Genomic DNA, 71,940 nt, shown 5'->3' with positions numbered 1-71,940 from the left:
AGAGGGGTCCATGTGCTTGTTACCCAAGGCAACCGAGGAGAGGGGGGGCATGTGCTTGTTACCCGGGGTAACCGAGGAGAGGGGGCCATGTGCTTGTTACCCAGGGCAACCGAGGAGAGGGGGGGCCATGTGCTTGTTACCCAGGGCAACCGAGGAGAGGGGACCATGTGCTTGTTACCCAGGGTAACCGAGGAGAGGGGGCCATGTGCTTGTTACCCGGGGCAACCGAGGAGAGGGGGGCATGTGCTTGTTACCCCGGGCAACCGAGGAGAGGGGACCATGTGCTTGTTCCCGAGGGAAACTGAGGACAGGGGGCCATGTGCTTGTTACCCCGGGCAACCAAGGAGAGGGACAACCGAGAAGAGGGGACCATGTGCTTTTTACCCCGGGGCAACCGAGGAGAGCGGGGGCCATGTGCTTGTTACCCGGGGTAACCGAGGAGAGGGGGCCATGTGCTTGTTACCCGGGGTAACCGAGGAGAGGGGGCCATGTGCTTGTTACCCGGGGTAACCGAGGAGAGGGGGCCGTGTGCTTGTTACCCGGGGTAACCGAGGAGAGGGGGCCGTGTGCTTGTTACCCGGGGTAACCGAGGAGAGGGGGCCATGTGCTTGTTACCCAGGGCAACCGAGGAGAGGGGGCCATGTGCTTGTTACCCAGGGCAACCGAGGACAGGGGGCCATGTGCTTGTTACCCAGGGCAACCGAGGAAAGGGGGCCGTGTGCTTGTTACCCCGGGCAACCGAGGAGAGGGGGCTGTGTGCTTATTACCCCGGGAAACCGAGGAGAGGGGGCTGTGTGCTTGTTACCCCAGGCAACCGAGGAGAGGGGGCCATATGCTTGTTACCCCAGGCAACCGAGAAGAGGGGGCCATGTGCTTGTTACCCCGGGCAACCGAGGAGAGGGGGCCATGTGCTTGTTACCCTGGGCAACCGAGTAGAGGGGGCCATGTGCTTGCTAACCCGGGCAACCGAGGAGAGGGAGCGATGTGCTTGTTACCCCTGGCAACCGAGGAGAGGGGGCCATGTACTTGTTACCCGGGGCAACCGAGGAGAGGGGGCCATGTGCTTGTTACCCCGGGCAACCGAGAAGAGGGGGCCATGTGCTTATTCCTGAGGGAAACTGAGGACAGGGGGCCATGTGCTTGTTACCCCGGGCAACCAAGGAGAGGGACAACCGAGAAAAGGGGGCCATGTGCTTGTTACCAAGGGGCAACCGAGGAGATGGGGGGCCATGTGCTTGTTACCCCGGGGCAACCGAGGAGAGGGGGGGCCATGTGCTTGTTACCCCGGGCAACCAAGGAGAGGGACAACCGAGAAAAGGGGGCCATGTGCTTGTTACCAAGGGGCAACCGAGGAGAGGGGGCCATGTGCTTGTTACCCCGGGGCAACCGAGGAGAGGGGGGGCCATGTGCTTGTTACCCAGGGCAACCGAGAAGAGGGGGCCATGTGCTTGTTACCCCGGGCAACCGAGGAGAGGGGCAACCGAGGACAGGGGGGCCATGTACTTGTTACCCGGGGCAACCGAGGAGAGGGGGCCATGTGCTTGTTACCCACGGTAACCGAGGAGAGGGGACCATGTGCTTGTTACCCCGGGCAACCGAGAAGAGGGGGCCATGTGCTTGTTACCCCGGGCAACCGAGGAGAGGGAGCCATGTGCTTGTTACCCCGGGCAACCGAGGAGAGGGGGCCATTTACTTGTTACCCGCGGCAACCGAGGAGAGGGGGCCATGTGCTTGTTACCTAGGGTAACCGAGAAGAGGGGGCCATGTGCTTGTTACCCAGGGCAACCGAGGAGAGGGGGGGCAATGTGCTTGTTACCCAGGGCAACCGAGGAGAGGGGGGCCATGTGCTTGTTAACCAGGGCAACCGAGGAGAGGGGGGGCCATGTGCTTGTTACCCGGGGTAACCGAGGAGAGGGGGCCATGTGCTTGTTACCCGGGGCAACCGAGGAGAGGGGGCCATGTGCTTGATACCTAGGGTAACCGAGGAGAGGGGACCATGTGCTTGTTACCCGGGGTAACCGAGGAGAGGGGGCCATGTGCTTGTTACCCGGGGTAACCGAGGAGAGGGGGCCATGTGCTTGTTACCCGGGGTAACCGAGGAGAGGGGGCCATGTGCTTGTTACCTAGGGTAACCGAGGAGAGGGGGCCGTGTGCTTGTTACCCGGGGTAACCGAGGAGAGGGGGCCATGTGCTTGTTACCCAGGGCAACCGAGGAGAGGGGGGCCATGTGCTTGTTACCCCGGGCAACCGAGGAGAGGGGGGGCCATGTGCTTGTTACCCAGGGCAACCGAGGAGAGGGGGGGCCATGTGCTTGTTACCCAGGGTAACCGAGGAGAGGGGGCCATGTGCTTGTTACCCAGGGCAACCGAGGAGAGGGGGGGCCATGTGCTTGTTACCCGGGGCAACCGAGGAGAGGGGACCATGTGCTTGTTACCCAGGGTAACCGAGGAGAGGGGGCCATGTGCTTGTTACCCGGGGCAACCGAGGAGAGGGGGGGCCATGTGCTTGTTACCCCGAGCAACCGAGGAGAGGGGGCCATGTGCTTGTTACCCCGGGCAACCGAGGAGAGGGAGCCATGTGCTTGGTACCCCAGGCAACCGAGGAGAGGGGGCCATGTGCTTGTTACCCAGGGCAACCGAGGACAGGAGGCAACCGAGGAGAGGGGGCCATATGCTTGTTACCCCGGGCAACCGAGGAGAGGGGGCCATGTGCTTGTTACCCAGGGCAACCGAGGAGAGGGGGCCATGTGCTTGTTACCCGGGGTAACCGAGGAGAGGGGGCCATGTGCTTGTTACCCAGGGCAACCGAGGAGAGGGGGGGCCATGTGCTTGTTACCCAGGGCAACCGAGGAGAGGGGACCATGTGCTTGTTACCCAGGGTAAACGAGGAGAGGGGGCCATGTGCTTGTTACCCGGGGCAACCGAGGAGAGGGGGGGCCATGTGCTTGTTACCCCGGGCAACCGAGGAGAGGGGACCATGTGCTTGTTACCCCGGGCAACCGAGGAGAGGGAGCCATGTGCTTGTTACCCTGGGCAACCGAGAAGAGGGAGCCATGTGCATGTTACCCCGGGCAACCGAGGAGAGGGGGGCCATGTTCTTGTTACCCCGGGCAACCGAGAAGAGGGGGCCATGTGCTTGTTACCCCGGGCAACCGAGGAGAGGGGTGCCATGTGCTTGTTACCCCGGGCAACCGAGGAGAGGGGGGCCATGTGCTTGTCACCCCGGGCAACCGAGGAGAGGGGGCCATGTGCTTGTTACCCAGGGCAACCGAGGACAGGGGGCCGTGTGCTTGTTACCCCGGGCAACCGAGGAGAGGGGGCAGTGTGCTTGTTACCCCGGGCAACCGAGGAGAGGGGGCTGTGTGCTTATTACCCCGGGCAACCGAGGAGAGGGGGCTGTGTGCTTGTTACCCCAGGCAACCGAGGATAGGGGGCCATATGCTTGTTACCCCAGGCAACCGGGAAGAGGGGGCCATGTGCTTGTTACCCCGGGCAACCGAGGAGAGGGGGCCATGTGCTTGTTACCCTGGGCAACCGAGTAGAGGGGGCCATGTGCTTGTTACCCCGGGCAACCGAGGAGAGGGAGCGATGTGCTTGTTACCCCTGGCAACCGAGGAGAGGGGCAACCGAGGACAGGGGGCCATGTGCTTGTTACCCCGGGCAACCGAGGAGAATGAGCGATGTGCTTGTTACCCTGGGCAACCGAGGAGAGGGGGGCCATGTGCTTGTTACCCCGGGCAACCGAGAAGAGGGGGCCATGTGCTTGTTACCACGGGCAACCAAGAAGAGGGGGCCATGTGCTTGTTCCCGAGGGAAACTGAGGACAGGGGGCCATGTGCTTGTTACCCCGGGCAACCAAGGAAAGGGGCAACCGAGGAGAGGGGGCCATGTGCTTGTTACCCCGGGCAACCGAGGAGAGGGGCCATGTGCTTGTTACCCCAGGCAACCGAGGAGAGGGGCCATGTGCTTGTTACCCCAGGCAACCGAGGAGAGGGGGCTGTGTTCTTGTTACCCCGGGCAACTGAGGAGAGGGGGCTGTGTGCTTGTTACCCGGGGCAACCGAGGACAGGGGGCCATGTGCTTGTTACCCCGGGCAACCGAGGAGAGGGGTAAACGAGAAGAGGGGGCCATGTGCTTTTTACCCCGGGCAACCGAGGACAGGGAGCCGTGTGCTTGTTACCCCGGGCAACCGAGGAGAGGGGGGCCATGTGCTTGTTACCCTGGGCAACCGAGTAGAGGGGGCCATGTGCTTGCTACCCCGGGCAACCGAGGAGAGGGAGCGATGTGCTTGTTACCCCGGGCAACCGAGGAGAGGGGGCCATGTGCTTTTTACCCCGGGCAACCGAGGACAGGGGTCCATGTGCTTGTTACCCCGGGCAACCGAGGAGAGGGGGGCCATGTGCTTGTTACCCTGGGCAACCGAGTAGAGGGGGCCATGTGCTTGCTACCCCGGGCAACCGAGGAGAGGGAGCGATGTGCTTGTTACCCCGGGCAACCGAGGAGAGGGGGCCATGTGCTTGTTACCCAGGGCAACCGAGGAGAGGGAGCGATTTGCTTGTTACCCCGGGCAACCGAGGAGAGGGGGCCATGTGCTTGTTACCCCAGGCAACCGAGAAGAGGGGGCCATGTGCTTGTTACCCGGGGCAACCTAGGAGATGGGGCCATGTACTTGTTACCCGGGGCAACCGAGGAGAGGGGGCCATGTGCTTGTTACCCAGGGTAACCGAGGAGGGGGGGCCATGTGCTTGTTACCCAGGGCAACCGAGGAGAGGGGGGGCCATGTGTTGTTACCCCGGGCAACCGAGGACAGGAAGCCATGTGCTTGTTACCCCGGGCAACCGAGGACAGGAAGCCATGTGCTTGTTACCCCGGGCAACCGAGGACAGGGAGCCGTGTGCTTGTTACACCGGGCAACCGAGGAGAGGGGGCCATGTGCTTGTTACCCCGGGCAACCGAGGACAGGGAGCCGTGTGCTTGTTACCCCGGGCAACCGAGGACAGGGGGCCATGTGCTTGTTACCCCGGGCAACCGAGGACAGGGAGCCGTGTGCTTGTTACACCGGGCAACCGAGGAGAGGGGGCCATGTGCTTGTTACCCCGGGCAACCGAGGACAGGGAGCCGTGTGCTTGTTACCCCGGGCAACCGAGGACAGGGGGCCATGTGCTTGTTACCCCGGGCATCCGAGGACAGGGAGCCGTGTGCTTGTTACCCCGGGCAACCGAGGACAGGGAGCCGTGTGCTTGTTACCCCGGGCAACCGAGGAGAGGGGGCCATGTGCTTGTTACCCAGGGCAACCGAGGAGAGGGGGGGCCATGTGCTTGTTACCCCGGGCAACCGAGGACAGGAAGCCATGTGCTTGTTACCCCGGGGAACCGAGGAGAGGGGGCCATGTGCTTGTTACCCCGGGCAACCGAGGAGAGGGGGCCATGTACTTGTTACCCGGGGCAACCGAGGAGAGGGGGGCCATGTGCTTGTTACCCCGGGCAACCGAGGAGAGGGAGCGATGTGCTTGTTACGCCGGGCAACCGAGGAGAGGGGGCCATGTGCTTGTTACCCCGGGCAACCGAGGAGAGGAGGCCATGTGCTTGTTACCCCGGGTAACCGAGGAGAGGGGGCCATATGCTTGTTACCCCGGGCAACCGAGAAGAGGGGGCCATATGCTTGTTACCCCGGGCAACCGAGAAGAGGGGGCCATGTGCTTGTTACCCGGGGCAACCGAGGAGAGGGGGCCATGTACTTGTTACCCGGGGCAACCGAGGAGAGGGGGCCATGTGCTTGTTACCCAGGGTAACCGAGGAGAGGGGGGGCCATGTGCTTGTTACCCAGGGCAACCAAGGAGAGGGGGGCCATGTGCTTGTTACCCAGGGTAACCGAGGAGAGGGGGCCATGTGCTTGTTACCCAGGGCAACCAAGGAGAGGATGCCATGTGCTTGTTACCTAGGGTAACCGAGGAGAGGGGACCATGTGCTTGTTACCCAGGGTAACCGAGGAGAGGGGGCCATGTGCTTGTTACCCCGGGCAACCGAGGAGAGGGGGCCATGAGCTTGTTACCCCGGGCAACCGAGGACAGGAAGCCATGTGCTTGTTACCCCCGGCAACCGAGGACAGGAAGCCATGGGCTTGTTACCCCCGGCAACCGAGGACAGGGAGCCGTGTGCTTGTTACCCCGGGCAACCGAGGAGAGGGGGCCATGTGCTTGTTACCCCGGGCAACCGAGGAGAGGGGGCCATGTGCTTGTTACCCCGGGCAACCGAGGAGAATGAGCGATGTGCTTGTTACCCCGGGCAACTGAGGAGAGGGGGCCATGTGCTTGTTACCCCGGGCAACCGAGAAGAGGGGGCCATGTGCTTGTTACCCGTGGCAACCGAGGAGAGGGGGCCATGTACTTGTTACCCGGGGCAACCGAGGAGAGGGGCCATGTGCTTGTTACCCCAGGCAACCGAGGAGAGGGGGCCATGTGCTTGTTACCCGGGGAAACCGAGGAGAGGGGGCTGTGTTCTTGTTACCCCGGGCAACCGAGGAGAGGGGGCTGTGTGCTTGTTACCCCGGGCAACCAAGGAGAGGGGGCCATGTGCTTGTTACCCCGGGCAACCGAGAAGAGGGGGCCATGTGCTTGTTACCCCGGGCAACCGAGAAGAGGGGGCCATGTGCTTGTTCCCGAAGGAAACTCAGGACAGGGGGCCATGTGCTTGTTACCCCGGGCAACCAAGGAGAGGGACAACCGAGAAGAGGGGGCCATGTGCTTGTTACCCCGGGGCAACCGAGGAGAGGGGGGCCATGTGCTTGTTACCCCGGGGCAACCGAGGAGAGGGGGTGCCATGTGCTTGTTACCCAGGGCAACCGAGAAGAGGGGGCCATGTGCTTGTTACCCCGGGCAACCGAGAAGAGGGGGCTATGTGCTTGTTACCCCGGGCAACCGAGGAGAGGGGCAACCGAGGACAGGGGGGCCATGTACTTGTTACCCGGGGCAACCGAGGAGAGGGGGCCATGTGCTTGTTACCCAGGGTAACCGAGGAGAGGGGGCCATGTGCTTGTTACCCAGGGCAACCGAGAAGAGGGGGCCATGTGCTTGTTACCCCAGGCAACCGAGAAGAGGGGGCCATGTGCTTGTTCCCGAGGGAAACTGAGGACAGGGGGCCATGTGCTTGTTACCCCGGGCAACCAAGGAGAGGGACAACCGAGAAGAGGGGACCATGTGCTTGTTACCCCGGGGCAACCGAGGAGAGGGGGCCATGTGCTTGTTACCCAGGGTAACCGAGGAGAGGGGGCCATGTGCTTGTTACCCAGGGCAACCGAGGAGAGGGGGGGCAATGTGCTTGTTACCCAGGGCAACCGAGGAGAGGGGGGCCATGTGCTTGTTAACCAGGGCAACCGAGGAGAGGGGGGGCCATGTGCTTGTTACCCGGGGTAACCGAGGAGAGGGGGCCATGTGCTTGTTACCCGGGGTAACCGAGGAGAGGGGGCCATGTGCTTGTTACCTAGGGTAACCGAGGAGAGGGGGCCGTGTGCTTGTTACCCGGGGTAACCGAGGAGAGGGGGCCATGTGCTTGTTACCCAGGGCAACCGAGGAGAGGGGGGGCCATGTGCTTGTTACCCAGGGCAACCGAGGAGAGGGGGGCCATGTGCTTGTTACCCCGGGCAACCGAGGAGAGGGGGGCCATGTGCTTGTTACCCAGGGCAACCGAGGAGAGGGGGGGCCATGTGCTTGTTACCCAGGGTAACCGAGGAGAGGGGGCCATGTGCTTGTTACCCGGGGCAACCGAGGAGAGGGGACCATGTGCTTGTTACCCAGGGTAACCGAGGAGAGGGGGCCATGTGCTTGTTACCCGGGGCAACCGAGGAGAGGGGGGGCCATGTGCTTGTTACCCCGAGCAACCGAGGAGAGGGGGCCATGTGCTTGTTACCCCGTGCAACCGAGGAGAGGGAGCCATGTGCTTGGTACCCCAGGCAACCGAGGAGAGGGGGGCATGTGCTTGTTACCCAGGGCAACTGAGGACTGGAGGCAACCGAGGAGAGGGGGCCATATGCTTTTTACCCCGGGCAACCGAGGAGAGGGGGCCATGTGCTTGTTACCCAGGGCAACCGAGGAGAGGGGGGCCATGTGCTTGTTACCCAGGGCAACCGAGGAGAGGGGGCCATGTGCTTGTTACCCGGGGCAACCGAGGAGAGGGGGGGCCATGTGCTTGTTACCCAGGGCAACCGAGGAGAGGGGACCATGTGCTTGTTACCCCGGGCAACCGAGGAGAGGGGACCATGTGCTTGTTACCCCGGGCAACCGAGGAGAGGGAGCCATGTGCTTGTTACCCCGGGCAACCGAGAAGAGGGAGCCATGTGCATGTTACCCCGGGCAACCGAGGAGAGGGGGGCCATGTGCTTGTTACCCCGGGCAACCGAGAAGAGGGGGCCATGTGCTTGTTCCCGAGGGAAACTGAGGACAGGGGGCCATGTGCTTGTTACCCCGGGCAACCAAGGAGAGGGACAACCGAGAAGAGGGGACCATGTGCTTGTTACCCGGGGTAACCGAGGAGAGGGGGCCATGTGCTTTTTACCCGGGGTAACCGAGGAGAGGGGGCCATGTGCTTGTTACCTAGGGTAACCGAGGAGAGGGGGCCGTGTGCTTGTTACCCGGGGTAACCGAGGAGAGGGGGCCGTGTGCTTGTTACCTGGGGTAACCGAGGAGAGGGGGCCATGTGCTTGTTGCCCAGGGCAACCAAGGAGAGGGGGGCCATGTGCTTGTTACCCAGGGTAACTGAGGAGAGGGGGCCATGTGCTTGTTACCCAGGGAAACCGAGGACAGGGGGCCATGTGCTTGTTACCCAGGGCAACCGAGGAAAGGGGGCCGTGTGCTTGTTACCCCGGGCAACCGAGGAGAGGGGGCTGTGTGCTTATTACCCCGGGAAACCGAGGAGAGGGGGCTGTGTGCTTGTTACCCCAGGCAACCGAGGAGAGGGGGCCATATGCTTGTTACCCCAGGCAACCGAGAAGAGGGGGCCATGTGCTTGTTACCCCGGGCAACCGAGGAGAGGGGGCCATGTGCTTGTTACCCTGGGCAACCGAGTAGAGGGGGCCATGTGCTTGCTACCCCGGGCAACCGAGGAGAGGGAGCGATGTGCTTGTTACCCCTGGCAACCGAGGAGAGCGGGGGCCATGTGCTTGTTACCCGGGGTAACCGAGGAGAGGGGGCCATGTGCTTTTTACTCGGGGTAACCGAGGAGAGGGGGCCATGTGCTTGTTACCTAGGGTAACCGAGGAGAGGGGGCCGTGTGCTTGTTACCCGGGGTAACCGAGGAGAGGGGGCCGTGTGCTTGTTACCCGGGGTAACCGAGGAGAGGGGGCCATGTGCTTGTTACCCAGGGCAACCAAGGAGAGGGGGGCCATGTGCTTGTTACCCAGGGTAACTGAGGAGAGGGGGCCATGTGCTTGTTACCCAGGGAAACCGAGGACAGGGGGCCATGTGCTTGTTACCCAGGGCAACCGAGGAAAGGGGGCCGTGTGCTTGTTATCCCGGGCAACCGAGGAGAGGGGGCTGTGTGCTTATTACCCCGGGAAACCGAGGAGAGGGGGCTGTGTGCTTGTTACCCCAGGCAACCGAGGAGAGGGGGCCATATGCTTGTTACCCCAGGTAACCGAGAAGAGGGGGCCATGTGCTTGTTACCCCGGGCAACCGAGGAGAGGGGGCCATGTGCTTGTTACCCTGGGCAACCGAGTAGAGGGGGCCATGTGCTTGCTACCCCGGGCAACCGAGGAGAGGGAGCGATGTGCTTGTTACCCCTGGCAACCGAGGAGAGGGGGCCATGTACTTGTTACCCGGGGCAACCGAGGAGAGGGGGCCATGTGCTTGTTACCCAGGGTAACCGAGGACAGGGGGCCATGTGCTTGTTACCCAGGGCAACCGAGAAGAGGGGGCCATGTGCTTGTTACCCCGGGCAACCGAGAAGAGGGGGCCATGTGCTTGTTCCTGAGGGAAACTGAGGACAGGGGGCCATGTGCTTGTTACCCCGGGCAACCAAGGAGAGGGACAACCGAGAAAAGGGGGCCATGTGCTTGTTACCAAGGGGCAACCGAGGAGATGGGGGGCCATGTGCTTGTTACCCAGGGCAACCGAGAACAGGGGGCCATGTGCTTGTTACCCCGGGCAACCGAGAAGAGGGGGCCATGTGCTTGTTACCCCGGGCAACCGAGGAGAGGGGCAACCGAGGACAGGGGGGCCATGTACTTGTTACCCGGGGCAACCGAGGAGAGGGGGCCATGTGCTTGTTACCCACGGTAACCGAGGAGAGGGGGCCATGTGCTTGTTACCCAGGGCAACCGAGAAGAGGGGGCCATGTGCTTGTTACCCCGGGCAACCGAGGAGAGGGAGCCATGTGCTTGTTACCCCGGGCAACCGAGGAGAGGGGGCCATGTGCTTGTTACCTAGGGTAACCGAGGAGAGGGGGCCATGTGCTTGTTACCCAGGGCAACCGAGGAGAGGGGGGGCAATGTGCTTGTTACCCAGGGCAACCGAGGAGAGGGGGGCCATGTGCTTGTTACCCAGGGCAACCGAGGAGAGGGGGGGCCATGTGCTTGTTACCCAGGGCAACCGAGGAGAGGGGGGGCCATGTGCTTGTTACCCAGGGCAACCGAGGAGAGGGGGGGCCATGTGCTTGTTACCCAGGGTAACCGAGGAGAGGGGGCCATGTGCTTGTTACCCAGGGCAACCGAGGAGAGGGGGGGCCATGTGCTTGTTACCCGGGGCAACCGAGGAGAGGGGACCATGTGCTTGTTACCCAGGGTAACCGAGGAGAGGGGGCCATGTGCTTGTTACCCGGGGCAACCGAGGAGAGGGGGGGCCATGTGCTTGTTACCCCGAGCAACCGAGGAGAGGGGGCCATGTGCTCGTTACCCCGGGCAACCGAGGAGAGGGAGCCATGTGCTTGGTACCCCAGGCAACCGAGGAGAGGGGGCCATGTGCTTGTTACCCAGGGCAACCGAGGACAGGAGGCAACCGAGGAGAGGGGGCCATATGCTTGTTACCCCGGGCAACCGAGGAGAGGGGGCCATGTGCTTGTTACCCAAGGCAACCGAGGACAGGAGGCAACCGAGGAGAGGGGGCCATATGCTTGTTACCCGGGGTAACCGAGGAGAGGGGGCCATGTGCTTGTTACCCAGGGCAACCGAGGACAGGAGGCAACCGAGGAGAGGGGGCCATATGCTTGTTACCCGGGGTAACCGAGGAGAGGGGGCCATGTGCTTGTTACCCAGGGCAACCGAGGAGAGGGGGGCCATGTGCTTGTTACCCAGGGCAACCGAGGAGAGGGGACCATGTGCTTGTTACCCCGGGCAACCGAGGAGAGGGAGCCATGTGCTTGTTACCCCGGGCAACCGAGAAGAGGGAGCCATGTGCATGTTACCCCGGGCAACCGAGGAGAGGGGGGCCATGTGCTTGTTACTCCGGGCAACTGAGAAGAGGGGGCCATGTGCTTGTTACCCCGGGCAACCAAGGAGAGGGACAACCGAGAAGAGGGGACCATGTGCTTTTTACCCCGGGGCAACCGAGGAGAGCGGGGGCCATGTGCTTGTTACCCGGGGTAACCGAGGAGAGGGGGCCATGTGCTTGTTACCCGGGGTAACCGAGGAGAGGGGGCCATGTGCTTGTTACCTAGGGTAACCGAGGAGAGGGGGCCGTGTGCTTGTTACCCGGGGTAACCGAGGAGAGGGGGCCGTGTGGTTGTTACCCGGGGTAACCGAGGAGAGGGGGCCATGTGCTTGTTACCCAGAGCAACCAAGGAGAGGGGGGCCATGTGCTTGTTACCCAGGGTAACTGAGGAGAGGGGGCCATGTGCTTGTTACCCAGGGCAACCGAGGACAGGGGGCCATGTGCTTGTTACCCAGGGCAACCGAGGAAAGGGGGCCGTGTGCTTGATACCCCGGGCAACCGAGGAGAGGGGGCTGTGTGCTTATTACCCCGGGAAACCGAGGAGAGGGGGCTGTGTGCTTGTTACCCCAGGCAACCGAGGAGAGGGGGCCATATGCTTGTTACCCCAGGCAACCGAGAAGAGGGGGCCATGTGCTTGTTACCCCGGGCAACCGAGGAGAGGGGGCCATGTGCTTGTTACCCTGGGCAACCGAGTAGAGGGGCCATGTGCTTGCTACCCCGGGCAACCGAGGAGAGGGAGAGATGTGCTTGTTACCCCTGGCAACCGAGGAGAGGGGGCCATGTACTTGTTACCCGGGGCAACCGAGGAGAGGGGGCCATGTGCTTGTTACCCCGGGCAACCGAGAAGAGGGGGCCATGTGCTTGTTACGCCGGGTAACCGAGGAGAGGGGGCCATATGCTTGTTACCCCGGGCAACCGAGAAGAGGGGGCCATATGCTTGTTACCCCGGGCAACCGAGAAGAGGGGGCCATATGCTTGTTACCCCGGGCAACCGAGAAGAGGGGGCCATGTGCTTGTTACCCGGGGCAACCGAGGAGAGGGGGCCATGTGCTTGTTACCCAGGGTAACCGAGGAGAGGGGGGGCCATGTGCTTGTTACCCAGGGCAACCAAGGAGAGGGGGGCCATGTGCTTGTTACCCAGGGTAACCGAGGAGAGGGGGCCATGTGCTTGTTACCCAGGGCAACCAAGGAGAGGATGCCATGTGCTTGTTACCTAGGGTAACCGAGGAGAGGGGACCATGTGCTTGTTACCCAGGGTAACCGAGGAGAGGGGGCCATGTGCTTGTTACCCCGGGCAACCGAGGAGAGGGGGCCATGAGCTTGTTACCCCGGGCAACCGAGGACAGGAAGCCATGTGCTTGTTACCCCCGGCAACCGAGGACAGGAAGCCATGGGCTTGTTACCCCCGGCAACCGAGGACAGGGAGCCGTGTGCTTGTTACCCCGGGCAACCGAGGAGAGGGGGCCATGTGCTTGTTACCCCGGGCAACCGAGGAGAGGGGGCCATGTGCTTGTTACCCCAGGCAACCGAGAAGAGTGGGCCATGTGCTTGTTACCCCGGGCAACCGAGGAGAATGAGCGATGTGCTTGTTACCCCGGGCAACTGAGGAGAGGGGGCCATGTGCTTGTTACCCCGGGCAACCGAGAAGAGGGGGCCATGTGCTTGTTACCCGTGGCAACCGAGGAGAGGGGGCCATGTACTTGTTACCCGGGGCAACCGAGGAGAGGGGCCATGTGCTTGTTACCCCAGGCAACCGAGGAGAGGGGGCCATGTGCTTGTTACCTGGGGAAACCGAGGAGAGGGGGCTGTGTTCTTGTTACCCCGGGCAACCGAGGAGAGGGGGCTGTGTGCTTGTTACCCCGGGCAACCAAGGAGAGGGGGCCATGTGCTTGTTACCCCGGGCAACCGAGAAGAGGGGGCCATGTGCTTGTTACCCCGGGCAACCGAGAAGAGGGGGCCATGTGCTTGTTCCCGAAGGAAACTCAGGACAGGGGGCCATGTGCTTGTTACCCCGGGCAACCAAGGAGAGGGACAACCGAGAAGAGGGGGCCATGTGCTTGTTACCCCGGGGCAACCGAGGAGAGGGGGACCATGTGCTTGTTACCCCGGGGCAACCGAGGAGAGGGGGTGCCATGTGCTTGTTACCCAGGGCAACCGAGAAGAGGGGGCCATGTGCTTGTTACCCCGGGCAACCGAGAAGAGGGGGCTATGTGCTTGTTACCCCGGGCAACCGAGGAGAGGGGCAACCGAGGACAGGGGGGCCATGTACTTGTTACCCGGGGCAACCGAGGAGAGGGGGCCATGTGCTTGTTACCCAGGGTAACCGAGGAGAGGGGGCCATGTGCTTGTTACCCAGGGCAACCGAGAAGAGGGGGCCATGTGCTTGTTACCCCAGGCAACCGAGAAGAGGGGGCCATGTGCTTGTTCCCGAGGGAAACTGAGGACAGGGGGCCATGTGCTTGTTACCCCGGGCAACCAAGGAGAGGGACAACCGAGAAGAGGGGACCATGTGCTTGTTACCCCGGGGCAACCGAGGAGAGGGGGCCATGTGCTTGTTACCCAGGGTAACCGAGGAGAGGGGGCCATGTGCTTGTTACCCAGGGCAACCGAGGAGAGGGGGGGCAATGTGCTTGTTACCCAGGGCAACCGAGGAGAGGGGGGCCATGTGCTTGTTAACCAGGGCAACCGAGGAGAGGGGGGGCCATGTGCTTGTTACCCGGGGTAACCGAGGAGAGGGGGCCATGTGCTTGTTACCCGGGGTAACCGAGGAGAGGGGGCCATGTGCTTGTTACCTAGGGTAACCGAGGAGAGGGGGCCGTGTGCTTGTTACCCGGGGTAACCGAGGAGAGGGGGCCATGTGCTTGTTACCCAGGGCAACCGAGGAGAGGGGGGGCCATGTGCTTGTTACCCAGGGCAACCGAGGAGAGGGGGGCCATGTGCTTGTTACCCCGGGCAACCGAGGAGAGGGGGGCCATGTGCTTGTTACCCAGGGCAACCGAGGAGAGGGGGGGCCATGTGCTTGTTACCCAGGGTAACCGAGGAGAGGGGGCCATGTGCTTGTTACCCGGGGCAACCGAGGAGAGGGGACCATGTGCTTGTTACCCAGGGTAACCGAGGAGAGGGGGCCATGTGCTTGTTACCCGGGGCAACCGAGGAGAGGGGGGGCCATGTGCTTGTTACCCCGAGCAACCGAGGAGAGGGGGCCATGTGCTTGTTACCCCGTGCAACCGAGGAGAGGGAGCCATGTGCTTGGTACCCCAGGCAACCGAGGAGAGGGGGGCATGTGCTTGTTACCCAGGGCAACTGAGGACTGGAGGCAACCGAGGAGAGGGGGCCATATGCTTTTTACCCCGGGCAACCGAGGAGAGGGGGCCATGTGCTTGTTACCCAGGGCAACCGAGGAGAGGGGGGCCATGTGCTTGTTACCCAGGGCAACCGAGGAGAGGGGGCCATGTGCTTGTTACCCGGGGCAACCGAGGAGAGGGGGGGCCATGTGCTTGTTACCCAGGGCAACCGAGGAGAGGGGACCATGTGCTTGTTACCCCGGGCAACCGAGGAGAGGGGACCATGTGCTTGTTACCCCGGGCAACCGAGGAGAGGGAGCCATGTGCTTGTTACCCCGGGCAACCGAGAAGAGGGAGCCATGTGCATGTTACCCCGGGCAACCGAGGAGAGGGGGGCCATGTGCTTGTTACCCCGGGCAACCGAGAAGAGGGGGCCATGTGCTTGTTCCCGAGGGAAACTGAGGACAGGGGGCCATGTGCTTGTTACCCCGGGCAACCAAGGAGAGGGACAACCGAGAAGAGGGGACCATGTGCTTGTTACCCGGGGTAACCGAGGAGAGGGGGCCATGTGCTTTTTACCCGGGGTAACCGAGGAGAGGGGGCCATGTGCTTGTTACCTAGGGTAACCGAGGAGAGGGGGCCGTGTGCTTGTTACCCGGGGTAACCGAGGAGAGGGGGCCGTGTGCTTGTTACCCGGGGTAACCGAGGAGAGGGGGCCATGTGCTTGTTGCCCAGGGCAACCAAGGAGAGGGGGGCCATGTGCTTGTTACCCAGGGTAACTGAGGAGAGGGGGCCATGTGCTTGTTACCCAGGGAAACCGAGGACAGGGGGCCATGTGCTTGTTACCCAGGGCAACCGAGGAAAGGGGGCCGTGTGCTTGTTACCCCGGGCAACCGAGGAGAGGGGGCTGTGTGCTTATTACCCCGGGAAACCGAGGAGAGGGGGCTGTGTGCTTGTTACCCCAGGCAACCGAGGAGAGGGGGCCATATGCTTGTTACCCCAGGCAACCGAGAAGAGGGGGCCATGTGCTTGTTACCCCGGGCAACCGAGGAGAGGGGGCCATGTGCTTGTTACCCTGGGCAACCGAGTAGAGGGGGCCATGTGCTTGCTACCCCGGGCAACCGAGGAGAGGGAGCGATGTGCTTGTTACCCCTGGCAACCGAGGAGAGCGGGGGCCATGTGCTTGTTACCCGGGGTAACCGAGGAGAGGGCGCCATGTGCTTTTTACCCGGGGTAACCGAGGAGAGGGGGCCATGTGCTTGTTACCTAGGGTAACCGAGGAGAGGGGGCCGTGTGCTTGTTACCCGGGGTAACCGAGGAGAGGGGGCCGTGTGCTTGTTACCCGGGGTAACCGAGGAGAGGGGGCCATGTGCTTGTTACCCAGGGCAACCAAGGAGAGGGGGGCCATGTGCTTGTTACCCAGGGTAACTGAGGAGAGGGGGCCATGTGCTTGTTACCCAGGGAAACCGAGGACAGGGGGCCATGTGCTTGTTACCCAGGGCAACCGAGGAAAGGGGGCCGTGTGCTTGTTACCCCGGGCAACCGAGGAGAGGGGGCTGTGTGCTTATTACCCCGGGAAACCGAGGAGAGGGGGCTGTGTGCTTGTTACCCCAGGCAACCGAGGAGAGGGGGCCATATGCTTGTTACCCCAGGTAACCGAGAAGAGGGGGCCATGTGCTTGTTACCCCGGGCAACCGAGGAGAGGGGGCCATGTGCTTGTTACCCTGGGCAACCGAGTAGAGGGGGCCATGTGCTTGCTACCCCGGGCAACCGAGGAGAGGGAGCGATGTGCTTGTTACCCCTGGCAACCGAGGAGAGGGGGCCATGTACTTGTTACCCGGGGCAACCGAGGAGAGGGGGCCATGTGCTTGTTACCCAGGGTAACCGAGGACAGGGGGCCATGTGCTTGTTACCCAGGGCAACCGAGAAGAGGGGGCCATGTGCTTGTTACCCCGGGCAACCGAGAAGAGGGGGCCATGTGCTTGTTCCTGAGGGAAACTGAGGACAGGGGGCCATGTGCTTGTTACCCCGGGCAACCAAGGAGAGGGACAACCGAGAAAAGGGGGCCATGTGCTTGTTACCAAGGGGCAACCGAGGAGATGGGGGGCCATGTGCTTGTTACCCAGGGCAACCGAGAACAGGGGGCCATGTGCTTGTTACCCCGGGCAACCGAGAAGAGGGGGCCATGTGCTTGTTACCCCGGGCAACCGAGGAGAGGGGCAACCAAAGACAGGGGGGCCATGTACTTGTTACCCGGGGCAACCGAGGAGAGGGGGCCATGTGCTTGTTACCCACGGTAACCGAGGAGAGGGGGCCATGTGCTTGTTACCCAGGGCAACCGAGAAGAGGGGGCCATGTGCTTGTTACCCCGGGCAACCGAGGAGAGGGAGCCATGTGCTTGTTACCCCGGGCAACCGAGGAGAGGGGGCCATGTGCTTGTTACCTAGGGTAACCGAGGAGAGGGGGCCATGTGCTTGTTACCCAGGGCAACCGAGGAGAGGGGGGGCAATGTGCTTGTTACCCAGGGCAACCGAGGAGAGGGGGGCCATGTGCTTGTTAACCATGGCAACCGAGGAGAGGGGGGGCCATGTGCTTGTTACCCGGGGTAACCGAGGAGAGGGGGCCATGTGCTTGTTACCCGGGGCAACCAAGGAGAGGGGGCCATGTGCTTGATACCTAGGGTAACCGAGGAGAGGGGACCATGTGCTTGTTATCCGGGGTAACCGAGGAGAGGGGGCCATGTGCTTGTTACCTAGGGTAACCGAGGAGAGGGGGCCATGTGCTTGTTACCCAGGGCAACCGAGGAGAGGGGGGGCCATGTGCTTGTTACCCAGGGCAACCGAGGAGAGGGGGGCCATGTGCTTGTTACCCAGGGCAACCGAGGAGAGGGGGGGCCATGTGCTTGTTACCCAGGGCAACCGAGGAGAGGGGGGGCCATGTGCTTGTTACCCAGGGTAGCCGAGGAGAGGGGGCCATGTGCTTGTTACCCAGGGCAACCGAGGAGAGGGGGGGCCATGTGCTTGTTACCCGGGGCAACCGAGGAGAGGGGACCATGTGCTTGTTACCCAGGGTAACCGAGGAGAGGGGGCCATGTGCTTGTTACCCGGGGCAACCGAGGAGAGGGGGGGCCATGTGCTTGTTACCCCGGGCAACCGAGGAGAGGGGGCCATGTGCTTGTTACCCGGGGCAACCGAGGAGAGGGGGCCATGTGCTCGTTACCCCGGGCAACCGAGGAGAGGGAGCCATGTGCTTGGTACCCCAGGCAACCGAGGAGAGGGGGCCATGTGCTTGTTACCCAGGGCAACCGAGGACAGGAGGCAACCGAGGAGAGGGGGCCATATGCTTGTTACCCCGGGCAACCGAGGAGAGGGGGCCATGTGCTTGTTACCCAAGGCAACCGAGGACAGGAGGCAACCGAGGAGAGGGGGCCATATGCTTGTTACCCGGGGTAACCGAGGAGAGGGGGCCATGTGCTTGTTACCCAGGGCAACCGAGGACAGGAGGCAACCGAGGAGAGGGGGCCATATGCTTGTTACCCGGGGTAACCGAGGAGAGGGGGCCATGTGCTTGTTACCCAGGGCAACCGAGGAGAGGGGGGCCATGTGCTTGTTACCCAGGGCAACCGAGGAGAGGGGACCATGTGCTTGTTACCCCGGGCAACCGAGGAGAGGGAGCCATGTGCTTGTTACCCCGGGCAACCGAGAAGAGGGAGCCATGTGCATGTTACCCCGGGCAACCGAGGAGAGGGGGGCCATGTGCTTGTTACTCCGGGCAACTGAGAAGAGGGGGCCATGTGCTTGTTACCCCGGGCAACCAAGGAGAGGGACAACCGAGAAGAGGGGACCATGTGCTTTTTACCCCGGGGCAACCGAGGAGAGCGGGGGCCATGTGCTTGTTACCCAGGGTAACTGAGGAGAGGGGGCCATGTGCTTGTTACCCAGGGCAACCGAGGACAGGGGGCCATGTGCTTGTTACCCAGGGCAACCGAGGAAAGGGGGCCGTGTGCTTGTTACCCCGGGCAACCGAGGAGAGGGGGCTGTGTGCTTATTACCCCAGGCAACCGAGGAGAGGGGGCCATATGCTTGTTACCCCAGGCAACCGAGGAGAGGGGGCCATGTGCTTGTTACCCTGGGCAACCGAGTAGAGGGGCCATGTGCTTGCTACCCCGGGCAACCGAGGAGAGGGAGCGATGTGCTTGTTACCCCTGGCAACCGAGGAGAGGGGGCCATGTACTTGTTACCCGGGGCAACCGAGGAGAGGGGGCCATGTGCTTGTTACCCCGGGCAACCGAGAAGAGGGGGCCATGTGCTTGTTCCCGAGGGAAACTGAGGACAGGGGGCCATGTGCTTGTTACCCCGGGCAACCAAGGAGAGGGACAACCGAGAAGAGGGGACCATGTGCTTTTTACCCCGGGGCAACCGAGGAGAGCGGGGGCCATGTGCTTGTTACCCGGGGTAACCGAGGAGAGGGGGCCATGTGCTTGTTACCCGGGGTAACCGAGGAGAGGGGGCCATGTGCTTGTTACCTAGGGTAACCGAGGAGAGGGGGCCGTGTGCTTGTTACCCGGGGTAACCGAGGAGAGGGGGCCGTGTGCTTGTTACCCGGGGTAACCGAGGAGAGGGGGCCATGTGCTTGTTACCCAGGGCAACCAAGGAGAGGGGGGCCATGTGCTTGTTACCCAGGGTAACTGAGGAGAGGGGGCCATGTGCTTGTTACCCAGGGCAACCGAGGACAGGGGGCCGTGTGCTTGTTACCCAGGGCAACCGAGGAAAGGGGGCCGTGTGCTTGTTACCCCGGGCAACCGAGGAGAGGGGGCTGTGTGCTTATTACCCCGGGAAACCGAGGAGAGGGGGCTGTGTGCTTGTTACCCCAGGCAACCGAGGAGAGGGGGCCATATGCTTGTTACCCCAGGCAACCGAGAAGAGGGGGCCATGTGCTTGTTACCCTGGGCAACCGAGTAGAGGGGGCCATGTGCTTGCTAACCCGGGCAACCGAGGAGAGGGAGCGATGTGCTTGTTCCTGAGGGAAACTGAGGACAGGGGGCCATGTGCTTGTTACACCGGGCAACCAAGGAGAGGGACAACCGAGAAGAGGGGGCCATGTGCTTGTTACCAAGGGGCAACCGAGGAGAGGGGGCCATGTGCTTGTTACCCGGGGCAACCGAGGAGAGGGGGCCATGTGCTTGTTACCCCGGGCAACCGAGAAGAGGGGGCCATGTGCTTGTTCCTGAGGGAAACTGAGGACAGGGGGCCATGTGCTTGTTACACCGGGCAACCAAGGAGAGGGACAACCGAGAAGAGGGGGCCATGTGCTTGTTACCAAGGGGCAACCGAGGAGATGGGGGGCCATGTGCTTGTTACCCCGGGGCAACCGAGGAGAGGGGGGGCCATGTGCTTGTTACCCAGGGCAACCGAGAACAGGGGGCCATGTGCTTGTTACCCCGGGCAACCGAGAAGAGGGGGCCATGTGCTTGTTACCCCGGGCAACCGAGGAGAGGGGCAACCGAGGACAGGGGGGTCATGTACTTGTTACCCGGGGCAACCGAGGAGAGGGGGCCATGTGCTTGTTACCCACGGTAACCGAGGAGAGGGGGCCATGTGCTTGTTACCCCGGGCAACCGAGAAGAGGGGGCCATGTGCTTGTTACCCCGGGCAACCGAGGAGAGGGAGCCATGTGCTTGTTACCCCGAGCAACCGAGGAGAGGGAGCCATGTGCTTGTTACCCCGAGCAACCGAGGAGAGGGGGCCATTTACTTGTTACCCGGGGCAACCGAGGAGAGGGGGCCATGTGCTTGTTACCTAGGGTAACCGAGGAGAGGGGGCCATGTGCTTGTTACCCAGGGCAACCGAGGAGAGGGGGCCATGTGCTTGTTACCCAGGGCAACCGAGGAGAGGGGGGCCATGTGCTTGTTAACCAGAGCAACCGAGGAGAGGGGGGGCCATGTGCTTGTTACCCGGGGTAACCGAGGAGAGGGGGCCATGTGCTTGTTACCCTGGGCAACCAAGGAGAGGGGGCCATGTGCTTGATACCTAGGGTAACCGAGGAGAGGGGACCATGTGCTTGTTACCCGGGGTAACCGAGGAGAGGGAGCCATGTGCTTGTTACCCGGGGTAACCGAGGAGAGGGGGCCATGTGCTTGTTACCCGGGGTAACCGAGGAGAGGGGGCCATGTGCTTGTTACCCGGGGTAACCGAGGAGAGGGGGCCATGTGCTTGTTACCTAGGGTAACCGAGGAGAGGGGGCCGTGTGCTTGTTACCCGGGGTATCCGAGGAGAGGGGGCCATGTGCTTGTTACCCAGGGCAACCGAGGAGAGGGGGGCCATGTGCTTGTTACCCCGGGCAACCGAGGAGAGGGGGGGCCATGTGCTTGTTACCCAGGGCAACCGAGGAGAGGGGGGGCCATGTGCTTGTTACCCAGGGTAACCGAGGAGAGGGGGCCATGTGCTTGTTACCCAGGGCAACCGAGGAGAGGGGGGGCCATGTGCTTGTTACCCGGGGCAACCGAGGAGAGGGGACCATGTGCTTGTTACCCAGGGTAACCGAGGAGAGGGGGCCATGTGCTTGTTACCCGGGGCAACCGAGGAGAGGGGGGGCCATGTGCTTGTTACCCCGAGCAACCGAGGAGAGGGGGCCATGTGCTTGTTACCCCGGGCAACCGAGGAGAGGGAGCCATGTGCTTGGTACCCCAGGCAACCGAGGAGAGGGGGCCATGTGCTTGTTACCCAGGGCAACCGAGGACAGGAGGCAACCGAGGAGAGGTGGCCATATGCTTGTTACCCCGGGCAACCGAGGAGAGGGGGCCATGTGCTTGTTACCCAGGGCAACCGAGGAGAGGAGGCCATGTGCTTGTTACCCGGGGTAACCGAGGAGAGGGGGCCATGTGCTTGTTACCCAGGGCAACCGAGGAGAGGGGGGGCCATGTGCTTGTTACCCAGGGCAACCGAGGAGAGGGGACCATGTGCTTGTTACCCAGGGTAACCGAGGAGAGGGGGCCATGTGCTTGTTACCCGGGGCAACCGAGGAGAGGGGGGGCCATGTGCTTGTTACCCCGGGCAACCGAGGAGAGGGGACCATGTGCTTGTTACCCCGGGCAACCGAGGAGAGGGAGCCATGTGCTTGTTACCCCGGGCAACCGAGAAGAGGGAGCCATGTGCATGTTACCCCGGGCAACCGAGGAGAGGGGGGCCATGTGCTTGTTACCCCGGGCAACCGAGAAGAGGGGGCCATGTGCTTGTTACCCCGGGCAACCGAGGAGAGAGGGGCCATGTGCTTGTTACCCCGGGCAACCGAGGAGAGGGGGGCCATGTGCTTGTTACCCCGGGCAACCGAGGAGAGGGGGCCATGTGCTTGTTACCCAGGGCAACCGAGGACAGGGGGCCGTGTGCTTGTTACCCCGGGCAACCGAGGAGAGGGGGCAGTGTGCTTGTTACCCCGGGTAACCGAGGAGAGGGGGCTGTGTGCTTATTACCCCAGGCAACCGAGGAGAGGGGGCTGTGTGCTTGTTACCCCAGGCAACCGAGGAGAGGGGGCCATATGCTTGTTACCCCAGGCAACCGGGAAGAGGGGGCCATGTGCTTGTTACCCCGGGCAACCGAGGAGAGGGGGCCATGTGCTTGTTACCCCGGGCAACCGAGGAGAGGGAGCGATGTGCTTGTTACCCCTGGCAACCGAGGAGAGGGGCAACCGAGGACAGGGGGCCATGTGCTTGTTACCCCGGGCAACCGAGGAGAATGAGCGATGTGCTTGTTACCCTGGGCAACCGAGGAGAGGGGGGCCATGTGCTTGTTACCCCGGGCAACCGAGAAGAGGGGGCCATGTGCTTGTTACCCCGGGCAACCGAGAAGAGGGGGCCATGTGCTTGTTACCCCGGGCAACCGAGGAGAGGGAGCCATGTGCTTGTTTCCCCGGGCAACCGAGGAGAGGGGGCCATGTACTTGTTACCCGGGGCAACCGAGGAGAGGGGGCCATGTGCTTGTTACCCAGGGTAACCGAGGAGAGGGGGCCATGTGCTTGTTACCCAGGGCAACCGAGGAGAGGGGGGGCCATGTGCTTGTTACCCCGGGCAACCGAGGAGAGGGGGCTGTGTGCTTATTACCCCGGGCAACCGAGGAGAGGGAGCCATGTGCATGTTACCCCGGGCAACCGAGGAGAGGGAGCCATGTGCATGTTACCCCGGGCAACCGAGGAGAGGGGGGCCATGTGCTTGTTACCCCGGGAACCGAGAAGAGGGAGCCATGTGCATGTTACCCCGGGCAACCGAGGAGAGTGAGCCATGTGCTTGTTTCCCCGGGCAACCGAGGAGAGGGAGCCATGTGCATGTTACCCCGGGCAACCGAGGAGAGGGGGGCCATGTGCTTGTTACCCCGGGCAACCGAGAAGAGGGAGCCATGTGCTTGTTACCCCGGGCAACCGAGGAGAGGGGGGCCATGTGCTTGTTACCCCGGGCAACCGAGGAGAGGGGGCCATGTGCTTGTTACCCAGGGCAACCGAGGACAGGGAGCCGTGTGCTTGTTATCCCGGGCAACCGAGGAGAGGGGGCTGTGTGCTTGTTACCCCGGGCAACCGAGGAGAGGGGGCCATGTTTTTGTTACCCCAGGCAACCGAGAAGAGGGGGCCATGTGCTTGTTACCCTGGGCAACCGAGTAGAGGGGGCCATGTGCTTGCTACCCCGGGCAACCGAGGAGAGGGAGCGATGTGCTTGTTACCCCTGGCAACCGAGGAGAGGGGCAACCGAGGACAGGGGGCCATATGTTTGTTACCCCGGGCAACCGAGGAGAATGAGCGATGTGCTTGTTACCCTGGGCAACCGAGAAGAGGGGGCCATGTGCTTGTTCCCGAGGGAAACTGAGGACAGGGGGCCATGTGCTTGTTACCCCGGGCAACCGAGTAGAGGGGGCCATATGCTTTTTACCCCGGGCAACCGAGGAGAGGGAGCCATGTGCTTTTTACCCCGGGCAACCGAGGAGAGGGAGCCATGTGCTTGTTACCCTGGGCAACCGAGAAGTGGGAGCCATGTGCATGTTACCCCGGGCAACCGAGGAGAGGGGGCCATGTGCATGTTACCCAGGGCAACCGAGGACAGGGGGCCATGTGCTTGTTACCCAGGGCAACCGAGGACAGGGAGCCGTGTGCTTGTTATCCCGGGCAACCGAGGAGAGGGGGCTGTGTGCTTATTACCTCGGGCAACCGAGGAGAGGGGGCTGTGTGCTTGTTACCCCAGGCAACCGAGGAGAGGGGGCCATGTGCTTGTTACCCCAGGCAACCGAGAAGAGGGGGCCATGTGCTTGTTACCCTGGGCAACCGAGTAGAGGGGGCCATGTGCTTGCTACCCCGGGCAACCGAGGAGAGGGAGCGATGTGCTTGTTACCCCTGGCAACCGAGGAGAGGGGCAACCGAGGACAGGGGGCCATATGTTTGTTACCCCGGGCAACCGAGAATGAGCGATGTGCTTGTTACCCTGGGCAACCAAGGAGAGGGTGGCCATGTGCTTGTTACCCCGGGCAACCGAAAAGAGGGGGCCATGTGCTTGTTACCCTGGGCAACCGAGAAGAGGGGGCCATGTGCTTGTTCCCGAGGGAAACTGAGGACAGGGGGCCATGTGCTTGTTACCCCGGGCAACCGAGGACAGGGGTCCATGTGCTATTTACCCCGGGCAACTGAGGAGAGGGGGCCATGTGCTTGTTACCCCAGGCAACCGAGGAGAGGGGGCCATGTGCTTGTTACCCCAGGCAACCGAGGAGAGGGGCCATGTGCTTGTTACCCCAGGAAACCGAGGAGAGGGGGCTGTGTTCTTGTTACCCGGGGCAACCGAGGAGAGGGGGCTGTGTGCTTGTTACCCGGGGCAACCGAGGACAGGGGGCCATGTGCTTGTTACCCCGGGCAACCGAGAAAAGGGGGCCATGTGCTTGTTCCCGAGGGAAACTGAGGACAGGGGGCCATGTGCTTGTTACCCCGGGCAACCAAGGAGAGGGACAACCGAGAAGAGGGGGCCGTGTGCTTGTTACCCGGGGCAACCGAGGAGAGGGGGGGCCATGTGCTTGTTACCCAGGGCAACCGAGGAGAGGGGGGCCATGTGCTTGTTACCCAGGGCAACCGAGAAGAGGGAGCCATGTGCTTGTTACCCCGGGCAACCGAGAAGAGGGGGCCATGTGCTTGTTACCCTGGGCAACCGAGAAGAGGGGGCCATGTACTTGTTACCCTGGGCAACCGAGGAGAGGGGGCCATGTGCTTGTTACCCCAGGCAACCGAGGAGAGGGGGGGCCATGTACTTGTTACCCAGGGTAACCGAGGAGAGGGGGCCATGTGCTTGTTACCCCGGGCAACCGAGGAGAGGGGGGGCCATGTGCTTGTTACCCGGGGCAACCAAGGAGAGGGAGCCATGTGCTTGTTACCTAGGGTAACCGAGGAGAGGGGGCCATGTGCTTGTTACCCCAGGCAACCGAGGAGAGGGGGCCATGTGCTTGTTACCCCGGGCAACCGAGGAGAGGGGGCCATGTGCTTGTTACCCCGGGCAACCGAGGAGAGGGGGCCATGTGCTTGTTACCCCAGGCAACCGAGGAGAGGGGGCCATGTGCTTGTTACCCCGGGCAACCGAGGAGAGGGAGCCATGTGCTTGTTACCCCGGGCAACCGAGAAGAGGGAGCCATGTGCATGTTACCCCGGGCAACCGAGGAGAGGGGGGCCATGTGCTTGTTACACCGGGCAACCGAGAAGAGGGGGCCATGTGCTTGTTACCCCGGGCAACCGAGGAGAGGGGGGCCATGTGCTTGTTACCCCGGGCAACCGAGGAGAGGGGGGCCATGTGCTTGTTTCCCCAGGCAACCGAGGAGAGGGGGCCATGTGCTTGTTACCCAGGGCAACTAAGGACAGGGGGCCATGTGCTTGTTACCCCGGGCAACCGAGGACAGGGGGCTGTGTGCTTATTACCCCGGGCAACCGAGGAGAGGGGGCTGTGTGCTTATTACCCCGGGCAACCGAGGAGAGGGGGCTGTGTGCTTGTTACCCCAGGCAACCGAGGAGAGGGGGCCATATGCTTGTTACCCCAGGCAACCGAGAAGAGGGGGCCATGTGCTTGTTACCCCGGGCAACCGAGGAGAGGGGGCCATGTGCTTGTTACCCTGTGCAACCGAGTAGAGGGGGCCATGTGCTTGCTACCCCGGGCAACCGAGGAGAGGGAGCGATGTGCTTGTTACCCCTGGCAACCGAGGAGAGGGGCAACCGAGGACAGGGGGCCATGTGCTTGTTACCCCGGGCAACCGAGGAGAATGAGCGATGTGCTTGTTACCCTGGGCAACCGAGGAGAGGGGGGCCATGTGCTTGTTACCCCGGGCAACCGAGAAGAGGGGGCCATGTGCTTGTTCCCGAGGGAAACTGAGGACAGGGGGCCATGTGCTTGTTACCCCGGGCAACCAAGGAGAGGGACAACCGAGAAGAGGGGGCCGTGTGCTTGATACCCCGGGCAGCCGAGGACAGGGGTCCATGTGCTTGTTACCCCGGGCAACTGAGGACAGGGGGCCATGTGCTTGTTACCCCGGGCAGACGAGGACAGGGAGCCGTGTGCTTGTTACCCCGGGCAACCGAGGAGAGGGGCCATGTGCTTGTTACCCCAGCAACCGAGGAGAGGGGGCTGTGTTCTTGTTACCCCGGGAAACCGAGGAGAGGGGGCTGTGTGCTTGTTACCCCGGGCAACCGAGGAGAGGGGGTCATGTGCTTGTTTCCCCGGGCAACCGAGTACAGGGGGCCATGTGCTTGTTACCCAGGGCAACCGAGGACAGGGGGCCATGTGCTTGTTACCCAGGGCAACCGAGGACAGGGGGCCATGTGCTTGTTACCCCGGGCAACCGAGGACAGGGGGCCGTGTGCTTGTTACCCCAGGCAACCGAGGAGAGGGGGCTGTGTGCTTATTACCCCGGGCAACCGAGGAGAGGGAGCCATGTGCTTGTTACCCCGGGCAACCGAGAAGAGGGAGCCATGTGCATGTTATCCCGGGCAACCGAGGAGAGGGGGCCATGTGCTTGTTACCCCGGGCAACCGAGGAGAGGGAGCCATGTGCTTGTTACCCCGGGCAACCGAGGAGAGGGAGCCATGTGCTTGTTACCCCGGCAACCGAGAAGAGGGAGCCATGTGCATGTTACCCCGGGCAACCGAGGAGAGTGAGCCATGTGCTTGTTACCCCGGGCAACCGAGGAGAGGGGGGCCATGTGCTTGTTACCCCGGGCATCCGAGAAGAGGGAGCCATGTGCTTGTTACCCCGGGCAACCGAGGAGAGGGGGGCCATGTGCTTGTTACCCCGGGCAACCGAGGAGAGGGGGCCATGTGCTTGTTACCCAGGGCAACCGAGGACAGGGGGCCATGTGCTTGTTACCCAGGGCAACCGAGGACAGGGAGCCGTGTGCTTGTTATCCCGGGCAACCGAGGAGAGGGGGCTGTGTGCTTGTTACCCCAGGCAACCGAGAAGAGGGGGCCATGTGCTTGTTACCCCGGGCAACCGAGTAGAGGGGGCCATGTGCTTGCTACCCCGGGCAACCGAGGAGAGGGAGCGATGTGCTTGTTACCCCTGGCAACCGAGGAGAGGGGCAACCGAGGACAGGGGGCCATATGTTTGTTACCCCGGGCAACCAAGGAGAATGAGCGATGTGCTTGTTACCCTGGGCAACCGAGGAGAGGGTGGCCATGTGCTTGTTACCCCGGGCAACCGAAAAGAGGGGGCCATGTGCTTGTTACCCTGGGCAACCGAGAAGAGGGGGCCATGTGCTTGTTCCCGAGGGAAACTGAGGACAGGGGGCCATGTGCTTGTTACCCCGGGCAACCAAGGAGAGGGACAACCGAGAAGAGGGGGCCGTGTGCTTGTTACCCCGGGCAACTGAGGACAGGGGGCCATGTGCTTGTTACCCCGGGCAACCGAGGACAGGGGTCCATGTGCTTGTTACCCCGGGCAACTGAGGAGAGGGGGCCATGTGCTTGTTACCCCGGGCAACCGAGGAGAGGGGGCCATATGCTTGTTACCCCAGGCAACCGAGGAGAGGGGCCATGTGCTTGTTACCCCAGGAAACCGAGGAGAGGGGGCTGTGTTCTTGTTACCCTGGGCAAACGAGGAGAGGGGGCTGTGTGCTTGTTACCCGGGGCAACCGAGGACAGGGGGCCATGTGCTTGTTACCCCGGGCAACCGAGAAGAGGGGGCCATGTGCTTGTTACCCCGGGCAACCGAGAAGAGGGGGCCATGTGCTTGTTCCCGAGGGAAACTGAGGACAGGGGGCCATGTGCTTGTTACCCCGGGCAACCAAGGAGAGGGACAACCGAGAAGAGGGGGCCGTGTGCTTGTTACCCCGGGGCAACCGAGGAGAGGGGGGGCCATGTGCTTGTTACCCGGGGCAACCGAGAAGAGGGGGCCATGAGCTTGTTCCCGAGGGAAACTGAAGACAGGGGGCTATGTGCTTGTTACCCCGGGCAACCAAGGAGAGGGACAACCGAGAAGAGGGGGCCGTGTGCTTGATACCCCGGGCAGCCGAGGACAGGGGTCCATGTGCTTGTTACCCCGGGCAACTGAGGACAGGGGGCCATGTGCTTGTTACCCCGGGCAGACGAGGACAGGGAGCCGTGTGCTTGTTACCCCGGGCAAACGAGTACAGGGGGCCATGTGCTTGTTACCCAGGGCAACCGAGGACAGGGGGCCATGTGCTTGTTACCCCGGGCAACCGAGGACAGGGGGCCGTGTGCTTGTTACCCCGGGCAACCGAGGAGAGGGGCTTTGTGCTTATTACCCCGGGCAACCGAGGAGAGGGAGCCATGTGCTTGTTACCCCGGGCAACCGAGAAGAGGGAGCCATGTGCATGTTACCCCGGGCAACCGAGGAGAGGGGGCCATGTGCTTGTTACCCCGGGCAACCGAGGAGAGGGAGCCATGTGCTTGCTACCCCGGGCAACCGAGGAGAGGGAGCCATGTGCTTGTTACCCCGGGCAACCGAGAAGAGGGAGCCATGTGCATGTTACCCCGGGCAACCGAGGAGAGTGAGCCATGTGCTTGTTACCCCGGGCAACCGAGGAGAGGGAGCCATGTGCATGTTACCCCGGGCAACCGAGGAGAGGGGGGCCATGTGCTTGTTACCCCGGGCAACCGAGAAGAGGGAGCCATGTGCTTGTTACCCCGGGCAACCGAGGAGAGGGGGGCCATGTGCTTGTTACCCCGGGCAACCGAGGAGAGGGGGCCATGTGCTTGTTACCCAGGGCAACCGAGGACAGGGGGCCATGTGCTTGTTACCCAGGGCAACCGAGGACAGGGAGCCGTGTGCTTGTTATCCCGGGCAACCGAGGAGAGGGGGCTGTGTGCTTGTTACCCCGGGCAACCGAGGAGAGGGGGCCATGTGCTTGTTACCCCAGGCAACCGAGAAGAGGGGGCCATGTGCTTGTTACCCCGGGCAACCGAGTAGAGGGGGCCATGTGCTTGCTACCCCGGGCAACCGAGGAGAGGGAGCGATGTGCTTGTTACCCCTGGCAACCGAGGAGAGGGGCAACCGAGGACAGGGGGCTATATGTTTGTTACCCCGGGCAACCGAGGAGAATGAGCGATGTGCTTGTTACCCTGGGCAACCGAGGAGAGGGTGGCCATGTGCTTGTTACCCCGGGCAACCGAAAAGAGGGGGCCATGTGCTTGTTACCCTGGGCAACCGAGAAGAGGGGGCCATGTGCTTGTTCCCGAGGGAAACTGAGGACAGGGGGCCATGTGCTTGTTACCCCGGGCAACCAAGGAGAGGGACAACCGAGAAGAGGGGGCCGTGTGCTTGTTACCTCGGGCAACTGAGGACAGGGGGCCATGTGCTTGTTACCCCGGGCAACCGAGGACAGGGGTCCATGTGCTTGTTACCCCGGGCAACTGAGGAGAGGGGGCCATGTGCTTGTTACCCCGGGCAACCAAGGAGAGGGACAACCGAGAAGAGGGGGCCGTGTGCTTGTTACCCTGGGGCAACCGAGGAGAGGGGGGGCCATGGGCTTGTTACCCGGGGCAACTGAGGAGAGGGGGGGCCATGTGCTTGTTACCCGGGGCAACCGAGAAGAGGGGGCCATGTGCTTGTTACCCCGGGCAACCGAGAAGAGGGGGCCATGTGCTTGTTACCCCGGGCAACCGAGGAGAGGGGGCCATGTACTTGTTACCCTGGGCAACCGAGGAGAGGGGGCCATGTGCTTGTTACCCCGGGCAACCGAGGAGAGGGGGGGCCAAGTGCTTGTTACCCAGGGTAACCGAGGAGAGGGGGCCATGTGCTTGTTACCCCGGGCAACCGAGGAGAGGGACAACCGAGAAGAGGGGGCCTTGTGCTTGTTACCCCGGGGCAACCGAGGAGAGGGGGGGCCATGGGCTTGTTACCCGGGGCAACCGAGGAGAGGGGGGGCCATGTGCTTGTTACCCGGGGCAACCGAGAAGAGAGGGCCATGTGCTTGTTACCCCGGGCAACCGAGAAGAGGGGGCCATGTGCTTGTTACCCCGGGCAACCGAGGAGAGGGGGCCATGTACTTGTTACCCTGGGCAACCGAGGAGAGGGGGCCATGTGCTTGTTACCCCGGGCAACCGAGGAGAGGGGGGGCCAAGTGCTTGTTACCCAGGGTAACCGAGGAGAGGGGGCCATGTGCTTGTTACCCCGGGCAACCGAGGAGGAGGAGGGCCATGTGCTTGTTACCCGGGGCAACCAAGGAGAGGGAGCCATGTGCTTGTTACCTAGGGTAACCGAGGAGAGGGGACCATGTGCTTGTTACCCGGGGTAACCGAGGAGAGGGGGCCATGTGCTTGTTACCCCGGGCAACCGAGGAGAGGGGGCCATGTGCTTGTCACCCCGGGCAACCGAGGAGAGGGAGCCATGTGCTTGTTACCCCGGGCAACCGAGAAGAGGGAGCCATGTGCATGTTACCCCGGGCAACCGAGGAGAGGGGGGCCATCTGCTTGTTACCCCGGGCAACCGAGAAGAGGGGGCCATGTGCTTGTTACCCCGGGCAACCGAGGAGAGGGAGGCCATGTGCTTGTTACCCCGGGCAACCGAGGAGAGGGGGCTGTGTGCTTATTACCCCGGGCAACCGAGGAGAGGGAGCCATGTGCTTGTTACCCCGGGCAACCGAGAAGAGGGAGCCATGTGCATGTTACCCCGGGCAACCGAGGAGAGGGGGCCATGTGCTTGTTACCCCGGGCAACCGAGGAGAGGGAGCCATGTGCTTGTTACCCCGGGCAACCGAGGAGAGGGAGCCATGTGCTTGTTACCCCGGGCAACCGAGAAGAGGGAGCCATGTGCATGTTACCCCGGGCAACCGAGGAGAGGGGGCCATGTGCTTGTTACCCAGGGCAACCGAGGACAGGGGGCCATGTGCTTGTTACCCAGGGCAACCGAGGAGAGGGGGCTGTGTGCTTGTTACCCCGGGCAACCGAGAAGAGGGAGCCATGTGCATGTTACCCCGGGCAACCGAGGAGAGGGGGCCATGTGCTTGTTACCCAGGGCAACCGAGGAGAGGGGGCCATGTGCTTGTTACCCCAGGCAACCGAGAAGAGGGGGCCATGTGCTTGTTACCCCGGGCAACCGAGTAGAGGGGGCCATGTGCTTGCTACCCCGGGCAACCGAGGAGAGGGAGCGATGTGCTTGTTACCCCTGGCAACCGAGGAGAGGGGCAACCGAGGACAGGGGGCCATATGTTTGTTACCCCGGGTAACCGAGGAGAATGAGCGATGTGCTTGTTACCCTGGGCAACCGAGGAGAGGGTGGCCATGTGCTTGTTATTCCGGGCAACCGAAAAGAGGGGGCCATGTGCTTGTTACCCTGGGCAACCGAGAAGAGGGGGCCATGTGCTTGTTCCCGAGGGAAACTGAGGACACGGGGCCATGTGCTTGTTACCCCGGGCAACCAAGGAGAGGGACAACCGAGAAGAGGGGGCCGTGTGCTTGTTACCCCGGGCAACTGAGGACAGGGGGCCATGTGCTTGTTACCCCGGGCAACCGAGGACAGGGGTCCATGTGCTTGTTACCCCGGGCAACTGAGGAGAGGGGGCCATGTGCTTGTTACCCCGGGCAACCGAGGAGAGGGGGCCATATGCTTGTTACCCCAGGCAACCGAGGAGAGGGGGCCATGTGCTTGTTACCCCAGGAAACCGAGGAGAGGGGCCATGTGCTTGTTACCCCAGGAAACCGAGGAGAGGGGGCTGTGTTCTTGTTACCCGGGGCAACCGAGGAGAGGGGACTGTGTGCTTGTTACCCGGAGCAACCGAGGACAGGGGGCCATGTGCTTGTTACCCCGGGCAACCGAGAAGAGGGGGCCATGTGCTTGTTACCCCGGGCAACCGAGAAGAGGGGGCCATGTGCTTGTTCCCGAGGGAAACTGAGGACAGGGGGCCATGTGCTTGTTACCCCGGGCAACCAAGGAGAGGGACAACCGAGAAGAGGGGGCCGTGTGCTTGTTACCCCGGGGCAACCGAGGAGAGGGGGGGCCATGTGCTTGTTACCCGGGGCAACCGAGAAGAGGGGGCCATGAGCTTGTTCCCGAGGGAAACTGAAGACAGGGGGCTATGTGCTTGTTACCCCGGGCAACCAAGGAGAGGGACAACCGAGAAGAGGGGGCCGTGTGCTTGATACCCCGGGCAGCCGAGGACAGGGGTCCATGTGCTTGTTACCCCGGGCAACTGAGGACAGGGGGCCATGTGCTTGTTACCCCGGGCAGACGAGGACAGGGAGCCGTGTGCTTGTTACCCCGGGCAACCGAGGAGAGGGGCCATGTGCTTGTTACCCCAGCAACCGAGGAGAGGGGGCTGTGTTCTTGTTACCCCGGGCAACCGAGGAGAGGGGGCTGTGTGCTTGTTACCCCGGGCAACCGAGGAGAGGGGGGCCATGTGCTTGTTTCCCCGGGCAAACGAGTACAGGGGGCCATGTGCTTGTTACCCAGGGCAACCGAGGATAGGGGGCCATGTGCTTGTTACCCCGGGCAACCGAGGACAGGGGGCCGTGTGCTTGTTACCCCGGGCAACCGAGGAGAGGGGGCTTTGTGCTTATTACCCCGGGCAACCGAGGAGAGGGAGCCATGTGCTTGTTACCCCGGGCAACCGAGAAGAGGGAGCCATGTGCTTGTTACCCCGGGCAACCGAGGAGTTGGGGCCATGTGCTTGTTACCCCGGGCAACCGAGGAGAGGGAGCCATGTGCTTGCTACCCCGGGCAACCGAGGAGAGGGAGCCATGTGCTTGTTACCCCGGGCAACCGAGAAGAGGGACCCATGTGCATGTTACCCCGGGCAACCGAGGAGAGTGAGCCATGTGCTTGTTACCCCGGGCAACCGAGGAGAGGGAGCCATGTGCATGTTACCCCGGGCAACCGAGGAGAGGGGGGCCATGTGCTTGTTACCCCGGGCAACCGAGAAGAGGGAGCCATGTGCTTGTTACCCCGGGCAACCGAGGAGAGGGGGGCCATGTGCTTGTTACCCAGGGCAACCGAGGAGAGGGGGCCATGTGCTTGTTACCCAGGGCAACCGAGGACAGGGGGCCATGTGCTTGTTACCCAGGGCAACCGAGGACAGGGAGCCGTGTGCTTGTTATCCCGGGCAACCGAGGAGAGGGGGCTGTGTGCTTGTTACCCCGGGCAACCGAGGAGAGGGGGCCATGTGCTTGTTACCCCGGGCAACCGAGTAGAGGGGGCCATGTGCTTGCTACCCCGGGCAACCGAGGAGAGGGAGCGATGTGCTTGTTACCCCTGGCAACCGAGGAGAGGGGCAACCGAGGACAGGGGGCCATATGTTTGTTACCCCGGGCAACCGAGGAGAATGAGCGATGTGCTTGTTACCCTGGGCAACCGAGGAGAGGGTGGCCATGTGCTTGTTACCCCGGGCAACCGAAAAGTGGGGGCCATGTGCTTGTTACCCTGGGCAACCGAGAAGAGGGGGCCATGTGCTTGTTCCCGAGGGAAACTGAGGACAGGGGGCCATGTGCTTGTTACCCCGGGCAACCGAGGACAGGGGGCCATGTGCTTGTTACCCCGGGCAACCAAGGAGAGGGACAACCAAGAAGAGCGGGCCATGTGCTTGTTACCCTGGGCAATCGAGGAGAGGGGGCCGTGTTCTTGTTACCCCGGGCAACCAAGGAGAGAGGGCCGTGTGCTTGTTACCCCGGGCAACCGAGGAGAGGGGGCCATGTGCTTGTTACCCCAGGCAACCGAGGAGAGGGGGCCATGTGCTTGTTACCCCGGGCAACCGAGGACAGGGGGCCATGTGCTTGTTACCCCGGGCAACCGAGGACAGGGGGCCATGTGCTTGTTACCCCGGACAACCGAGGACAGGGGGCCATGTGCTTGTTACCCCGGGCAACCAAGGAAAGGAACAACAAAGAAGAGGGGGCCATGTGCTTGTTACCCCAGGCAACCAAGGGAAGCCTGAGGGGGAGACAATAGTATACAGAGAGGAATAATACAGATATGAATGTAATAATAAAGATATAAATGATGACACACCTCAGTATGGAGTTCAGGGCTGGGGAAAAAAATCGATTTAAATCTTGAATCGAGTTGAGAGGTCAAATCGATTCAAAATTTCAGCAAATTGTTTTGTTTTTTTCACCGCAGCTCCTCAGGACCGGTGCGATGTCCAAAAAAAAAAATCAATTTGAATCGTAAATCGAGGTTTTTTTTTTTTGAGAAAATCTCCCAGCTCTAATGGAGGTGACTTCTCTATACAGAACATTGCAGATCAAAGATGGCGGCCGTACTCCCGTCCCAGCATCCTGTGTGCTGAACCACCGCCCCCTCCCCCGTCCGGGGGCCATTCACATCAGAACCAGAAATGTTTAGAGAATATAGAATTCTGTGCTTCCAGGATCTGAATAAACACCGAAGAAACGGCGAGCATCAGGAAAAGGGGATCTGGGGGGCAGAAAAGTTGTCTAATTATCAGATCACTTCTCTTATGTCGGGAAAAGGTAAACAGGAGAGCTGCTGTGAATGAGACCCAGGTGTGAATGAGACCTAGGTGTGAATGAGACCCAGGTGTGAATGAGACCCAGGTGTGAATGAGACCCAGGTGTGAATGAGACCTAGGTGTGAATGAGGCCTAGGGGTGAATGAGACCCAGGTGTGAATGAGGCCTAGGTGTGAATGAGACCCAGGTGTGAATGAGACCCAGGTGTGAATGAGGCCTAGGTGTGAATGAGACCCAGGTGTGAATGAGACCCAGGTGTGAATGAGGCCTAGGGGTGAATGAGGCCTAGGGGTGAATGAGACCCAGGTGTGAATGAGGCCTAGGTGTGAATGAGACCCAGGTGTGAATGAGGCCCAGGTGTGAATGAGACCCAGGTGTGAATGAGGCCTAGGTGTGAATGAAGAATAGGTGTGAATGAGACCCAGGTGTGAATGAGGCCTAGGGGTGAATGAGACCCAGGTGTGAATGAGACCCAGGTGTGAATGAGGCCTAGGTGTGAATGAGGAATAGGTGTGAATGAGACCCAGGTGTGAATGAGACCCAGGTGTGAATGAAGAATAGGTGTGAATGAGGCCCAGGTGTGAATGAGACCCAGGTGTGAATGAGGCCCAGGTGTGAATGAAGAATAGGTGTGAATGAGGCCCAGGTGTGAATGAGGCCTAGGTGTGAATGAGACCCAGATGTGAATGAGACCCAGGTGTGAATGAGACCCAGGTGTGACTGAGACCCAGGTGTGACTGAGACCCAGGTGTGAATGAAGAATAGGTGTGAATGAGGCCTAGGGGTGAATGAGGCCTAGATGTGAATGAGACCCAGATGTGAATGAGACCCAGATGTGAATGAGACCCAGATGTGAATGAGGCCTAGGTGTGAATGAGGCCTAGGTGTGAATGAGGCCTAGATGTGAATGAGACCCAGGTGTGAATGAGGCCCAGATGTGACTGAGACCCAGGTGTGAATGAGACCCAGGTGTGAATGAGACCCAGATGGGAATGAAGAATAGGTGTAAATGAGGCATAGGTGTGAATGAGGCCTAGATGTGAATGAGACCTAGATGTGAATGAGACCCAGATGTGAATGAGGCCTAGGTGTGAATGAGGCCTAGGTGTGAATGAGACCTAGATGTGAAGGAGGCCTAGGTGTGAATGAGGCCTAGGTGTGAATGAGGCCTAGATGTGAATGAGACCCAGGTGTGAATGAGGCCCAGATGTGACTGAGACCCAGGTGTGAATGAGACCCAGATGGGAATGAAGAATAGGTGTGATTGAGGCCTAGGTATGAATGAGGCCTAGGTGTGAATGAGGCCTAGGTGTGAATGAGGCCTAGGTGTGAATGAGGCCTAGATGTGAATGAGACCTAGGTGTGAATGAGACCCAGGTGTGAATGAGACCCAGGTGTGAATGAGACCCAGGTGTGAATGAGACCCAGGTGTGAATGAGACCCAGGTGTGAATGAGACCCAGATGTGAATGAGACCCAGGTGTGAATGAGGCCTAGGTGTGAATGAGACCTAGGTGTGAATGAGGCCTAGGTGTGAATGAGGCCTAGGTGTGAATGAGGCCTAGATGTGAATGAGACCCAGGTGTGAATGAGGCCCAGGTGTGAATGAGGCCCAGGTGTGAATGAGACCCAGGTGTGAATGAGACCCAGATGGGAATGAAGAATAGGTGTGAATGAAGAATAGGTATGAATGAGGCCTAGGGGTGAATGAGGCCTAGATGTGAATGAGACCCAGATGTGAATGAGACCCAGATGTGAATGAGACCCAGATGTGAATGAGGCCTAGGTGTGAATGAGGCCTAGGTGTGAATGAGGCCTAGATGTGAATGAGACCCAGGTGTGAATGAGACCCAGGTGTGAATGAGACCCAGATGGGAATGAAGAATAGATGTGAATGAGGCCTAGGTATGAATGAGGCCTAGGTGTGAATGAGACCTAGATGTGAATGAGGCCTAGGTGTGAATGAGACCTAGGTGTAAGGCCTCATGCACACAGGCTGTTAAAATAACGTTATGAAAACGCCAGTATCTTTGCAGTGATTTTTTAAAAACTTTTTTCAGCTTTTTTCAACGTTTTTGCAATAGCGTTTTTGAGCGTTTTTCCGCGTTAGCGTTTTTGAGCGTTTTTTTTTTCAAAATTTTTTTTTTCAATGGACCAAAAACGTCAAAAAACGTTGGTGAATGACGTTTTTGAGCGTTTATCAGCGTTAGAGTGTTTTTACAGCTGAAAAACGCCTCTCAGAACCCGCTGGTCCTGGGTTTTTTTTTTACAACTTAAAAACGCCTATTCCATTTGCAGCTCAAAAACGCCTAGGTGGGCATGAAGCCATAGACTAACATAGACAGGCCTTTTTAAGCTGGAAAAAAAGCTCAAAAAAGCAGCTGTAAAAACGTCCGTGTGCATGAGGCCTAGATGTGAACGAGGCCTAGGTGTGAATGAGGCCTAGGTGTGAATGAGGCCTAGGTGTGAATGAGGCCTAGATGTGAATGAGACCCAGGTGTGAATGAGGCCTAGGTGTGAATGAGGCCTAGATGTGAATGAGACCCAGGTGTGAATGAGGCCTAGGTGTGAATGAGGCCTAGGTGTGAATGAGGCCTAGGTGTGAATGAGGCCTAGGTGTGAATGAAGAATAGGTGTGACTGGGGCCTAGATATAAATAAAGCCTAGATGTGAATGAAGCCTGGGTGTGACTGAGGTAGGTTGCCACCTTTTCTTCAAGTCAAACCCGAACACTTTAGTGGTCCACAGAATTTTTTTTTTTTTTTTTTACAGCATATACTATGCAGTACATATATTTTGTGATTAAATAACATTTATAATCATATGAAGTTAATAACAAGAATCTCCTCTTACATCTTACATCAGAGTCCCCTCTTACATCTGAACTTGTAGAGTTTCCTCACACTGTAAGGGGGACTCTGCAGACTGATGTAAGGGAGAACTCTTGGGACTCTGATTACAGGGGGAACGCTGAGAATACATTACACTTTTGGCTTAGACAACTGCAGACAGCAACCCTTGTGGGAAGCCAGAGTCCGGTCTGAATAATGTGTCCGGGTTTCAAGTGGTCTGAAACCCGGACACATGATTCAAAACCCGAACTGTCCGGGTGAATCCCGGACAGGTGGCAACCCTAGACTGAGGCCTAGATGTGAATAAAGCCTAAGTGTGGATATAGAGAAACCCACATCCAATTCCCATATGTATATGTGTGATCCCAGCCTTAGACCTCGATAACACAGACGTAGTACAGCGTACACCCGGGTGAGGGCTGTGTTTACCCACATAGGGATGTACAGGTGTCCCATTCACATCAGTGCGGACTCTGCACAGACACTGTGCCCAGTTTGACAGCCATGTTGGTGAGGGTCCCCGGACACAGACAGTGTACATTCAGGAAGCCTCACACACCTACACAGAGAGCTATAAAGTCAGTGATCACTGTGATGCCCAACCAGAAGCTATCACATCGATTAGGTGATCGGGAACTGGGGCTTGGGACCCCCAGTGAATGCACACTCCCAACACAAGCACAGGTACACACATTATATATATATATATATACGGCCTCATGGAGGAAGACCCACTTAGCAGACATCCCAAGTGTCCTGCGAGTCGCAGGGGGTCTCCCGCATTTGGCTGCAGGCTCCCGGACACCCGCGAGCGCCGGGTGATCTCCCGATTGGGGCTACTTTCTAGGTCGGGTCAATTCAACAGGGAAATCGTGTAGTTAGGATTGGTGGTAAGTGCGCACAGGTGTGGTGATGACTGGCAGAGCACAAAGGAAAAAATGGTGGAAGGTAGATGGATAGGGAGAAAAATTGAGCTGCAGGCTTGGTGAGTGGTGGAAGAAACGGCTGTAGCAGGATGGCTCACCAGCAGCCAGACCCCTGACCCCAGCAACCAGACCCCAGGCCCAGCAACCAGGCCCCAGGACTAGCAGCCCAGCTCCAGCAGCCAGACCCCTGACCCAAGCAGCCAGACCCCAGCTCCAGCAGCCAGGCCCCAGAACCAGCAGCCAGACCCCAGGACCAGCAGCCAGACCCCTGACCCAAGCAGCCAGACTCCAGCAGCCAGGCCCCAGAACCAGCAGCCAGACCCTTGACCCCAGCAGCCAGACCCCAGGACCAGCAGCCAGACCCCTGACCCAAGCAGCCAGACTCCAGCAGCCAGGCCCCAGAACCAGCAGCCAGACCCTTGACCCCAGCAGCCAGACCCCAGGACCAGCAGCCAGACCCCTGACCCAAGCAGCCAGACTCCAGCAGCCAGGCCCCAGAACCAGCAGCCAGACCCTTGGCCCCAGGACCAGCAGCCAGGCCCCAGGACTAGCAGCCCAGCTCCAGCAGCCAGGCCCAGCAGCCAGACCCCTGACCCAAGCAGCCAGACCCCAGCTCCAGCAGCCAGGCCCCAGGACCAGCAGCCAGGCCCCAGGACCAGCAGCCAGGCCCCAGGACCAACATACAGACCTCTGGCCCCAGCAGCCAGACCCTTGACCCCAGCAGCCAGGCCCCAGGACCAGCAGCCCAGCTCCAGCAGCCAGACCCCAGGACCAGCAGCCAGACCCCTGGCCTCAACAGCCAGACCCCAGAAGCCAGACCCCTGGCCCCAACAGCCAGATCCCAGGACCAGCAGCCAGACCCCAGGCCCCAGCAGCTGTGTGATCAGGCTGCATTCCATGGGCACTGGTAAGGCTGTATTTCATTGGCACCGGTGTAGCTGCATTTCATTGGCACTGGTAAGGCTGCATTTTATTGGGGGGGTGGGGGGGATCGGCGCATAGCGTCACCCACCTGAAATAAGTTTGCCACCTCCCTTAAATGAGTTTTTGCAGGTTGGGATGTCTGACTTAGACTTGTACAGGCTGCTGGCGGTGGAGCTGGCAGCAGTGGCGGGTGCACCTCTGCCTTATATCTGCAAGAAAAATCTGAGGCACAGGGGCTAAGCAGCTGACACACGAGGCCTTAGATGGGTTTAACGCCTGGGATGGGGCGTTTGCTATCATGTGACTTCTGTGATTGGCTCTCACACCAGTCACATGACCGGAAGCCCATTGCACTGGCTCCTGATCAGAAGCCGTTACTGAGAGCTGTTGATGACAGCGCAGTCCGTGTGCTAGGAGCACGCAGGGTGCACACTCTCAGCACACAACCTCAGGCCACCCTGGAGGCATAGTTGTAGCAGATAGCGGTTAAAGGCCACGCCTCCTGTCACCACATGTATGTGTTACACATTAAGCATGAGGTTCAAGTATGAGGAAGGTCATACAAGCTACTGGCAGGTAGACTTTTCTAGAAGACTCCAGATGTCTCTTCTGCCGGATGGAAATTTCCATCTGATTGTATCGGGTTCACACACACAGCTCAGTGTACAATCCCAGCATGCCTTGGGTGGCAGGAAGAATGACCTCCCGTGTACATAGGTCATCCCGGACTGGCCAATCAAGCCCACCCATCGCTATGTGGACGTTCCATCTAGAGCAGGCTTCCTTACATAAAGGCTGAAAGCGGAGCGAAACCCATCGATTTAATTGTTTAAAAAAACAGTTACATTCACGGCTAACTGTCACAGTTGTTTGTGCTCTCAACCAAACTGTCAAACCATCGAATGTCTGGTGTCATAACTGATCACATGTGCAGCATCAGGGCGGTTGCAGATGAAACAGAGGCCAAGATGGCGGCCCTCCTGGCTGAAAAGGAGAGGAAGGTTTAGTTCCGCATCAAGAAATTGTTTCTGTGCAGCCCATGGCAACCGCTCATGTGGAAACTGACATTTCTGACCTAACTGCCATCGCTAACAGCTTCCTCCCTTCCCTCCAGTCATTATAGATCCTCCTCTGCGATCTCTGCGACTCAGAACTGAACTCTGGACTCTCCTTGTTATCCATCACATTCATCAATGTCTAAACTGCCCCAGAAACATCGGGGAGGGGGCGTCATTTATATTTTTGCCAGCATCTTTTTCTGAGAGTCTGTCTTTGGGCCTCCTCATTGGTTGGCGAGGGATGATGTCAATCCTGTACATGTGCAGGAACCAGTCACCCCAACACTCAGCGTGCACAGCTCAGTTTACAGCGCCAGAGAAGACAGGAAGCAGGCAGGTAAGAGGCATGGCATGTACTTCCTGGAACTTGGCCCAGGTGTACAGACCCGGGAACTCAGCACAGGGATGGTGAGAACCCCTCATAATGGGCACAGCGGGTGTACAGACTTGGGAACTCAGCACAGGGATGGGGGGAACCCCTCATAATGGGCACAGCGGGTGTACAGACCCGGGAACTCAGCACAGGGATGGTGGGAACCCCTCATAATGGGCACAGCGGGTGTACAGACCCGGGAACTCAGCACAGGGATGGTGGGAACCCCTCATAATGGGCACAGCGGGTTGTACAGACCCGGGAACTAAGCACAGGGATGGTGAGAACCCCTCATAATGGGCACAGCGGGTGTACAGACCCGGGAACTCAGCACAGGGATGGTGGGAACCCCTCATAATGGGCAAAGCGGGTGTACAGACCCGGGAACTCAGCACAGGGATGGTGGGAACCCCTCATAAAGGGCACAGCGGGTGTACAGACCCGGGAACTCAGCACAGGGATGGTGGGAACCCCTCATAATGGGCAAAGCGGGTGTACAGACCCGGGAACTCAGCACAGGGATGGTGAGAACCCCTCATAATGGGCACAGCGGGTGTACAGACCCGGGAACTCAGCACAGGGATGGTGAGAACCCCTCATAATGGGCACAGCGGGTGTACAGACCCGGGAACTCAGCACAGGGATGGTGAGAACCCCTCATAATGGGCACAGCGGGTGTACAGACCCGGGAACTCAGCACAGGGATGGTGGGAACCCCTCATAATGGGCACAGCGGGTGTACAGACCCGGGAACTCAGCACAGGGATGGTGAGAACCCCTCATAATGGGCACAGCGGGTGTACAGACCCGGGAACTCAGCACAGGGATGGTGAGAATCCCTCATAATGGGCACAGCGGGTGTACAGACCCGGGAACTCAGCACAGGGATGGTGAGAACCCCTCATAATGGGCACAGCGGGTGTACAGACCCGGGAACTCAGCACAGGGATGGTGAGAACCCCTCATAATGGGCACAGCGGGTGTACAGACCCGGGAACTCAGCACAGGGATGGTGAGAACCCCTCATAATGGGCACAGCGGGTGTACAGACCCGGGAACTCAGCACAGGGATGGTGAGAACCCCTCATAATGGGCACAGCGGGTGTACAGACCCGGGAACTCAGCACAGGGATGGTGGGAACCCCTCATAATGGGCACAGCGGGTGTGCAGACCCGGGAACTCAGCACAAGGATGGTGGGAACCCCTCATAATGGGCACAGCGGGTGGACAGACCGGGGAATTCAGCACAGGGATGGTGGGACCCCCTCATAATGGGCACAGCGGGTGTACAGACCCGGGAACTCAGCACAGGGATGGTGGGAACCCCTCATAATGGGCACAGCGGGTGTACAGACCCGGGAACTCAGCACGGGGATGGTGGGAACCCCTCATAATGGGCACAGCGGGTGTACAGACCCGGGAACTCAGCACGGGGATGGTGGGAACCCCTCATAATGGGCACAGCGGGTGTACAGACCCGGGAACTTAGCACAGGGATGGTGAGAACCCCTCATAATGGGCACAGCGGGTGTACAGACCCGGGAACTCAGCACAGGGATGGTGAGAACCCCTCATAATGGGCACAGCGGGTGTACAGACCCGGGAACTCAGCACAGGGATGGTGAGAACCCCTCATAATGGGCACAGCGGGTGTACAGACTTGGGAACTCAGCACAGGGATGGGGGGAACCCCTCATAATGGGCACAGCGGGTGTACAGACCCGGGAACTCAGCACAGGGATGGTGGGAACCCCTCATAATGGGTACAGCGGGTGTACAGACCCGGGAACTCAGCACAGGGATGGTGGGAACCCCTCATAATGGGCACAGCGGGTGTACAGACCCGGGAACTAAGCACAGGGATGGTGAGAACCCCTCATAATGGGCACAGCGGGTGTACAGACCCGGGAACTCAGCACAGGGATGGTGGGAACCCCTCATAATGGGCAAAGCGGGTGTACAGACCCGGGAACTCAGCACAGGGATGGTGGGAACCCCTCATAAAGGGCACAGCGGGTGTACAGACCCGGGAACTCAGCACAGGGATGGTGGGAACCCCTCATAATGGGCAAAGCGGGTGTACAGACCCGGGAACTCAGCACAGGGATGGTGGGAACCCCTCATAATGGGTACAGCGGGTGTGCAGACCCGGGAACTCAGCACAGGGATGGTGGGAACCCCTCATAATGGGCACAGCGGGTGTGCAGACCCGGGAACTCAGCACAGGGATGGTGGGAACCCCTCATAATGGGCACAGCGGGTGTGCAGACCCGGGAACTCAGCACAGGGATGGTGGGAACCCCTCATAATGGGCACAGCGGGTGTACAGACCCGGGAACTCAGCACAGGGATGGTGGGAACCCCTCATAATGGGCACAGCGGGTGTACAGACCCGGGAACTCAGCACAGGGATGGTGTGAACCCCTCATAATGGGCACAGAGGGTGTACAGACCCGGGAACTCAGCACAGGGATGGTGAGAACCCCTCATAATGGGCACAGCGGGTGTACAGACCCGGGAACTCAGCACAGGGATGGTGAGAACCCCTCATAATGGGCACAGCGGGTGTACAGACCCGGGAACTCAGCACAGGGATGGTGAGAACCCCTCATAATGGGCACAGCGGGTGTACAGACCCGGGAACTCAGCACAGGGATGGTGAGAACCCCTCATAATGGGCACAGCGGGTGTACAGACCCGGGAACTCAGCACAGGGATGGTGAGAACCCCTCATAATGGGCACAGCGGGTGTACAGACCCGGGAACTCAGCACAGGGATGGTGGGAACCCCTCATAATGGGCACAGCGGGTGTGCAGACCCGGGAACTCAGCACAGGGATGGTGGGAACCCCTCATAATGGGCACAGCGGGTGGACAGACCGGGGAATTCAGCACAGGGATGGTGGGAACCCCTCATAATGGGCACAGCGGGTGTACAGACCCGGGAACTCAGCACAGGGATGGTGGGAACCCCTCATAATGGGCACAGCGGGTTGTACAGACCCAGGAACTAAGCACAGGGATGGTGAGAACCCCTCATAATGGGCACAGCGGGTGTACAGACCCGGGAACTTAGCACAGGGATGGTGGGAGCCCCTCATAATGGGCACAGCGGGTGTACAGACCCGGGAACTCAGCACAGGGATGGTGAGAACCCCTCATAATGGGCACAGCGGGTGTACAGACCCGGGAACTCAGCACAGGGATGGTGAGAACCCCTCATAATGGGCACAGCGGGTGTACAGACCCGGGAACTCAGCACAGGGATGGTGAGAACCCCTCATAATGGGCACAGTGGGTGTACAGACTTGGGAACTCAGCACAGGGATGGGGGGAACCCCTCATAATGGGCACAGCGGGTGTACAGACCCGGGAACTTAGCACAGGGATGGTGGGAGCCCCTCATAATGGGCACAGCGGGTGTACAGACCCGGGAACTCAGCACAGGGATGGTGAGAACCCCTCATAATGGGCACAGCGGGTGTACAGACCCGGGAACTCAGCACAGGGATGGTGAGAACCCCTCATAATGGGCACAGCGGGTGTACAGACCCGGGAACTCAGCACAGGGATGGTGAGAACCCCTCATAATGGGCACAGTGGGTGTACAGACTTGGGAACTCAGCACAGGGATGGGGGGAACCCCTCATAATGGGCACAGCGGGTGTACAGACCTGGGAACTCAGCACAGGGATGGTGGGAACCCCTCATAATGGGCACAGCGGGTGTACAGACCCGGGAACTCAGCACAGGGATGGTGGGAACCCCTCATAATGGGCACAGCGGGTTGTACAGACCCAGGAACTAAGCACAGGGATGGTGAGAACCCCTCATAATGGGCACAGCGGGTGTACAGACCCGGGAACTCAGCACAGGGATGGTGGGAACCCCTCATAATGGGCAAAGCGGGTTGTACAGACCCAGGAACTAAGCACAGGGATGGTGAGAACCCCTCATAATGGGCACAGCGGGTGTACAGACCCGGGAACTCAGCACAGGGATGGTGGGAACCCCTCATAATGGGCACAGCGGTGTACAGACCCCGGAACTCAGCACAGGGATGGTGGGAACCCCTCATAATGGGCACAGCGACCCGGGAACTCAGCACAGGGATGGTGGGAACCCCTCATAATGGGTACAGCGGGTGTGCAGACCCGGGAACTCAGCACAGGGATGGTGGGAACCCCTCATAATGGGCACAGCGGGTGTGCAGACCCGGGAACTCAGCACAAGGATGGTGGGAACCCCTCATAATGGGCACAGCGGGTGGGCAGACCCGGGAACTCAGCACAGGGATGGTGGGAACCCCTCATAATGGGCACAGCGGGTGTACAGACCCGGGAACTCAGCACAGGGATGGTGGGAACCCCTCATAATGGGCACAGCGGGTGGACAGACCCAGGAACTCAGCACAGGGATGGTGAGAACCCCTCATAATGGGCACAGCGGGTGTACAGACCCGGGAACTCATCACAGGGATGGTGGGAACCCCTCATAATGGGCACAGCGGGTGGACAGACCCGGGAACTCAGCACAGGGATGGTGGGAACCCCTCATAATGGGCACAGCGGGTGTACAGACCCGGGAACTCAGCACAGGGATGGTGGGAACCCCTCATAATGGGCACAGCGGGTGGACAGACCCAGGAACTCAGCACAGGGATGGTGAGAACCCCTCATAATGGGCACAGCGGGTGTACAGACCCGGGAACTCATCACAGGGATGGTGGGAACCCCTCATAATGGGCACAGCGGGTGGACAGACCCGGGAACTCAGCACAGGGATGGTGGGAACCCCTCATAATGGGCACAGCGGGTGTACAGACCCGGGAACTCAGCACAGGGATGGTGGGAACCCCTCATAATGGGCACAGCGGGTGGACAGACCCAGGAACTCAGCACAGGGATGGTGAGAACCCCTCATAATGGGCACAGCGGGTGTACAGACCCGGGAACTCAGCACAGGGATGGTAAGAGCCCCTCATAATGGGCACAGCAGGCGTACAGACCCAGGAACTCAGCACAGGGATGGTGGGAACCCCTCATAATGGGCACAGCGGGTGTACAGACCCGGGAACTCATCACAGGGATGGTGGGAACCCCTCATAATGGGCACAGCGGGTGTACAGACCCGGGAACTCAGCACAGGGATGGTGGGAAACTGCCATTCTGCTCCCTGACAGCGAGGTGTGAGGTTGCTGGTTCCTTTGCTCCTGTGCTTCCAGAGACCAGGGACTAGAGTTGCTCCTCTGCCCCAGGAGTGATGCAGGATCCTGGTGGTGGCCCCTGGATAGGCCTCAGTCTGTGGACGACACTGGGCCTGGCCCAAGGAAAGATGAGTCCCTGTCTGCCTTTAGACGGAGGGTTATTGAAACGCTGAAGCGGATCGAGAAGGAAGAGGAGAAGTTGGTAGCTTTGAAAAATGAATTTAAAAAGAAAAAGCAGATTTGTGCCAAAGTGTTCAGCAAGAAAAGACCGGCTCTGAGGCCTGAGCTGAAAGACCTGGAACAAGCTCTGCGGAAGCAGAAAGAACTGGTGAGTTCTCTGAAGGAGAGTAGTGGAGCATTTAAAGAAAAATATAAGAATGAAGAAAGATTCAGCAAAATGAGAAGAGGAGCCGCTTCCTGCATGGAGGGTGAGGAGATGCCGGTACAGAGAGCAGAGAGTGAGAAAGTGGGCCCGGAGGATGAGCCCAGCTCTTCAACACCTCAGACATCTGCTGAGTCCTCAATGGTGGAGGCCTCTGTCCCCTTCACTCCCCAGCAATGTGGAACATCTGAGCAGGAGGTTGAAGGTTCTGCCATGCTGGATTTCATCAATAAACTTGAATCCCCTCCGGATGCGGCTTTCCAGGATGGTGAGGAAAAGATGGACGCCGTTCCTAGCCCTGTGGAAGAAAGACCTGTGGAGAGACAAGGTGCAGGTACAGTGTGTGTGCAGGATGATGGTGTGAACTTTAATGACAATGTGCTTGCTGAGGGTTGTAGTGCTGCAGGCAGTCAGCCCAGACCCATAGACAATACACAGCATGCAATAACATCTGCTAATAACTGTCAGCTTCAGTCTGCAGAGAGGTCCATGGACAATACAGAGACTTTGCCTGGACCAGGCACAGCGGCTGTTCCTGTGAATGGTGGAGGAGATGCTGGGTGCAGTAGTGCTACAACTTTCCAGGAGTCTGCAGCAACCATGACTGTGATTGATCCCAGGAAAGAAACCATGTGCTCGGGGGAGGGTCCTGCCTCTAATCAGAAGACTGCTATCCCAGCTGATTCAGACTCTCTGCCAGCAGGTTTGAATGTGTCTAAGGACAAGACTGCAAATGCTGCTGGTGTAAGAAAAACTTATGCTGGTGTTGCTGCTACAGGATCTGGGAAGGGGCAGCAAGCAGGGAGGGAGCATGAAAATGTTTTATCTTCCTCCATGTTTAAAAGGAGGAATGTTGTGCAGTTAAGATGGGAAGGCGGTGGAATCCCCCCACATAGGAGGACAGTGGTGGATAAAATCCTGCAGATGGGGTTTACACCCACAGATATCTTCGCCCTGATCAGTCCGGCAGGTTCCTATGAATATGATTTGTCCTTTATCCATCCGGAGTCTTTGGACATATTTTGGGAGAAGTATGAACACGTGTGTAGGGGCCTGCCGGACTGGAAAGGGCTCATCCCAAAGCTTTTTTCACGCCAGCCCCTCATTAAAATGGTCACAATTTTGGTCCGCAATGAATCCATACCACAAGGGGATTTATCTGTATGGTTGAGGAGGTATGGAGACGTCCTGAGCCCCCTAAAAAAGATTGTGGATGATCGGGGAATATGGACGGGGGGATGGTCTGTGCAGCTAAAATTAAAGGTTGTTGACAATGTTGTCCAGCATCTGCCATCCTCAGCTTTCCTGGGGAGGGATAGGCTGACCATCTTCTATCCAGGCCAGCCAAAGCTCTACAATAAGTGTGGAGATAAAGGACATCTCGCATCCTCCTGTCCAGTGATGAAGTGCTCTCTGTGTCAGGGTATAGGACATTTGGCGAAGGACTGTAACATTATCAGGTGCAATCTGTGCAATGCGGTGGGACATCCTTACAGTCAGTGTCCTGAGGCAATGCACAACAATCCTGAGTAGGGATGAGCTTCGAGTTCGAGTCGAACTCATGTTCTACTCGAACATTGGCTGTTCGCAAGTTCACCGAACAGCGAACAATTTGGGGTGTTCGCGGCAAATTCGAATGCCGCGGAACACCCTTTAAAAGTCTATGGGAGAAATCAAAAGTGCTAATTTTAAAGGCTTATATGCAAGTTATTGTCATAAAAAGTGTTTGGGGACCCGGGTCCTGCCCCAGGGGACATGGATCAATGCAAAAAAAAGTTTTAAAAACGGACGTTTTTTCAGGAGCAGTGATTTTATTAATGCTTAAAGTCAAACAATAAAAGTGTAATATCCCTTTAAATTTCGTACCTGGGGGGTGTCTATAGTATGCCTGTAAAGGGGCGCATGTTTCCTGTGTTTAGAACAGTCTGACAGCAAAATGACATTTGGAAGGAAAAAACTCATTTAAAACTACCCGCGGCTATTGCATTGCCGACAATACACATAGAAGTTCATTGATAAAAACGGCATGGGAATTCCCCACAGGGGAACCCCGAACCAAAAAAAAAAAAATGATGTGGGGGTCCCCCTAAATTCCATACAAGGCCCTTCAGGTCTGGTATGGATATTAAGGGGAACCCCAGCCAAAATTTAAAAAAAAAATTGACGTGGGGTTCCCCCTAAATTCCATACCAGACCCTTCAGGTCTGGTATGGATTTTAAGGGGAACCCCGCGCCAAAAAAAAAAAAAAAAACGGTGTGGGGTCCCCCTAAAAATCCATACCAGACCCTTATCCGAGCACGCAACCTGGCAGGCCGCAGGAAAAGAGGGGGGGACGAGAGTGCGGCCCCCCCCCCTCCTGAACCGTACCAGGCCACATGCCCTCAACATTGGGAGGGTGCTTTGGGGTAGCCCCCCAAAACACCTTGTCCCCATGTTGATGAGGACAAGGGCCTCATCCTCACAACCGTGGCCGGTGGTTGTGGGGGTCTGCGGGTGGGGGGCTTATCGGAATCTGGAAGCCCCCTTTAACAAGGGGACCCCCAGATCCCGGCCCCCCCCCTGTGTGAAATGGTAAGGGGGTACTTACCCCTACCATTTCACTAAAAAACTGTCAAAAATGTTAAAAATGACAAGAGACAGTTTTTGACAATTTCTTTATTTAAATGCTTCTTCTTTCTTCCTTCATCTTCTTCTTCTTCTGGTTCTTCTGGCTCTTCTGGTTCTTCCTCCGGCGTTCTCGTCCAGCATCTTCTCCGCGGCGTCTTCTATCTTCTTCTCCTCGGGCCGCTCCGCACCCATGGCATGAGGGGAGGCTCCCGCTCTTCTCTTCATCTTCTTCTCTTCTTCATCTTCTTCTTCATCTTCTTCTTCATCTTCTTCTTCTTCTTCTCTTCTTCATGTCTTCTCCGGGCCGCTCCGCAGCCATGCTGTGGCATGGAGGGAGGCTCCCGCTGTGTGACGGCGTCTCTTCGTCTGACGGTTCTTAAATAACGGGGGGCGGGGCCACCCGGTGACCCCGCCCCCCTCTGACGCACGGTGACATGACGGGACTTCCCTGTGGCATTCCCCGTGACGTCACAGGGAAGTCCCGTCAAGTCACCGTGCGTCAGAGGGGGGCGGGGTCACCGGATGGCCCCGCCCCCCGTTATTTAAGAACCGTCAGACGAAGAGACGCCGTCACACAGCGGGAGCCTCCCTCCATGCCACAGCATGGCTGCGGAGCGGCCCGGAGAAGACATGAAGAAGAGAAGATGAAGAAGAAGATGAAGAAGAAGATGAAGAAGAAGATGAAGAAGAAGAGAAGAAGATGAAGAGAAGAGCGGGAGCCTCCCCTCATGCCATGGGTGCGGAGCGGCCCGAGGAGAAGAAGATAGAAGACGCCGCGGAGAAGATGCTGGACGAGAACGCCGGAGGAAGAACCAGAAGAGCCAGAAGAACCAGAAGAAGAAGAAGATGAAGGAAGAAAGAAGAAGCATTTAAATAAAGGAATTGTCAAAAACTGTCTCTTGTCATTTTTAACATTTTTGACAGTTTTTTAGTGAAATGGTAGGGGTAAGTACCCCCTTACCATTTCACACAGGGGGGGGCCGGGATCTGGGGGTCCCCTTGTTAAAGGGGGCTTCCAGATTCCGATAAGCCCCCCGCCCGCAGACCCCCACAACCACCGGCCACGGTTGTGAGGATGAGGCCCTTGTCCTCATCAACATGGGGACAAGGTGTTTTGGGGGGCTACCCCAAAGCACCCTCCCAATGTTGAGGGCATGTGGCCTGGTACGGTTCAGGAGGGGGGGGGGGCCGCACTCTCGTCCCCCCCTCTTTTCCTGCGGCCTGCCAGGTTGCGTGCTCGGATAAGGGTCTGGTATGGATTTTTAGGGGGACCCCACGCCGTTTTTTTTTTTTTTTTTTTTGGCGCGGGGTTCCCCTTAAAATCCATACCAGACCTGAAGGGCCTTGTATGTAATTTAGGGGGACTCCCACATCATTTTTTTTTTTTAATTTTGGTTCGGGGTTGCCCTGTGGGGAATTCCCATGCCGTTTTTATCAATGAACTTCTATGTGTATTGTCGGCAATGCAATAGCCGCGGTAGTTTTAAATGTGTTTTTTCCTTCAAAATGTCATTTTGCTGTCAGACTGTTCTAAACACGGGAAACATGCGCCCCTTTACAGGCATACTATAGACACCCCCCAGGTATGAAATTTAAAGGGATATTACACTTTTATTGTTTGACTTTAAGCATTATTAAAATCACTGCTCCTGAAAAAAACTTTTTTTTGCATTGATTCATGTCCCCTGGGGCAGGACCCAGGTCCCCAAACACTTTTATTGACAATAACTTGCATATTAGCCTTTAAAATTAGCACTTTTGATTATTCATGTTCGTGTCCCATAGACTTTAACGGTGTTCGCGTGTTCGAACGAATTTTTTTCCTGTTCGCATGTTCTGGTGCGAACCGAATCCTGAGCTCATGAGAGAGTTCTTCCGCATGGACATGGAGGATGCTCGGAGCTCAGCAGCTGGGGTGCCTGTGAGTCCATCTGAGTCTGTGCCAATACCCAATGTGTCTCCCCAATCTGTGGTGCCCCAGTCTGTGCCAATACCTAATGTGTCTGTGTCTCCCCAGTCTGTGCGTTTACCTAGTGTGCCCATGTCTTCTGTAGGTAAGGTATCGGTTGCCAAAAATGTGTCCAATCCTTCTGTGTCTGTGTCTTCTAAAATTGCAGAGGCAGCAAGAGGTGCTGAGGCAGGTGCGTCAGGTGTGGTGCCAACCCCCCTTCCCCTGACGCTGCAGGGTTTCTATTGAGGATCGTGGGGTGCAGAGGAGTGGGGTGGATGGTGGAGAGGCTGGCCTGGTGGTAGATAAGGGAAGGGGGAGTGGGGGGGAGGGGGGTGAAGGGGAGGATAGGGGTGGGGAGGCTGTTGAGTCTGGTTTGTCTAAGGATGATATGGAGTGATTGGAGGATAGGAGGAGGAGGGGCAAAAGAAGGAAAAAAGGGGGTTCAGTTACCTTACATCCTAAATTTTTGCCTTTAGGAAATAAGTTTAAGGTCCTGTCTGATGATGATGATGAGGATGAATGGGACTCATTCAGTTCTGCATCCTCTATGGATGATGAGTGCCAGGGTGCAACGAAGCGCGCTGGTTCTCCAGGAAGAGGGAGTAGTCAGGCTAAGAAACGGCTGCCTCAACTACCCTAATGGCAGTTCCCACTCCGTTAAAAGTGGCAACCATTAATGTTGCCAGCTTAAGATCAGTAAGTGCTCGTCATATGGCCTTATTTTTGCTCAGCGAGTTTGATGCTGACATTTTGTTTTTGCAAGAAACCCATCTGAGTAGTCTGGCCGATATACATCTGGCAAAGAAGGAGTGGAGACGTGGGCCCTCATTTTGGTCTCTTGCGGCCGAGCCTTACAGCGGGGTTGCAGTCCTTTTTTCTGGTATGGTAACGTGCCGGCGGGTAATTGAGGTAGAGATAGGGAGATGCATGGTCTTAGACGTCTCTGTGAAGGGGCAGGACTTGCGCCTGATTATTATCTATGGTCCCCAGACAAAGTGGGACAGGAAATGCCTCTTTACAAAGATTAAGCCTTTTCTTTTTACGGCCCAGCAGGTTATCTTTGGAGGTGATTTCAACACCATTACTAGGTCTAAAGACAGGAGAGGTTTCAGAGATAAGCTGGACTATGACACCCTTTTTCTTAATGCGATAGTTAGGGAAGCAGGTCTGGTAGATGCGCACATTAAGCGCTGCCCAGACAGCACGGGGTTCACTTTTCAGCGAGGTAGTAGTCAGAGTAGGATAGATAGGTTTTTTTTTAAAGGGAGACTCCGCTTTTTCGGCACCTGTGTGTCGGGCAGTGGAGTTTTCTGATCACTGTATTCTATCTGTGACTCTGAATGCCCCAGACATGCCACCTAGGGGGAGGGGTATCTGGAGATTGAATTCGGCCCTCCTGGAAGACGAGAGAGTAAGACAATCCTTTGAGGATTTTTTTCAAGCACAGGTAACGATCCTAGACTTTTGCAACAGCAAGTCAGAATGGTGGGAGCTTGTTAAACAGCGGACTGTTGGGCTTTTCAAGGCCATAGGAAGAAAGAAACAGCAAGATAAGTATATCACCTACCAGCGTTTGCGGAGGAAGCTTGACCACCTTGTTTCGAATGGAGGAGATTCTAGGGCGATCTCTGAGGTGAAGCTCCTCCTTAGGAGACATCAATATGACCGGCACGCCTCTTTGGTTCAGGAGAGGGATTACGGGAAATACCATTCGCCTGACCCTTACCAGAACTGTAAACAGAGCGTAGCAGTTAAGACGGTCAATGGCCTGAGGGACAGTACGGGCTCTCTGACGAAGTCTAGGTCAGGGATCCTGGAGGTTGTCAGGTCATACTATGCCGATCTCCTGGGAGGAAGGAACCTTGATTGGACAAGGATGTTGGGTTTTTTGGACTCTACACCAGGACTGGAAAGTAATGTTCCTTTGATGAATTTGACAGATGAAATCACTGCAGATGAGGTAATTCAGGCTATTGATAAACTAGCCATCAAGAAAACTCCAGGGCCAGATGGTTTGACAGCCGAGTTCTATAAATGTTTTAAGACGATCCTGGCTCCCTACCTTGCGGAGGTTTTTAAAGGCTGTTTGAATGAGGGTTCTCTCCCTCCCTCCATGAGGCAATCTGCAGTGATCCTTCTGTCAAAGGGTAAAGATCCTTCGATGATTGGGTATTGGCGCCCCATTAGCCTTCTTAATGTCGATAGGAAGATACTGGCAAAGATTTTCTTCTAGCGATTATCACCAGTGGCAGGCAGTTTGTTATTCCGCCACCAGCACTGTTCGGTCCAAGGTAGAAGCACTTTCTCAGCGGTGTTAGCTGTCCGGGAGGCCTTGGAGCTTGTAGGGCTGCTGGTTGGGGTAAATTTTTGCTGACATTGGATCAGGCTAAGGCCTTTGATCGGGTTAATCATGAGTACTTGTGGCTCCTTCTTGACAAATATGGCCTGGAGGGAGGTTTCATTGATTGGCTCAAGATTTTGTACAAAGGGGCTGAAAGTTTTCCTCTGGTTAATGGTTGGGTCGGGCAGCCCTTTGCGGTCGGCTCGGGTGTGCGTCAGGGGTTTCCATTGAGTCCTCTGCTATATGTGTTTGCAATCGACCCCTTCATTAGAAGGCTAGAGAGTGGACCATTGTGTGGGGTACCTTTGGTCATCGCTGGTGAGCCTCCTTTGAAGGTTGTGGCCTATGCTGATGATGTTTCTGTTTTTATCTCTGGGACTGCGGAGGCGCAGGAGGTGGTCTCAGTGATAGGGTAGTATGCAGAGGCATCAGGTTCAAAGGTCAACCAGGACAAGTGTGAAGCTTTCTGGATGGGTGTGGAAGGTGAGAGCTTTGTTCTCCCGGATGACTTCCCGGAGCCCCAACAAAAAATTCGAGTTCTAGGCATTGAATTCGGCCCAGGTGACTATGGTCATGCAAATTGGGTGAACAGGCTGGAGAATGCCGATGCCAAGGTGGCAAGCTGGAAAGGTTGGCAGCTTTCCTTGAGGGAAAAGGTTGATCTGATCAAGACTTACCTGATTCCGATTTTTCTGTATGTCAGTTTTGTTTGCATTTTGCCAGTTTCTCTCTATACCAGGATCTATAGTTGTTTCTTCCAGCTGTTATGGGGGAACAGAATAAACCTTGTCAAAAGGAATGTGACTTACCTTCCTAGGCGGGAGGGTGGTCTAGGGATGGTCAACCCTGTAGTCTTTTTCTTTCTGATGTTTCTGAAGTACAATCTTGGTAACATGTTGGCAGAGAGACCGCCTGGGTGGGTTGGTATTTTCCAGTCCTGGTTTAGGCCCTTTCTGCGAGACTGGGAAAATGGTGGGCCAGTGAAAAGCCTGAGGGTCAAGCATGAACAGCTCCCGGCTTATGTTGCCCCGTGTTTGAAAATGCTTCGGCAGTGGCAAGTAACAGCAGGAGAAGTCAGATCTCTTCCAAGGAAACTTCTTGAGAAGCGGATCATGAGCTCTGCTTTTTGCGAGCCACTGGCCTTGAGGGATTGCCCAAGCCTGGTTTTGGGGGTGGGTTTGCGATTGATTAATTTGGAGAGAATCCCAATGAAGTTTAGGGATCAGGCTTGGCTTGTCTTTCATGGAAAACTATATGTGAAGGGCAACTTGAAGTTTCTTTCCATGAGTGATCGGGGTTGCCCGAGAGTGGAGTGTGGAGGAGTGGTGGAGTCCATGGATCACTTTCTACTTCAATGCCCTTTTAATATAGAGGTGTACAAGAGGGTTGGGAGGGCTCTGAGTATACCCTTCTTCCCCCATATGAGTTATGCAGAGTGGGTGTATGGCGCATTCCAGACTCGTCGGGATTATGATTTGGAAACACTTTTTTTAGTTAGTCTAGTAGTCCGTTATTTCACGTGGAGTGCACGGTGTCAGGTATCCTTACGGAGTAAAATCCTCCCTGTCGAAGTGGTGGTGCAGGACATTCTGGGTGAGGTTGGGAAGATTCGGGGTCTTGAGAAAGGCAGGTGGCAGCAGGAGGCCTGGATAAGGGCGTGGAGGAATATCAGGACTCTGTAGCTGCTGCCTGTTGATCTCGAGGTGTGCGGCTTTTCTTTGTATTCTTGATTCACTCCCCTAGATTTTCAAGATGAAATCTATTTTTGATAAAAGGCTCCATGCATGGTGACGGTGATGTTCCTTAGTCTGGCTCTCCCGTAGGGATTGTGTTGTGCGCAATTTGGTTTGTACCATTTATTATGTTCTTGTTTTGTAGAATCATATTCAATTATTTTGTAAATATGTTTTATTTATTTATTATGGTTTTATTGTATATAAGTTGTTGTTTGTAAGATTTTTCAATAAACAAAATGAACCCCTCATAATGGGCACAGCGGGTGTACAGACCCGGGAACTCAGCACAGGGATGGTGAGAACCCCTCATAATGGGCACAGCGGGTGTACAGACCCGGGAACTCAGCACAGGGATGGTGGGAACCCCTCATAATGGGCACAGCGGGTGTACAGACCCGGGAACTCAGCACAGGGATGGTGGGAACCCCTCATAATGGGCACAGCGGGTGTACAGACCCGGGAACTCAGCACAGGGATGGTGGGAACCCCTCATAATGGGCACAGCGGGTGTACAGACCCGGGAACTCAGCACAGGGATGGTGGGAACCCCTCATAATGGGCACAGCGGGTGTACAGACCCAGGAACTCAGCACAGGGATGGTGGGAACCCCTCATAATGGGCACAGCGGGTGTACAGACCCAGGAACTCAGCACAGGGATGGTGAGAACCCCTCATAATGGGCACAGCGGGTGTACAGACCCGGGAACTCAGCACAGGGATGGGGGGAACCCCTCATAATGGGCACAGCGGGTGTACAGACCCGGGAACTCAGCACAGGGATGGTGGGAACCCCTCATAATGGGCACAGCGGGTGTACAGACCCGGGAACTCAGCACAGGGATGGTGGGAACCTCTCATAATGGGCACAGCGGGTGTACAGACCCGGGAACTCAGCACAAGGATGGTGGGAACCCCTCATAATGGGCACAGCGGTGTACAGACCCCGGAACTCAGCACAGGGATGGTGGGAACCCCTCATAATGGGCACAGCGGGGGTACAGACCCGGGAACTCAGCACAGGGATGGTGAGAACCCCTCATAATGGGCACAGCGGGTGTACAGACCTGGGAACTCAGCACAGGGATGGGAGGAACCCCTCATAATGGGCACAGCGGGTGTACAGACCCGGGAACTCAGCACAGGGATGGTGGGAACCCCTCATAATGGGCACAGCGGGTGTACAGACCCAGGAACTCAGCACAGGGATGGTGGGAACCCCTCATAATGGGCACAGCGGGGGTACAGACCCGGGAACTCAGCACAGGGATGGTGGGAACCCCTCATAATGGGCACAGCAGGTGTACAGACCCGGGAACTCAGCACAGGGATGGTGGGAACCCCTCATAATGGGCACAGCGGGTGTACAGACCCATAGCTCTCAATTGTCCATGATTTGGAAGAAAGCCCCTCTTTCCTCCTCATTTGTTCCTAATTTTGGTCTGATCTATGCTAAACTTCCATCCAATTTCTAAATTGTTGCATTTGTGAATTTCAGAAGCCAGTATAAAGGAATGGTAGTGGTAAAAAAAAAGCACTTGTGGGTTTAACCAATCATTATTTATTTATTTTTTTTGTACAATTCTCTTAGAAGGGGGGCGTGTCAGGGGGTCGCATGAATGACTCAGAAACATGTAGCTGTAATTTTTGTAGGAGAATAATTCCTGTATTGTCACCTCTATCTTGTGGCCAAAATGTGGTAAAGTTTTCTAAAGTCCGTCAGTGAGAAAACTATACTGCATTTTGGCCACTAGATGGAGCTGGTGATATTCTTCCGAAAAGACACAGTCATGTTTGGAAAAGAAGAATTCACCACCCCCATCTAGTGGCTAAAATTCAGTATAGTTTTCTCACAGAGGTATTTCAGAAAATGTACCACATTTTGGTCACTAAATGGAGCGAGCGATAAAATTAATCTCTTACAAAAATTATAGCAACATTTTCCTTTCAGTTAGCACTAATGCTTCTGACATTCATCCAACGATTATTTTATAAATCGACCCCCAAATGTTATGTCATGTCCAGGAGGATTATGTGCTGGGCTGACTTGTTGCTTCATCTTTTCATGCAGGTGGAGGAGCAGTGAGACAAAGATCAGTGATGACGAGGAGGAGAAGGAGGAGAAGGAGGAGGATGATGATGATGAGGAGGATGATTAGAAGGAGGAAAAGGAAGAGAAAGATGAGACTCCTAAGATTGAGGATGTGGGTGTCACGTCTACGACCACCTACACAGGTGGTCAGACACTATAGCTGGCTACTGTGTGCTTCACCTATAGCAGCCCCCTTTCCCTTAAGGCAAGCAGGCCTACCGGTACTTGGTTGCCCCCAGGACTTATACACAATGCTATAGTGTCTGGCCACCACACCAGGGCAGATGCGAACTGAGCAAAGCAAATAGATACTTGCGGGTGACAGACTGGTGTAGTGTGGCATACTGGTAGCGTGGTTCAATGTCCAAAGTCCAGGTGAAAGGCAGGCTGAGTTCCGGGAATAGTCCAATATCCGATCCCAAGTCATACTCGGGGAAATCCAAACTAGCAAAGCAGGGCAGGCAGACAGGGTGCTTGATCAGAAACAACACACATATCACTTTCTATCACAAGCAAGGGACTGAGCGTTTGGCTTGCTTATAGCAGGTGACTGACCACATCAATCACCTTACAGGTGGACACAGACAGGGAGAATGCAATAGCCAAAACCTGGATGCTGGAATGAGGAGCAGGAGCACTTAAGTGATCCTGACAGTGGGATCTGATGAACAAGAGGATGAGAAGAAAGAAGGAATGAAAAAGAAGAACAAAAAGATTAAAGAAAAATACATCGACCGGGAAGAGCTGAACAAAAACCAAATCCATCTCAACCCGTAACCCCCGACAACATCACCAACGAGGAGGATAGAGAGTTCTACAAGTGTCTCACCAAGGACTGGGAGGACCACCTGGCGGTGAAGGTAAGTGTACATAGAGGTGATGTCATAGCTGGCATTTATATAGACTCCTCTTTCTGCAGAGATGGGAGGGGTGTGCATTTGGTGCTTTTTTTCAATGCCCCGAAGAGAGCAGTGTCACTCCCTCCAGAGAAGATCCCACACAGATCAGTGGGTCACAGCCACGGTCCTCCACGGCCACTTCTGGAGGTTCAGGCGACACCTACCTCGTTCTTCATTTTTACCCACCAAGATCCCAAGTTCCATGTGTATGCCGCCATGAATGGGCACCAGGAAAGGAAAATTACGGAAAGGTAAGTATTAAATTTTCCATTTTATTGGGTCCAATTTTACCTAAAAATTTCCCCCCCATGATTTCCAGAACCGTCTTCTATTTATCTGGCTGTATACGTCCCAAAACTTCTGATTATGTACAAATGTATTAAAATGCACAAAAGTTAGCAATGAATATTGAGGCATTTTATTTAATAAACTTTTTTTTTCATTAATAATATTTTTTGGCATTTGTTCTTTTTTTTTAATTTTTACTGTCGGCGCAAAATAAATCCCGAATAATAATAATAATAATAATAATAATATTATTATTAAGTCTGAATGCAATTACAATGTGATGTCACTCCACCATCCCTCTGCTTGTACCCAAGTATGATTATTACATTGTATCTGCAGAACAAAAATACACACACGCTATATTCCCAAAAGTATTGGGACGCCTCTGCCTTTACACACACATGAACTTTAATGACATCCCAGTCCGTAGGGTTCAATATGGAGTTGTCCCAGTAGTAAGAAGAGCCGGCAAAACTAATCCTTGAAGTGTCTTTTATTGGTACATCAGAGTGACAATAAAACAATAAAGCCGACGCGTTTCGGCAATAGCCTCAGTCGCCTCAGATATGGCAAAATATATATATATATATACTCACATACAAATAGGCCAATTATGTAGAGGTGGAGTTTGCCTATCAGGTTGGTGTCACAGAAAATGAACATATTTAATCGATATCACCGATTTTCCAAGTGGTTGGTGACTACACCTGTTTTTAGCCAGCATGAGAAGGGGGAGGGGAAAGAAAGACAATAGAAAAAGTTATTTTGTTGAGCCAAAAAGAAATGTGTAGAAAAAATGCTACATGAGATATTAGGACCTCATTATTCCGAGGGGGAAATGTATTCCTTAGAAGAAGGTGGAAGTGCAGACTTCATGTTCAAGGAAAATACTTTGTGGTAGCGACACAGTGTGAAGTCAAGATTAATGGCAGGATCATTTTTATTTATTTAATTTATATATCTTTTTTTTTTTATCCCGCCGTAAAATGTAATCCCTCCTTTTTTGTACCTGCCTTAAATTTAATACCCCTTTTTTTTATCCTGCCACATATTAAATCCCTTTTTTTTATTTTTTTTTTTATCCTGCCATTAATTTTGACTTCACACTGTGTCGCTACCACAAAGTATTTTCCTTGAACATGAAGTCTGCACTTCCACCTTCTTCTAAGGAATACATTTCCCCCTCGGAGTAATGAGGTCCTAATATCTCGTGTAGCATTTTTTCTACACACTTCTTTTTGGCTCAACAAAATAACATTCTTCCAGAAGAGCATTTGTGAGGTCAGGCACTGATGTTGGACGAAAAGGCCTGGTTCACAGTCTCCCCTCTAAGGTGTTCTATGGGGTTGAGGTCAGGACTCTGTGCAGGCCAGTCAAGTTCCTCCACCCCAAACTCGCTCATCCATGTCTTTATGGACCTTGCTTTGTGCACTGGTGGGCAGTCATGTTGGAACAGGAAGGGGCCGTCCCCAAACTCCTCCCACAAAGTTGGGAGCATGAAATTGTCCAAAATGTCTTGGTATGCTGACGCCTTAAGAGTTCCCTTCACTGGAACTAAGGGGCCAAACCCAACCCCTGAAAAACAACCCCCCACCATAATCCCCCCTCCACCAAATGATCTGGACCAGTGCACAAAACAAGGTCCATAAAGACATGGATGAGCGAGTTTGGGGTGAGGGAACTTGACTGGCCTGCACAGAGTCAACCTGATAGAACACCTTTGGGATGAATTAGAGTGGAGACTGTGAGCCAGGCCTTCTCATCCAACATCAGTGCCTGACCTCACAAATGCTCTTCTGGAAGAATGATCAAACATTCCCATAGACACCCTCCTAAACTTTGGACGGCCTTCCCAGAAGAGTTGAAGCTGTTATAGCTGCAAAGGGCGGAGCCAACTCAATATTGAACCCTCCGGACTAAGACTGGGATGTCATTAAAGGTCATGTGTGTGTAAAGGCAGGCGTCCCAATATTTTTGGTAATATAGTGTATTTTGCAGCTTAGATGCGATGGCTGCATTAGTTCTCCTTTTTCTGTATAATAACAATTTTATCAAGCGCAGAACAATACCTGTCGGTCCTGCCAGAAATCCAGTGTCCTTGCAATATAGGAATATAAATGTCAGACAAGGTTAGCCGCTTGCCCAGCTATTTTCTTTGTGAGCTCTCCTCCACCCCACCTAATAGAGATGAGCGGAGGGGGAGGAGTCAGTTACCTAAATGTGACGCCTGGTATTAGAGTTGTTGTACAGCAGGGCTGGAGGGTGAGAGGAAGAAGCATCACAAGGAGCCAATCGATTCCTGTGCTGGCAAGAAGCACGCTGATAGAAGAGAGAGCAGAGAGGAGCTCATCGCTGTGCTGCTTTGCCTTTCACTGTCCAGTCGCTGGGCTCAGAGGAAGTGAGTCCAACACATTATGTGAAACTTACCTTAAGGGCCAGTTCACACCACATGCAGTCCAGTGCGTTTTTTTCTGCATCAAAAACGCATGGAAAGTAGGTTTTATGGTTTTCAATGGCCTAGTTCACACCAGTGCGTTCCAGAAAAAAAAAAGTAGAAAATTTTTTTTGCACTGGACTTTACTGGAACACAGTAAAACGCATCAAAAACGCACCGCAACGCACTGCAACACACTTGTCCTTATTTAGGGCCAGTTCACATCATAGAAACGCAGTCCGGATGCGTTCCAGATGCTTTTTTGCATGCGCATTTTTGGTGCGTTTTTGATGCAGTCCAGTGCTTTTTTTTTCCGCCCCTCTTTTTTCTTAACCTTAAATAAGGACAAGTGCGTTCCAGTGCGTTTTTGATGCGTTTTACAGCGTTCCAGTGCAGTCCAATACAAGAAAGAGGCAGCATGTTCTACTTTTTTTTTTTTCTGGAACTGCAAGTACTGGTGTGATCTAGGCCATTGAAAACCATATAACCTACTTTTACATGCGTTTTTGATGCAGAAAAAAGCACTGGACTGCATCAAAAACGCACCAAAAATGCATCAAAAACGCACATGCAGAAAAGCACCTGGAGCGCATCCGGACTGCATTTCTATTGTGTGAAATGGCCCTAAAGGGTTACTAAACCCTTTTTTTTTGTTTTTTTTTGTTTTGCAGAGTGTGGCCCCCGATCCTCCTCTTCTGGGGGCCCCCAACGGCGCTCGTGGCTCCTCCCCGCAAACCTCCTAGGAGAAGCGCTCTCCCCGGGGGTAACCGTGCAGGCGGCGCTCCCGAGTCCAGCATTTCATTTCCATCCATAGACACAGAATGCCGGACTCGCCCCTCCCCCCGGTGCCCACATCATTGGATTTGATTGACAGCAGCGGGAGCCAATGGCTGCGCTGTTATCAATCTATCCAATCAAGAGCCGAGACAACAGGCAGAGAGGGTGAGCGCGTCTCCAGCGTGGGAATTACGGGGCTCAGGTGAGTAAAACGGGGGGGAGGGGCCAGTCAGTGACAAGTTTTTTCACCTTAATGCATAGGATGCACGAGGGTCTACAACCCCTTTAAAACGAAGCCCCCTCTGAAACCGCTCCGCCCCCTCTGACACCGCTCCACCCCCTCTGACACCGCTCCCCCCCCTCTGACACCGCTCCACCCCCTCTGACACCGCTCCACCCCCTCTGACACCGCTCTGCTACCGCTGACACCGCTCCGACACCGCTCCGACACCGCTCCGCCCCCGCTGAAACCGCTCCACCCCCGCTGAAATTCGCTCCACCCCCGCTGACACCGCTCTGCTACCGCTGACACCGCTCCGCCAGCGCTGACACCGCTCCGCCAGCGCTGACACCGCTCCGCCAGCGCTGACACCGCTCCGCTACCGCTGACACCGCTCCGCTACCGCTGACACCGCTCTGCCTCTGCTGACACCGCTCCGACTCCTCCTCCACCGCTGCCACCGCTTTGCCACCGCTGACACCGCTCCGCCACCGCTCAGCCACCGCTGCCACCACTCCTCCACTGCTGGCACCGCTCCGCCACCGCTCCAACTCCGCTGACACTGCTCCGACTCCACTGACACCGCTCCGCCACCGCTGACACCGCTCCTCCACCGCTGACACCACTCCGACTCCGCTGACACCGCTCCGACTCCACTGACACCACTCCGCCACCGCTCCAACACCGCTGACACTGCTCCACCACCGCTGACACCACTCCGACTCCTCTGACACCGCCTTGCCACCGCTCTTCCACCGCTGACACCGTTCCGACTCCGCTGACACCGCTCCGACTCCACTGACACCACTCCGCCACCGCTCCAACACCGCTGACACTGCTCCACCACCGCTGACACCACTCCGACTCCTCTGACACCGCCTTGCCACCGCTCTTCCACCGCTCCGCCACCACTCCGACTCCGCTGACACCGCTCCGACTCCACTGACACCGCTCCGCCACCGCTGACACCGCTCTGCCACCGCTCCGCCCCCGCTGACACCGCTCTGCTACCGCTGACACCGCTCCGCCAGCGCTGACACCGCTCCGCCAGCGCTGACACCGCTCCGCCAGAGCTGACACCGCTCCTCCACCGCTGACACCACTCCTCCACCGCTGACACCGCTCCGACTCCGCTGACACCGCTCCTACTCCACTGACACCACTCCGCCACCGCTCCAACACCGCTCCGACTCCGCTGACACCGCTCCGACTCCACTGACACCACTCCGCCACCGCTCCAACACCGCTGACACTGCTCCACCACCGCTGACACCACTCCGACTCCTCTGACACCGCCTTGCCACCGCTCTTCCACCGCTCCGCCACCGCTCCGACTCCGCTGACACCGCTCCGACTCCACTGACACCGCTCCGCCACTGCTGACACCGCTCTGCCACCGCTCCGCCCCCGCTGACACCGCTCTGCTACCGCTGACACCGCTCCGCCAGCGCTGACACCGCTCCGCCAGCGCTGACACCGCTCCTCCACCGCTGACACCACTCCTCCACCGCTGACACCGCTCCGACTCCGCTGACACCGCTCCGACTCCACTGACACCACTCCGCCACCGCTCCAACACCGCTGACACCGCTCCACCACCGCTGACACCACTCCGACTCCTCTGACACCGCCTTGCCACCGCTCTTCCACCGCTCCGCCACCGCTCCGACTCCGCTGACACCGCTCCGACTCCTCTGACACCGCCTTGCCACCGCTCTTCCACCGCTCCGCCACCGCTCCGACTCCGCTGACACCGCTCCGACTCCACTGACACCGCTCCGCCACCGCTGACACCACTCCGCCACCGCTGACACCGCTCCGCCCCCGCTGACACCGCTCCGCCCCCGCTGACACCGCTCCGCCAGCGCTGACACCGCTCCGCCAGCGCTGACACCGCTCCGACTCCTCCTCCACCGCTCCTCCACCGCTGCCACCGCTTTGCCACCGCTGACACCGCTCCGCCACCGCTCTGACGCCACTCCCCCACCGCTGACACCGCTCCGACTCCTCTGACACCGCTCAGCCACCGCTGCCACCACTCCTCCACTGCTGGCACCGCTCCGCCACCGCCCCGACTCCACTGACACTGCTCCGCCACCGATGACACCGCTCCGCCACCGCCGACACCACTCCGACTCCTCTGACACCGCTCCGTCACCGCTGACACCGCTTCACCACCGCTGACACCACTCCTCCACCGCTGACACCGCTCCGCCACCGCTCCGACTCCGCTGACACCGCTCCGACTCCACTGACACCGCTCCGCCACCGCTGACACCGCTCCGCCACCGCTGACACCGCTCTGCCACCGCTCCGCCCCCGCTGAAACTGCTCTGCTACCGCTGACACCGCTCCGCCAGCGCTGACACCGCTCCGCCACCGCTGACACCACTCCGACTCCTCTGACACCACTCCTCCACCGCTGACACCGCTCCGCCACCGCTCCGACTCCGCTGACACCGCTCCGACTCCACTGACACCACTCCGCCACCGCTCCGCCACCGCTGACACCGCTCCGCCACCGCTGACACCGCTCCGCCACCGCTGACACCGCTCCACCACCGCTGACACCACTCCGACTCCTCTGACACCGCCTTGCCACCGCTCTTCCACCGATCTTCCACCGCTCCGCCACCGCTCCGACTCCACTGACACCGCTCCGCCACCGCTGACACCGCTCCGCCACCGCTGACACCGCTCTGCCACCGCTCCGCCACCGCTGACACCGCTCCGCCACAGCTGACACCGCTCTGCCACCGCTCCGCCCCCGCTGAAACTGCTCCACCCCCGCTGACACCGCTCTGCTATCGCTGACACCGCTCTGCTACCGCTGACACCGCTCTGCTACCGCTGACACCGCTCTGCCAGCGCTGACACCGCTCTGCCAGCGCTGACACCGCTCCGCCACCGCTGACACAGCTCCGCCACCGCTGACACAGCTCCGCCACCGCTGACACCGCTCCGCCACCGCTGACACCGCTCTGCCACCGCTCCGCCCCCGCTGAAACTGCTCTGCTACCGCTGACACCGCTCCGCCAGCGCTGACACCGCTCCGCCACCGCTGACACCACTCCGACTCCTCTGACACCACTCCTCCACCGCTGACACCGCTCCGCCACCGCTCCGACTCCGCTGACACCGCTCCGACTCCACTGACACCACTCCGCCACCGCTCCGCCACCGCTGACACCGCTCCGCCACCGCTGACACCGCTCCGCCACCGCTGACACCGCTCCGCCACCGCTGACACCGCTCCGCCACCGCTGACACCGCTCCACCACCGCTGACACCACTCCGACTCCTCTGACACCGCCTTGCCACCGCTCTTCCACCGATCTTCCACCGCTCTTCCACCGCTCCGCCACCGCTCCGACTCCACTGACACCGCTCCGCCACCGCTGACATCGCTCTGCCACCGCTCCGCCACCGCTGACACCGCTCCGCCACAGCTGACACCGCTCTGCCACCGCTCCGCCCCCGCTGAAACTGCTCCACCCCCGCTGACACCGCTCTGCTACCGCTGACACCGCTCTGCTACCGCTGACACCGCTCTGCTACCGCTGACACCGCTCTGCTACCGCTGACACCGCTCTGCTACCGCTGACACCGCTCTGCCAGCGCTGACACCGCTCTGCCAGCGCTGACACCGCTCTGCCAGCGCTGACACCGCTCTGCCAGCGCTGACACCGCTCTGCCAGCGCTGACACCGCTCCGCCAGCGCTGACACCGCTCCGCCAGCGCTGACACCGCTCCGCTACCGCTGACACCGCTCTGCCCCTGCTGACACCGCTCCGACTCCTCCTCCTCCACCGCTGCCACCGCTCCGCCACCGCTCTGACGCCACTCCCCCACCGCTGACACCGCTCCGACTCCTCTGACACCGCTCCGCCACCGCTCAGCCACCGCTCAGCCACCGCTGCCACCACTCCTCCACTGCTGGCACCGCTCCGCCACCGCTCCAACTCCGCTGACACCGCCCCGACTCCACTGACACCGCTCCGCCACCGCTGACACCACTCCGACTCCTCTGACACCGCTCCGCCATCGCTGACACCACTCCTCCACCGCTGACACCGCTCCGCCACCGCTCCGACTCCGCTGACACCACTCCGACTCCACTGACACCACTCCGCCACCGCTGACACCTCTCCGCCACCGCTGACACCGCTCCACCACCGCTGACACCACTCCGACTCCTCTGACACCGCCTTGCCACCGCTCTTCCACCGCTCTGCCACCGCTCCGACTCCGCTGACACCGCTCCGACTCCACTGACACCGCTCCGACTCCACTGACACCGCTCCGCCACCGCTGAAACCGCTCCGCCACCGCTGACACCGCTCCGCCACCGCTGACACCGCTCCGCCACCGCTGACACCGCTCCGCCACCGCTGACACCGCTCCGCCACCGCTGACACCGCCTTGCCACCGTTTTTCCACCGCTCCGCCACCGCTCTTCCACCGCTCCGCCACCGCTCCGACTCCGCTGACACCGCTCCGACTCCACTGACACCGCTCCACCACCGCTGAAACCGCTCCGCCACCGCTGACACCGCTCTGACTCCTCTGACATCGCTCCGCCACCGCTGACACCGCTCCGCCACCGCTGACACCGCTCCGACTCCTCTGAGACCGCTCCGACTCCTCTGAGACCGCTCCGACTCCTCTGACACCGCTCCGACTCCTCTGACACCGCTCCGACTCCTCTGACACCGCTCCGACTCCTCTGACACCGCTCCGACTCCTCTGACACCGCTCCGACACCGCTGACACCGCTCCGCCACTGCTGACACTGCTCCGACTCCTCTGACACCGCTCCGCCACCGCTGACACCACACTGCCACTGCTGCTGCCGCTCCACCGCCGCTGACACAGCTCCGCCACCGCTGACACCGCTGACACCGCTCCGCCAATGCTGACACCGCTCCTCCACCGCTGACACTGCTCCTCCACCGCTGACACCGCTCCGACTCCCCTGACACCGCTCCGACTCCCCTGACACCACTCCGCCACCGCTCCGCCACCGCTGACACCGCTCCCCCACCGCTAACACAGCTCTGCCACTGCTGCCACCGCTGACACCGCTCTGCCACTGCTGCCACCGCTGACACCGCTCTGCCACTGCTGCCACCGCTCTGCCACTGCTGCCACCGCTGACACCGCTCTGCCACTGCTGACACTGCTCCTCCACCGCTCCGCCACTGCTGACACCGCTCCGCCACCGCTTCAACACCGCTCTGCCACCGCTCCAACACCGCTCCTCCCCCCGCTCCAACACCGCTCCTCCCCCGCTGACACCGCTCCTCCCCCGCTGACACTGTTCCTCCCCCGCTGACACTGCTCCTCCCCCGCTGACACTGCTCCTCCCCCGCTGACACTGCTCCTCCCCCGCTGACACTGCTCCTCCCCCGCTGACACCGCTCCGCCACCGCTCTGCCACTGCTGACACCGATCCGACTCTGCTGACACCGATCCGACACCGCTCCGCTACTGCTGACACCGCTCTGACTCCTCTAACACCGCTGCGCCATTGCTCTGCCACCGCTAACACCTCTATGACACCGCTCCGCCACCACTGACACCGCTCCAACACTGCTCCTCCGCCGCTGACACCGCTCCTCCACCGCTGACACCGCTCCGACTCCTGACACCTCTCCGCCACTGCTGACACCGCTCCAACACCACTCCGCCACCGCTGACACCGCTCCGACACTGGCATGCGGAAATGAAGTGGTGAACTCGCACGGCTTCATTCCCGCAGCAGTGTGAACCCGGGCTGAATGTGGCTTTGAAATCGCTTCTACTACCGTGCGATTTCAAAGCCGCCGGTCAGTGTGATTCCATGTGTGGCTTGCCGACATCTGTGCTACTTCATGCACAGATGTTAATACAAGTTGCATGTAAAATCACCAAAAACAGCTCAGGAACCTTTTTTCAAAACCGGGAGGGCGGAGTCAGAGTCGCGACAATTTGAATGGTTCCATAGGCACAAATAGAGAGCGACTTGTCATGGGACTTTAAACTGTCAAATCGCATGACAAAGTCGCCCCGGTGTGAACGAGGGCTTAAGTGTATACGTAAAGCATCAGAACGAACTTCTCTTGTTTCTTGGGGGTCTGTTCATTTTCCATCGATCCCTCCAGAAATTCTGAGCTGTCCTGTGCACTCTGCAGGAGATGCGACTGTTTATGATGCACGGTGCTAAATAGCAAACTACATTTTTGTCAGTGAACGTAACGAATACAAATGATGCGAAATAACAAATGCCGCATCTAAACGAATGGAACGGAACAAATAAATATTAATAAATAATAGTAATAAAAACTTTTATTATTATTCTTTATTATTATTATTAATTTGTTACTTTCCATTCATATACAGAGGGGGGAGAATACTGATCGTCTCCCCTGCAGATTGTGTAAGTTTGCCCACTTACATAGAAATGAAGGGTCTATAATTTTTATCATAGGTGTATTTTATATGATGGAGACAGACGTTTCTTGTAGGTGGTGATGATCAGTTTCCACACATCTCAGGAGGGATTTTGCTCCACTCTTCTTTACAGATCTTCTCTAAATCCTTCAGGTTTCTTGGCTGTCTCTTGGCAGCTCGAAGTTTCAGCTCCCTCCAGAAATGTTCTATAGGATTAAGGTCTGGAGACTGGCTAGGGCACTACATGACCTTAATGTGGTTCTTCTTGAGACACTCCTTTGTTGCCTTGGCGATATGTTTTGGGTCATTGTCATGCTGGAAGACCCATCCATGACCCATCTTCAGTGTTCTGGATGAGGGAAGAAGGTTCTCCTCCAAGATCTTACAATACATGGCCCCGTCCATTGGACCCTCAATGAGGCAAAGCCAGCCTGAACCTTTATCAGAGAAACAGCCCCAAATCATCATGTTTCCACCTCCGTGTGTGACTGTAGGGATGGTGTGTGACTGTAGGGATGATGTGACTGTAGGGATGATGTGACTGTAGGGATGATGTGACTGTAGGGATGGTGTGTGACTGTAGGGATGATGTGACTGTAGGGATGATGTGTGACTGTAGGGATGATGTGTGACTGTAGGGATGATGTGTGACTGTAGGGATGATGTGACTGTAGGGATGGTGTGTGACTGTAGGGATGGTGTGTGACTGTAGGGATGATGTGACTGTAGGGATGATGTGTGACTGTAGGGATGGTGTGTGACTGTAGGGATGGTGTGTGACTGTAGGGATGATGTGTGACTGTAGGGATGATGTGTGACTGTAGGGATGATGTGTGACTGTAGGGATGATGTGACTGTAGGGATGATGTGTGACTGTAGGGATGATGTGACTGTAGGGATGATGTGTGACTGTAGGGATGATGTGTGACTGTAGGGATGATGTGTGACTGTAGGGATGATGTGACTGTAGGGATGATGTGTGACTGTAGGGATGATGTGACTGTAGGGATGATGTGTGACTGTAGGGATGATGTGTGACTGTAGGGATGATGTGTGACTGTAGGGATGGTGTGTGACTGTAGGGATGGTGTGTGACTGTAGGGATGATGTGTGACTGTAGGGATGATGTGTGACTGTAGGGATGATGTGTGACTGTAGGGATGATGTGACTGTAGGGATGATGTGACTGTAGGGATGATGATGTGACTGTAGGGATGGTGTGTGACTGTAGGGATGATGTGTGACTGTAGGGATGATGTGTGACTGTAGGGATGATGTGTGACTGTAGGGATGATGATGTGACTGTAGGGATGGTGTGTGACTGTAGGGATGATGTGTGACTGTAGGGATGATGTGTGACTGTAGGGATGATGTGTGACTGTAGGGATGATGTGTGACTGTAGGGATGATGTGACTGTAGGGATGATGTGTGACTGTAGGGATGATGTGACTGTAGGGATGATGTGTGACTGTAGGGATGATGTGTGACTGTAGGGATGGGGTGTGACTGTAGGGATGGTGTGTGACTGTAGGGATGGTGTGTGACTGTAGGGATGATGTGTGACTGTAGGGATGATGTGTGACTGTAGGGATGATGTGACTGTAGGGATGATGTGTGACTGTAGGGATGATGTGACTGTAGGGATGATGTGACTGTAGGGATGATGTGTGACTGTAGGGATGATGTGTGACTGTAGGGATGATGATGTGACTGTAGGGATGATGATGTGACTGTAGGGATGGTGTGTGACTGTAGGGATGATGTGTGACTGTAGGGATGGTGTGTGACTGTAGGGATGGTGTGTGACTGTAGGGATGGTGTGTGACTGTAGGGATGATGTGTGACTGTAGGGATGATGTGTGACTGTAGGGATGATGTGACTGTAGGGATGATGTGTGACTGTAGGGATGATGTGTGACTGTAGGGATGATGTGACTGTAGGGATGGTGTGTGACTGTAGGGATGATGTGTGACTGTAGGGATGATGTGACTGTAGGGATGGTGTGTGACTGTAGGGATGATGTGACTGTAGGGATGATGTGACTGTAGGGATGGTGTGTGACTGTAGGGATGGTGTGTGACTGTAGGGATGGTGTGTGACTGTAGGGATGATGTGTGACTGTAGGGATGATGTGTGACTGTAGGGATGATGTGTGACTGTAGGGATGATGTGTGACTGTAGGGATGATGTGTGACTGTAGGGATGATGTGTGACTGTAGGGATGATGTGTGACTGTAGGGATGATGTGTGACTGTAGGGATGATGTGACTGTAGGGATGATGTGTGACTGTAGGGATGGTGTGTGACTGTAGGGATGATGTGTGACTGTAGGGATGATGTGTGACTCCCCCGCTGACACTGCTCCTCCCCCGCTGACACTGCTCCTCCCCCGCTGACACTGCTCCTCCCCCGCTGACACTGCTCCTCCCCCGCTGACACCGCTCCGCCACCGCTCTGCCACTGCTGACACCGATCCGACTCTGCTGACACCGCTCCGACACCGCTCCGCTACTGCTGACACCGCTCTGACTCCTCTAACACCGCTGCGCCATTGCTCTGCCACCGCTAACACCTCTATGACACCGCTCCGCCACCACTGACACCGCTCCAACACTGCTCCTCCGCCGCTGACACCGCTCCTCCACCGCTGACACCGCTCCGACTCCTGACACCTCTCCGCCACTGCTGACACCGCTCCAACACCACTCCGCCACCGCTGACACCGCTCCGACACTGGCATGCGGAAATGAAGTGGTGAACTCGCACGGCTTCATTCCCGCAGCAGTGTGAACCCGGGCTGAATGTGGCTTTGAAATCGCTTCTACTACCGTGCGATTTCAAAGCCGCCGGTCAGTGTGATTCCATGTGTGGCTTGCCGACATCTGTGCTACTTCATGCACAGATGTTAATACAAGTTGCATGTAAAATCACCAAAAACAGCTCAGGAACCTTTTTTCAAAACCGGGAGGGCGGAGTCAGAGTCGCGACAATTTGAATGGTTCCATAGGCACAAATAGAGAGCGACTTGTCATGGGACTTTAAACTGTCAAATCGCATGACAAAGTCGCCCCGGTGTGAACGAGGGCTTAAGTGTATACGTAAAGCATCAGAACGAACTTCTCTTGTTTCTTGGGGGTCTGTTCATTTTCCATCGATCCCTCCAGAAATTCTGAGCTGTCCTGTGCACTCTGCAGGAGATGCGACTGTTTATGATGCACGGTGCTAAATAGCAAACTACATTTTTGTCAGTGAACGTAACGAATACAAATGATGCGAAATAACAAATGCCGCATCTAAACGAATGGAACGGAACAAATAAATATTAATAAATAATAGTAATAAAAACTTTTATTATTATTCTTTATTATTATTATTAATTTGTTACTTTCCATTCATATACAGAGGGGGGAGAATACTGATCGTCTCCCCTGCAGATTGTGTAAGTTTGCCCACTTACATAGAAATGAAGGGTCTATAATTTTTATCATAGGTGTATTTTATATGATGGAGACAGACGTTTCTTGTAGGTGGTGATGATCAGTTTCCACACATCTCAGGAGGGATTTTGCTCCACTCTTCTTTACAGATCTTCTCTAAATCCTTCAGGTTTCTTGGCTGTCTCTTGGCAGCTCGAAGTTTCAGCTCCCTCCAGAAATGTTCTATAGGATTAAGGTCTGGAGACTGGCTAGGGCACTACATGACCTTAATGTGGTTCTTCTTGAGACACTCCTTTGTTGCCTTGGCGATATGTTTTGGGTCATTGTCATGCTGGAAGACCCATCCATGACCCATCTTCAGTGTTCTGGATGAGGGAAGAAGGTTC

Source organism: Aquarana catesbeiana, linkage group LG13 (assembly GCF_042186555.1).
Source record: "Aquarana catesbeiana isolate 2022-GZ linkage group LG13, ASM4218655v1, whole genome shotgun sequence".
Classification (NCBI taxonomy): domain Eukaryota; kingdom Metazoa; phylum Chordata; class Amphibia; order Anura; family Ranidae; genus Aquarana; species Aquarana catesbeiana.
This window is presented reverse-complemented; position numbering follows the sequence as displayed.